Here is a 70,082-nt window from a genome sequence, read left to right as displayed (position 1 = left end):
CCACCCCTTGGGTAACGAGAGAAGCGCACCCCTCCCTCCATCTCCAAAGCAGGTGCCCCGGATGTTCCACAAAACGCAATCTTCAGCATCTTCCGAGGAAATTGCTGAGGGCAGCCATTAGGTAACTCTCAACACGTTTTAAAGGATGAGAATCACTCACAGTCTGTTCTCTGGTCAAAGTAAAAATAAACTAGAAATCAGCCGCAGATCGTTCACAAGTCCCCAAGGGTTTGGAAATTAAGCCACATACTTCTAAATACACCAGAGATCAAAGAAAAAAATCACCCATGGAAATTTGAAATCACTTGATTGAATCATTTTAAAATATGGTGTATTTAAATTCTGTGATTTATAGTTTAAAATGCCTAAGGGGAATCTATGAAGCCTAATAAAAAGTTTAGGAAACAAAGAACAAATTGAAAAACAGGGGTCTTAAAACCCTTCTCAAATAGTTAGAAAAGGGGCAACAATTGAATGTGATGAGAGGGAAAGGAAGGCCAAAATAAAATAAGAGCAGAAATTAATGAGATGTAAATCTAATATATAATAGAGATCATCAATAATGCTAAAAGTTTTTTTTTTTAATTAAATGTATGAATGCTTAGCAGACTGATCAGGAAAATTAAAGAGGAGTCACAAATAAACAATAGCAGGAATGAAAAAAGGAACATCTTTAAAGGTCCCGTAAGATGATACTATAGACTGTTGACGGACAAGGGAGTACACCTGACTTTGCATAGTGTAACGATGGATTGGCACTTGGACAACATGCTACCTGGATGGCCGTGACTGTCCAGCCAAGTACTGACATCATTTGGTGGGAGACTGGAACTTTGCAAAGCAGCCAGTGGGCTGAGCTGCAGGCTGTATGGATGGTAATTGTCCATGAACCAGGAGACATCTTGACTGCCCAGATAATTGGGCTGTATATTGAGGTCACTTGGAGGCAGGAGCAATGGATGGTGGTCAACCACCCCCTATGGGGGAAGGAACTGTGGGAAGACATCTGGGAAGCCTGCCAGATATGTAAGATAACTGCTTTCCATATTTCTGCCCATAATGTTAGCTCATTGCCAGATAATGCAGAAACGGATGCCCTAGCGAAATTCCGCAACCTAACAGCAATGATGCATGAGGTGACTGAATGGCTGCATCGGAAAACTGAGCACCGAGGGTACCAGACCCTGTGGAAGCTGGTGCAGCAGTTTCAGCTTCCTATCACTTAACAAGAGTTAAAAGGAGTAGAGGACACTAGCCCCTCCTGCTCACTGCGATGGCCCCAAATGCTTCCTCACTGACTTGGACCCATCAGCCGAGACCAGATTCCTCTCACCTGGTGGCGAGTAAACTATATTGGCCCCTTCCTCTGTCCAAACGGGAAAAATATACCTTCGCCACTGTAGATACAGCTGCAGGACTGCTGCTGGCCTTCCCAGGGGTCAAGAACAACTAGCCAGTTTAAAAAACAAATTAAGTGCCTTTTCTGGGGTCCCCACACACATGGACAGCAATTAACCCAGGCCTGGGCCACAGAACATAATGTCCTTTGGACTTTTCACTTGCCCTATGATCCCACAGCAGCTGGGTCAACTGAAAGAATGAGAGGCCTTTTAAAGGAACATTTAAAGGATGATAGAAACTCCTTACAACAATGGACTCGACAATTCTACCAGCTTTAACTGCCCACCCAAAGCAGCGGCTCCCGCTCCTGTGGAAATGGTAACCACGGGGCCCATGCAGGCCTTACAAATTAAAATAAGAGAGGCCAGCTGCCCTCAAGCTGTAGTGAGGCAGGGATAATAATCTGCTCTTGCCTGTGCCACAAACACTAGAAATTGGGGAAAATAAGGTCAATTGGCTCTGGTTCTGGCCCTTGCAGGCAAGCTGGTTCAGAATCCTAAGCCCATGGGGTATTTATTGTGCCAAAGATTATTTGTATTCCCCATCTGGGATCCCCATGCCCCAGGGAACTGTATAACTTTGCAACCCCACTAACTAGACCTGACCCCAAAGGGCTCCCCACAGGGGAAGAAAATATGATATTGAAAAACCCGATCACCTGGAACTCTTCTATCCACTAATGAAAACTCAGCTTCTATATTGTTCCTACATGTGCTATTAATTAAAAAAATGTATATTACTGTTTCAATAATGCATTAACTAAAGTGTTGTATTTAGCATTATTCTAACAAGTTTTAATTTTAGTGGTAATTGTATGCTGTAGAATGTCTGCTTGAAAACGGTTTCCAAAATTATTTTGGTAACTTAAGTATAAGAGGTATAAAGGATGTTTTGTATGAAAAGGAAAAGGAAAGTAGTTTTGTCCTAAATGACTGGTTGTTTTAGAATGGAAAAGAGAAAATGTAGGACAAAAACCTGGATGGTTATAGAAAGTTGCAGAAAGTCTGTGGAAAGGGAAATTTATTTCTGTGGACAAAGTTAGGAAATGGTAAGGAAAACAAACAAACAAACAAACAAAAATCAACCAACCAACCAACAAAACCAAAAATATTAGATATAGAATGAAGCAGACTGCCTGGTGGTTTTATCATTTAGCTATTTTAGCCCCAGGTGCACCTGTACTTTAATTAATATTCAATGTGTATATGTACCTGATAACTCACAAAATGTAACACAAGCTCTTGATCACATGCCAGATCATATACAAAATATTGAACAGTCATCTGATAATCCTTTGTCCAAATAGTTTAATTCTTTAACTTGGCCATGATGCCACCTGTTAATAGGGTTACTGTCCATATATACTGGTTTACTTTACTCTGCTGTTCACTGTATTGTTGTGGATTATGGATATAATGTCTGTCCTGTGGTCAACACAAATTGCTGCGTGGGGGTGGATTGCGGGAGCCCCGGGCACGAGGCATTCACCAAAGGCCTTGAAGACTGCACACAGCAGTTTGCTTGACCTAGGACAGTTATGGTTTGACCTATTCCTCTTGTGATATCAGATGCTCACTGTAACCTATACCCAAAGTACCTCCTCCCTGAGACTCCCTGAAATACTGTTATCTCTATAATCCTCCCCTCCTCCCTGTTGATTACAATCAACCCCTCCCTACATTTCATGACCCCACTCCCTGCCTTATGCTCTCATACTCCTTGGAATGTTGAGCCCTTATAACCAGCTTATTCAGCCCCCTCAAAGGGCAGACGATTTCCACATTGTGCTCTGAACTGGCTGCCATTCAGAGCAGCTCCTGAATCCATCCAGAGAAGCTCCTGATTTCAGGGCAACATGGCTTGACTCCCCCCCCTCCATAGGTAAGCCCTATAATAAAAGCTCAATGTCTCAGAAAAAAAGATACTATAAGCAATTTTATGCCAATAAGTTTGAATATCAGAGATGCTATTGTCCATTTCCAAAATCAACTTATTAAAAAGCTCATGAAGAAAGACAAAATCTGAATCTTCTTAAATGCATTAAAGAAATTTAAGTGGAAACAAAACCTTCACATAAAGAAAATTCCATACTCAGATGGCTTCCTGGTTTAATTCTACCAAACATGTAAGGTAGAAAACTCACAAAAGTCACATACAAAAAAATCTTCTGGAGCAAAAGGGATCACTTCCCAATTCACTCTATAAGTTCAGAATAAGAACTTCAAACAGGAAAATCATAGCCGAGCTCACTATTGGCTGAATAAATATTAGCAAACCTAATATAATAATATATAAATAGGATTGTAGATTGTGTCCAGATTGGACTGATTTCAGGAATGCAAAGTTTGCTTAATATTTTTAAATATCTAGTGTCTTAATTCATCTCATTAACAGAATAAGAGAGGAAATGTATAAAACCCTTCCCAATGGTTGCAGAAAAATTGTTCAATAGAATTCTACACTCATTAGTGATTAAAAACTCTGATCAAACAATCAATAAACAACAAATTTCTTAACCTGAATCAGAATGTATTTTTCAAAAGTTCCTACCAATAAATAAGAAAAGAGAAAGGAAAAATCTAATAGAAAGTTGAGCACAAGCCTGGAACAGACATTTTCTCTCAGAAGAAGTTATTAAAAAGAGCATTTCCATCACTCCAAAATTAACCCTGGGACCCATTAAGCAATCATTCTCAATTCCTCCCTTCCCCCATTCCCCAGTAACCACTAATGTTCACTCTTTCCCTATGGATTTGTTTATTCTGGAGATTTCATATAAATGAATTTATGCAATATGTGGCCTTTTGTGTCTACTAATTTTTAAATATGCATTGACTATGAACTATCAAATCTGCTTCTTGGTATAGAACCTAATTAGGTGCTCTTTTTACATTTACAGTGTGTTCACATTGTCTTTTCTGTAATAGCCCAAACTAAAAAGTTATCCAAATGCCCATGAAAGTAGAGAATGGATAAATTGCAGCAAATCCATAAAATGGAACACTATAGAATAAACAGATTTAGTGACCTGGTGGGACATGGGTGACTTTTATAGATGTAATGCAAGATATGGGTGAATCTTATAGATGTAATGTTGAGTGAAGGAACCAAAAATAAAAGAAAACATCCCAACTAATTCCAAGACCTTGATTTCTGGCCCCCCAAGTTGACATCTCTGGGAACGTTTAGTACCCTTTCCTTCCCGACCTTCTCCAGGTGGCCCACATTTATGGTCAGTGCTCACACTGGTCCAGGTTTCTGCACCTGCAGGAAGAGGGAGGGAGATGTGGATGCTTGGCTGTGTCCTGCTTGGACACTCTCTCTCTCTGCTGCTCACCAGTCCTGGAGGACCTGGGCAATGCCACATCACTGCCCGTCCCAGTTAGACATGGCAGATAAAACACAGGAAGCCCAATAAAACTTGAATTTCAGATCAACAGTGAATCATTTTCAGTATAAGTATGTCCCATGTGGTATTTGGGATATACTTACACTAAAACCCATTTGTTGTTGAAATCTGTATAAGTAATTTTCTATACCAGTAATGCAATATTTGGGAAAATTCATTCATTGTTGGTCTGAAATTCAAATTGTACTGGTTTCCAGTATTTGTATTTTTTCACCTCAAGAAGTTATATTAGGATAAATTTTTTTAACTTTCAAAGTATGATTCAACAAGTAGATAGAGAGCAAATTTTAAGGAATGTTATGGGTTACAGTTTCACAATTTCAGTTATTTCCATTATTGTAAAATATAAAATATAAACAGAAAGGTGTTAACTTTCAAAGTACAGCTCAATAAGCAGTTATATAGGTAATTTCAAAAAATGTTATGGGTTACAGTTCCACAGTTTCAATTTTTTTCCTTATTGTGAAATATAGGATATATATACAGAAAAGTGATAATGTTCAATGTACAAATCAATGAATAGCTATAGAGCAAATGCAAATGTCAAAGAATGTTATAGGTTACAGTTCCCCCATTTCAGTTATTTCCTTCTAGCTATTCTAATACCCTAGCATCCCGTGTGTGTGTGTGTGTGTGTGTGTGTGTGTGTGTATCTATATATATATCTAAGTTTCAGTATTTGTAATCCTTCACAGTCCATTCAATCATATCTTTTCTGTTGCTACACCTACTTCTCATTTAATCACTTTCTCAATCTTCAGGGGTGTCTAGGCAGTGACCACCCTAACTGTTCATATTGAAAGGGGGTGTTGACATTATGGGGAAGGGGGCTGCATCTGATTGTTGTTCTCAAAGAGACTGTTGCCTCTGGGTTTTGGAACTCATCTGGCATAGGAACACTGTCTGGCAGGTTTAAGTTTCTGACAGCTAAAAGTGAGTTTTTGTTTGAAATGTTGTTTTTTTTTTTTAATTTTTCAAAAAAGTTTTAAAAAAGAAAGGCAAAAGCAAAAAAAACCTTAATGAGTGAATCTTTTACAGAATCTCAGGTAGGGACCTAGGTATTTTGGGACTACTGTTGATAAGGGCATGGCATACTGTGGCCATTTGGGATGTCTAGCTGGAGCTTGCATAAGAGAAACCTCCAGGAGAGCCTCTCAACTCTATTTGAGATCTCTCAGCCACTGTAACCTTATTTTGTTATGTTTCTTTTCCTCCTTTTGGTCAAGTAGGCATTTTCTATCCCAGAATGTCATGGCCAGGCTCATTCCTGGGAGTTGTGTCCCACATTGCCAGGGAGATTCATTCCCCTGAGAGTCATGTCCCACATTGGGGGGAGGTTAATGAATTTATTTGCCAAGTTGGGCTTACAATGAGAAAGACCACACCTGAGCAACAAAAGAGGTTCTCTGGAGGTGCCTCTTAGGCATAATTATAGGAAGGCTTAGCCTCTCATTTACAGCCCTAAGTTTTGGAATAGCAAGCCTCAAGATCAAGGGCCTGATTATTAAGTAGTGGGTTCCTAATTTCACATAATGTGTATATTCTGTCCCTAGATACAGTCAGTTTCTCACATTATCTTCACTTTGTTGTACAGTCATCACACTCTCAATTTTAAACAATTATAACATAAAACATCCCAGACCTCTTAACAGCCACTAATTATTCATCCCTACTATTAGTGTAGTGCTGGTAAGATATTCCTATTAAACAGAGTCTTATTTTGTAATGGGTAGTTTTTCCATATACCACTCTGTTGTGAATTCTTTTTACCAGTGTCATACCTTATAAGTATTTCATGCTAACATTTATTTATATTTGGAGTGCTACTCTGTGCCAGTTTGGATATATTACATCTGCCAGAAAAAGCCATTTTCTTTACTGCAATTTTGTGGGAGCAGATGTATTAGTGTTGATTAGGTGGAACCTTTTGATTGTTTCCATGGAGATGTGACTAGTAACACCTTTGATTAGCGTGTGACCTGTTGATGGGATTGTTTCCAAGGAGCTGTGGCCCTGCCCATTCATCTTGGGACTTGATTTAATTACTGGAGCCCAATAAAAGCTCAGAAACAGAAAGACTTGTAAGAGCTGCAGTGGAGAGACATTTTGAAGACGGCCATTGGAAGCTGACACTGACATTTTGGAGAATGCCATTTTGAAACTCAACCTGGGAGCAACCAGACAAGAGCCACTTGCCTTCCCAGCTAACAGAGGTTTCCCGGATGCCAGTGGCCTTTCTCCAGTGAAGGTACCCTGTTGTTGATGTCTAACCTTGGACACTTTATGGCCTTCAGATTGTAACTTTGTAACAAATAAGCCCCTTTAATAAAAGCCAATCCATTTCTGGTGATTTGAATTCTGGCAGCACTAGCAAACCAGAACATATTCTGTGGGTTACAGGCCTTTAAACAAGTCACTTTTGAATAAGTTCACCTTCAATGCGGCACTTAATTTTATAATCTTATTAACGAGCCATGATCACACTTGTCCATTCCCATGCCATTAAGTTCGCCCTCATATCATGTCTGTACATATTGGTTTATTATTCCCCCTTCACTAACTTCTGTCTGTCTCTAGGTCCCCTATATTTTATATTATAAGACACTTATTTTACGTTGTTCATGGAATTAGTGGTAATATACAATATCTCTCATTTTGTGTCTGGCTTATTTCACTCAGCTTTATGTCTTCAGGGTTCATCCATGTTGTCATATGTTTCAAAACCTCATTCCTTCTTACTGCTCCATAGTATTCCATCATTTGGATACACCACATTTTGTTTATCCATTCATCTGTTGAAGGACAATTGGATTGTTTCCATCTCTTGGGAATTGTGAACAATGCTGCTATGAACATCGGTGTGCAAACATCTGTTCGTGTCACTGCTTTCAGGTCTTCTGAGTATATATCAAGAAGTGGAATTGCCGGATCATAGGGTAACTTGATACCTAATTTTCTGAGGAACTGCCAAACTGTCTTCCACAGCAGCAGTACCAATATACAGTCCGACCAGCAATGAATAAGAGCCCCAATTTCTCCACATCCTCTCTGGTATTTATTGTTTCCTGTTTGTTTAATGGCAGCCAGTTCTTATTGGTGTGAGATGATATCTCATTGTGGTCTTGATTTGCATCTCCCTAATAGCTAGTGAAGATGAACATTTTTTCATGTGTTTTTTAGCCATTTGTATTTCCTCTTTGGAGAAATGTCTTTTCATATCTTTTGCCCATTTTATAATTGGGCTATTTGTATTATTGTCATTGAGTTGTAGGATTTCTTTATATATGCAAGATATCAGTCTGTTATCAGATAAATGGTTTCCAAATATTTCTCCCATTGCATTGGCTGTCTCTTCACCTTTTTGACAAATTCCTTTGCAGTACAGAAGCTTTTGATTTTGAGGTGTTCCCATTTATCTATTTTTTTTTCTCTCATTGCTTGTGCTTTGAGTGTAAGGTCTAAGAAACTAAATCCTAATACTAGGTCTTGAAGATGTTTCCCTACATTATTCTTTAGGAGTTTTATAGAACTATATCTTACATTAAGGTCTTTGATCCACTTTGAGTTAATTTTTGTATAGGGTGTGAAGTAGGGGTCTTCTTTCATTCTTTTGGATATGGATGTGCCACTTTGGATGTATTATGTCCCCCCAAATGCCATGTTCTTTAATGCAATCTTGTTGGGCAGATGTATTAGAATTACATTATATTAGATTGGAATCTTTGGATTAGGTTGTTTCCATGGAGATGTGGGCCACCCACCTGTGGGTAATACCTTTGATTAGATTATTTCCATGGAAATGTGGCCCCACCCATTCAGCATAGATCTTGTTTTAATCACTGGAGTCCTATATAAGAGCTCAGAAAGAAGGAGCTCAGTCTGCACCTTACAGAGACATTTGAAGACAGCTGTTGAAAGCTGACACTGACATTTTGGAGAACACCATTTTGAAACACAACCCAAGAACAAGCAGATACCAGCCACATGACTTCCCAGCTAACAGAGGTTTCCTGGATGCCACTAGCCTTCATTCAGTGAAGGTATACTTGTGTTGATGTCTTAATTTGGACATTTTCATGGCCTTCAGACTGTAAATTTGCAACTAAATAAACTCCCGTTATAAAAGCCAATCCATATATGGTGTTTTGCATAATGGCAGCATTAGCAAACTAGTACAGATTTTGGTACTAGGAGTGGGGTGCTGCTGCTGCTAAGTTTGCAAATACCAAACATGTTGGAACAGCTTTTTAAATGGATAAGGGGAAAATTCTGGAAGAATTGTGAAGAGCTTGATAGAAAAGGCCTAGATTGCTTTGAAGAGACTGTTGTAGAAATATGAACTCTAAAGATCGCTCTGATGAGGGCTTGATCAGAAATGATGTATGTGTCATTGCAAACTGGAAGAAAAGCAATCCTTGTTTTAAAGTGGCAGAGAATTTGGCAAAATTGTGTCCTGGTGTCAGATGGAAGGCAGAATTTGAAAGTGACAGGCTGGGATACTTAGCTAAGGAGATCTCCAGACTACATGTGGAGGATGTAGCCTGGCTTCTCCTTGCTGTTTATAGTAAAATGTGACAGGACAGAGATATGCTGAGAAATGAACTCTTGGGTACAGAGAAACCAGAAACTGATGGTTTGGAAGATTCTGGGCTTCCAGAAAGTGAAACCCCAGTGGCTACAGCCCCATGTGAGGATTTAACCAAACATGGAAACTGACCATCATTTGAGTACAAGCCAGGATTGCAGATGGAGTTATCCAGAAAGGATTTGTGGAAATTCCTGTTGTCTGATGGTTTTGATCCCTGTATGCTTCATGCCAAGCCAACAAGATTTTTGCAAGATCTGTAAAGATGGAGCCACTACCAGTCTGGACTGGAGGGGATGGAGAAGGAACAAATTGAAGGAAAAATTTCTTCAATGACAGAATCATGGAAATTGAGATCTGGAGTCAATAAATCTCTGGCAAGGAGAAAGAACAAGCCATGCACATGGAAAGGGTGAGTTTGCCTTTGAGGTAGAGGGTGGGCCTTCCATCTCGAAGCTCAGGAAGAGTGCTGCCACCCATGACCCTAGAGAGGGTGGAACACATTCCCCGGGAGAACCTGGCCACCACTCCATTGTTTGGAGAGGGGAGAGCCTTTGCCCTGGAGAGGCAGAGTCCAGGTGGCAACCTGAGTTTTGAGGAGCATGGGGCCAAGAAGTTGGTCTCCCCAGTGCAAGAATATGTTGGAGCACTTAACCCAGCAATTGTAGAGAAAAGGGCTGCCACAAAGGCCCTTAGAAAGGGTTGGACTCCTGCTCTCTCAAGCTCCAAGGATAAAACATCATTCAATAAATGACTCTCAGACTTTGAAATCTAATGTAGTTTGCCCTGCATGTTTTAGGAATTGTTTTGGTCCCATAAACCCTGTTTTCCTTTCAGTTTCTCCCTATGACAATAGGAACGTTTATCCTATGATTTTTTCTCCTTTGTATATTGGAAGCAGATAATGTGTTCTGAGTTTTACAGGTCCACAGCCAGAGGGGAATTTTGCCTTAGGACAGACCAAGCTTGTAACTGATTTTGATACGTACTTACCTATTGTTACTGAAATGATTTAAGTTTTTGTGATATTGTGATGGGATGAATGTATTATGTATACGGGATGATCATGTCCTTTTGGGGTCCAGGGGGTGGAAGGTGTTGGTTTTGATGCATTATGTCCCCTAAAATGCCATATTCTTTAATGCAGTCTTGTGGGGCAGATGTATTAGTGTCAGCTAGGTTGGAATCTTTGGATTAGGTTGTTTCCATGGAGATGTGACCTACCCAACTATGGGTAATACCTTTGATTATATTATTTCCATGGAAATGTGGCCCCACCCATTCAGCATGGGTCTTGATTTAATCACTGGAGTCCTACATAAGAGCTCAGACAGAAAGAGCTCAATGCTGCAGCTTAGAGACACTTTGAGAATGGCCATTGAAAGCTGACACTGACATTTTGGAGAATGCCATTTTGAACTGTGGCCTGGGATCAGCAGATGCCAGCCACATGCCTTCCCAGCTAACAGATTTTCTGGATGCCATCAGCCCTCCTGGGTGAAGGTATACTTGTGTTGATGCCTTAATTTGGACATTTTCATGGCCTTCAGTCTGTAAATTTGTAACCAAATAACCCCCCATTATAAAAGCCAATCCATTTCTGGTGTTTTGCATAATGGCAGCTCTAGCAAACTGGAGCAATGGACATCCAGTTTCCCCAGTCCCATTTGTGGAAGAGACTGTTCTGTCCCAGTTCAGTGGATTTGGGGGCCTTATCAAATGTCACTCAACCATGGATCTGGGGTCTATTTCTAAACTCTCAATTAGATTCCATTGATCAATATGTCTATCTTTGTGCCATTACCATTCTGTTTTGACTACTGTGGCTTTATAGTAGGCTTCAAAGTCAGGAAGTATAAGGCCTCCCAGTTCGTTTTTCCTTTTAAGGATGTTTTTGGTAATTTGAGGCATCTTTCCCTTGCAAATAAATTTGATAACTAGCTTTTGCAAGCCTGCAAAGTAGGTTGTTGGAATTTTGATTGGAATTTCATTGAATCTGTAGATAAGCTTGGGTAGGATTGACATCTTAATGACATTCTGTCTTCCTATCCATGAATACAGAATATCTTTCCATCTCTTTAGGTACCCTTTTGTTTCTCTTGGTAAAGTTATGTAATTTTCTGGGTAGAGGTCTTTACAGCCTTGGTTAAGGTTATTCTTAGGTACTTGTTTTTTTAGTTGCTATTGTGAATGAAATTTTTTTTCTTGAGTGTCCCTTCAATTAGGTCACTTCTAGTGTATAGGAACATTACTGACTTTTGTGCATTAATTTTGTATCGCACCACTTTGCTGAATTTGTTTATTAGCTCAAGTAGCTGTGTCATCGATATCTCAGGATTTTCCAAATATATGACCATATCATCTGCAAATAATGACACTTCTATTTCTTCCTTTCCAATTTGGATGGCTTTCCACTTCTTTGTCTTACCAGATTGCTCTGGCTAGAACTTCTAGTACAATGTTGAATAATAGTGGTGACATTGGGCATCCTTGTCTCATCTCCAATCTTAAGTGGAAGGTTTTCAGTTTCTCTCTGTTGAATACTATGCAGGCTGTGGGTTTTCCATATATGCTCTTTATCATATTGAGGAAGTTTTCTCCAGTTCCTACATTTTGAAGTGATTTTATTTATAAAAGGATGCTAAATTTTGTCAAATGTTTTTCAGCATCTGTTGAGATGATCATTTGATTTTTCCCTTTTGATTTGTTAATGTGTAGTAGTACATTGATTGATTTCCTTATGTTGAACCACTCTTGCATGCCTTGGGTGAACCCCACTTGGTCATGGTGTATGATTTTTTAAATGTATCTTTGGATTTGATTTGCAATTATTTGTTGAGAAATTTTTGCATCTGTATTCTTTAGGGAGATTGGCCTCTAGTTTTCCTTTCTTATAACATCTTTATCTGGTTTTGGTATTAGAGTGATGTTAGCTTCATAAAATGAGTTAGATAGTGTTCCATTTTCTTCAATTTTTTGAAAGAGTTTGAGCACGACTGGTTTCAGTTCTTTTTGGAAAATTTGGTAAAATTCCCTATGAAGCCATCTGGCCCTGGGCTTTTATTTGTAGGAAGCTTTCTGATGACTGATTGGATCCCTTTAGTTGTGACTGGTTTGCTGAAGTCTTCTATTTCTTTTCAGGTCAGTCTAGGCTGTTCATTTGTTTCTAGGAAATTATCCATTTCCCCTGGGTTTTCTGAGCGGGGGGGGGCCCCCCTTCTCAGCTGTGATCTTCTAGGACCTCTGCTGAGGGAAGGCTGTGCTACGTCACTAGTGCACGTCATCCCTCAAGGGAAGCCCCAGGCCTCTGGGCCGTGCAAGGGTGCTCTCTGTGTGATACAAAGATTAGCCTATAATTCTTGACCGGTGTAAGTTCTGAATGAAAGGCAGGTAGTAGAGCTGGGCCCCACCCCTTTCCTCTTAGAGAAGATAGACGCCCTAGGGGGAGGTCATTAGCATTTCAGTGGTCTCTCTCTGCCTGTGCCACACCCCTGTCTGGGTCACAGAACTGGGAACTGAAAATGTCCTAGGCTTTCTCCACTGAGTCAAAAAAGGAACAGAGCTAGTCTGAAGTGACCCTCCAGCTCTCCAAGGTCAGTCGTCATCCAAAGCCTCTGTCTGCTTTTTGGGGATCCGTACCTCGTAGTGAGCAGTTCACACTCACTAATTAAAACCCCAGTTGGAGCTCAGCTGAGCTATATTCGCTTGCTGAGAGAAAGCTTCTGTCTGGCACCATGAGGCTTTGTAGCTCGGGCTGTGGGGGGAGGGGGTCCCCCGATTTGGATTTGCAGTTCTTACAGATTTTATGCTGTTATCTCAGGCATTCCTCCCAATTCAGGTTAGTGTATGATGAGTGGACGGTCACGTTTGTCTCCCTGCAGTTATTCTGGATTATTTACTAGTTGTTTCTGGTTTTTTTTTTTTTCACTGTTCCAGGGGGACTACTTAGCTTCCACTGCCCTCTATGCTGCCGTCTTAGATCCTCCTCACGTGTATTTTTAATTTAATCAACAGTATCTTTTATTTTCATAAGATCTGATTTTTTTTTAATATACTCTTTCAATTTCTTCTTTATGCTCTTCTAGGTCTTCTTGATATCCTTTATATCCTTAGCCATCTAACTGAAGTTGTTTTGGAGATTTTTGTGTACTTCTTTGATTAATTGCTCCAAGTTCTATGTCTCCTCTGGCTTTTAAATTTGGTCATTTGGTGTCTGCATCTTCTGGTTTCTTCATATGCTTTGTAATTTTCTGTTGTTGTTGGCATTTTCTTATCTTGATAAGGTTATTTTAGGATATTCAGTATTATTTGAACATTTATATATAATTTAGCAGAGTTACAGCTTGGTTGAGTGCACTTTCTCTGTCCTACCAGCAGATGGTGCTCTTGAGCCACATCTTACCCTCAAGGCAGCTCTCCCCCAACTTTGCCTATGTGCTGGGAAGGGTCCAAACCAGGTGGAAAGTGAACCAATGCACCAATTTTCTGTGTGCACTGGGTACTGCCAGCCCTGAGGGAGGGGAGCAGGTCCTGCACAGTTCAGCAGGGAGTCTCCTCCAGGGCACAGTGGTCCCGTGAATTCTCAGGGCAGTGAGTGAACCATTCTGGGTCTGCAGAGCTGTGTGTCTCACCTTCTATCTCAAATGCACCGAACTGTCCATCTACAGTGTGCTTGTGCATCCCTGGGGTTGGGGAGGGCTCCTGGCACTTCTGTGTGGTGCCCTTGCCTCTCAGCTGTGCACACCATGGGCTTCCATGGAGGAAGAGTGGTTGCAGTCACAAATCCTCTGAGTCCTGAGTTCCCTCACGGGAGCGCTCGGCTGCGGGTCTGTGAAGCGTTACCAGCCCAGCCAAGTGCTGAGAAAGGTGCACAGGGTGTGGAAGGCTGCTCCCCTCTGTGCTCGTCAGCCGGCTCCAACCACATGTCCCCAGCAGTGTTCTCGGCCAAATACTCTCCCGTTATAAATGCAGTCTCTCTGCCTCTCCAACTATGTCCTAGCTATGTGGTGTAGTTGCCCCTGCCCAGCAGGTGGCACCCTGGAACTTGTTCTGGAGTGCTTTCTGTCCTTCATCTAGTGTTTTTCATGGAGGAGAATTTTGCTCTGTCTATCCTAATCTGCCATCTTCCTGGAAGTTGTTCTGTATTTTAATTTGCTAAATATGGCAACCCCAATCCCAGGACACCATCCCTTCCCTCGGTCTGTGTGACAGAGAGCAAAACCCAGGCAGAGCTAGATGTAGAAAGGAAGACCCCTGAGTCTCCCCCAGGTCTTGGGCATTGTAGTCTGGATTTCTTTGTTGGATTTGATGTGGATGTGGAGCAGTTACCTTAATCTCTCCATGTCCTATGAGTGTGGGGGCTTCTGGGGAAAGGACATCTGTGCCCTGTGGATGAGGCTGTGTGTTGAACTGAGGTGGGGGACAGACACCTCAACTCCTTCCCACCCTTCTCCAGCTATCTCCTGTTCCTACCCATGTATTGTAGTTTCCTGGCTGCCAAATAAATACCATTTAGTGGGTTGGCTTGAACAATGGGAATTTATTGGCTCACATTTTTGAGGTTAGGAGAAGTATAAGACCAAAGTGTCATCAAGGCGATGCTTTCTCCCAGAAGACTGGCATTCTGGGGCTGGCTGCTGACGATCCTTGGTCCTTGGCTTTTCTGAGATATTGCAATGCACATGGCGGCCTCTCCTGGCTTCTCTGTTCTCTTCTGGTTTCTGTTGACTTCCAGCTTCTGACTGCACCCTCTAGTTTTCCCTTTCTCTGTGGCCTTCCCTATAAGGCCTTCAGTAATAGGATTAAGACCCATCCTGAGTCAGATGGCCCTAAATCTAACTGAAGTAACTTCCACACACCCATTGGGATGGATTGTTTAGGAACATGTTTTTCTGGAGTTCACAGCTGCAAGCCACCACACAAGGCCTTCGGTGGGAACAGTCATAGGGTCAGACTTAATATCTCCAGGTGATGCATTTTTAGGAGTGAGTAGTTTTTTGGCCCCATGATGGAGCTCACCGTGTGTCTCTCTGAGATGAACAGACCCACACACAAAGAGCTCTACCCCTCTCACTGCACTATGTGTGGCTGTCACTGACCAAACAGTGAGTTGTCTGCCTGATGCACTCAAATGACCAATTCTCGAGACCCTGGGGTTTCTAAGAGAGAAAGAGCTTATTACTGTGCGTGCACAGGAAATCAGATAGCCTATTGGCCCAAAACCCTGTTGGCTTTGATGTAACTGGGAGTTCAAGGTTTGAATGGATTCAAAGGAGTTCAAGGTTTTTATGGATTCAAACGAGATGGGATGGAGCTCTTACCATTACAATAGTAACTACACACAGAGCTGAGAATAGTGGAGTTTCTGTCATTTCAGGTATTAACTTCTGTCTGTTCTACAATACAGAAAGAAAAAAAGCCATCTCTATAGTGAGTCAATAATCATAATCATTTCTTAATTCTTAATTTCTCCGTTACATGGTTAACAGTCCCTCGGGGATTCCTTTGTGGCATCAGGAACCACTCACTTGGCTTCTCCAACTCATCATCAGATACCAGCAGATGATTTGACTCTGACGTCCCAGAGAAACAGAAGCTGCTGCCGAGAACTTCTGCAACTCCCTGCTCTCCGTTCTCTGTCTCTGGGCAATCACAGCTCGTCTGCCTCATAGGATTCAGTTTGAATAACTGGCCTCCAGAATTGTAAGAGAACACATTTCTGATGTTTACTGCACTAGGTTTGTGATAATTTGTTATAGCAGCCAGAGAAAGCTAATATCCAGCCCCAGATTCTCCACGGATGACTTCCTGTTAGAGCAAGGTGCCCCCTCCGTCTCCCGGGCTGAGCGGGGGCAGGGTGTGGAAACACGGGGAAGCACTGAGTCATGGCCGCCGGACACATCAGAGTCCAAAAGGCACAAATGCTGAGGTAGGGCTGGGCTTGGGCCCCGGTTTCCTGCCCCCTTTGCATTCCCATCAAATATCCTGTGTGCCTCCTCTTTGCCTCCATCCCCACCCTGGGGAGACACTGACTATGTGTTTGTTAAATGAGTGAATGAATGAGTGAAGGAGTTAGTGACTCCTACCCTTTAAGACTCTTACTCGTCTTTCATGCCCCATTTTCCTTTTTGAGCCCTAGGAGGTGAAGATCGGGAAGCTCCCTGTGTTAGTCTTCTGGGGCTGCCCCCACATAGTCCCTCCAGCTGGGTGGCTGACAATTACAGAAATTTATTGTCTCACGGTTCTGGAGGGTAGAAATCTGAAATCCAGGCGACCACACTCCATAGCTGATGCCTGTAAGGGAGAACCCTTCTGGGCCTTTTCTAGCTCCCGGTGTTTCCCGTCCACCCTGGGCATTCCCAGGCTGGCAGCCGCATCACGCCAATCTCTGCCTCCTCCAACTTGTGGCCTCCTCTGTGGTCTCTGTCTGTCTGTCCAAATTTCCTCTTCTTATGAGGACACAAGACATATAGGATTAAGGATCCACCCTACTCCAGGATGTCCTCACCTTAATTTTGCCTCTATCTGCAATGACCTTATTCACAAATGAGGTCACGTTCTGAGGGACTGGGCATTAGGGTTTCAGCATATCTTTTTGGGGGACATAATTCAATCCATTTCAAACCCCAACTCCCTAACTCTAAGGGTACCCTTGTTGCTGGATTTGGGTTCCTAGGTTCTTGGCCATGCCATGAGAAAGAATTCAAGGGCACAGCACAGGTTGAGAAAGCAGGTAGAAAATTTATTAAGAAAGTGTGTAAGAGGACATGTGGGCACTCTCGCAAGGAAAGAGGTGGGAGGTGAGAGGCCCCGACACTGTGGGAAAATCTGCTTTTATTGCTTAGCTTTACCTATGTCCCCCCCCGCCTTCCCCTTCCTGGTTCGGGGCCCTTCCCTCTCTTCTCCTTTCTCTGCAGGGTGGTGCCTGGTGGTATATCGTGCATTTGGGTGGGTTGACTGCCCAGGGTGTCCTGCGTAGATGGGGAGCCCCCAGGCAGGGAGTCTATGCAGGTCGGATGCTCCTGACCTTGATTAACCTTGCTTGCTCATGGGCTCCTGCACTGTATCTTCTCTCCCCTCCCAGACCCGTTCCATCCTGCCTCGCCCTGATAGAAGGGAGGCCACATTCATCAGCGTGCTCCCGTCAGGCTGTGGGTCCCTGTGAATGAGAGATAAGCAGAAGGGGGAGAATGGGACAAGGTCAGGCCAGAGGCAGCAGCTGAACCTCACCTTCTCCAGGCAGCCTTTAGTGAGCCCTCTTCTCCAGGAAGATCTGAACGTTCCTTGCACTGGGCCTCATTATTGCCCAGCAAAGCGGCAATCACTGTGCCAAAGACATTTCAGAGCACTGCTGGGCTTTTCCGCTTCCACACCCCCCTTCTCCCTAAGAGCAGGATCTGTTTCCTCTCCCTGCCCCAGGCCCACAGGAGGTGCCCAGGGAACGCTGGTGGAATGCACCAGCCTGGCCTCCCAGCACGGAAGAGCAGAGAGCTGACTGCAAGGAGGGCAGGGGCAGCATCCAGAAGGGTCGGAGCTAACACGGCCAACGGGTGCAGGTGTGGCCATACAGGAAGAAATTTGACCTCCAAAGAGAAGTCTGGCCTTTGTTCTGGCTGCTGTGTTAACCTCCAAACCTCTGGAATTTCCCTAGAGATAGGAGCATAAACTGTCAGGAGCTTACCAGGCTCAGGACATCTTAAGGTGGACACTGGCTGGGCCAGAAAGGCCAACCATGTGATTAGAAGTTGAGGTTTCCAGCTATGCGAGGTCAGCCTGAACTCCGAGGATGGGAGGGGAGCCGGAGAGTGAGCTCAGCCGTGTGGTGCTGACTTAGTAGGTGCCTGCCTGTGTAATGCCAAGTGAACCAGTGAACCTGAGGGGTGGTGGGAACCCTCAAATTTGTAGCCAGTTGGTCACATGTGGGTGGTCCTAGGAATCCCGAGCTGGCAGCTGGTGTCTGAAGTGAGGGGAGATCGCGGCACTGTGCACTTAACCTGTGCAGTTGGACCCACCTCCAGGTGGCTTGTGCCACTGGGCTTAGCAGGTGTGGCCAAATGACACTGCAGGACAACAAGAAAAGGAAGCGAGGAATGTGGCAGGATCTGGAAGCCAGCCAAGAATATCCTGAAGTGCAGAATGTCACAGGGGCAGGGAAAATGCATGGGTGGAGCAGAGAAGAGCCTGCCTGCCCTGCTCGTCCCGCCCCAGGTCTTTTGCCTTCTCATTGATCCTGGGTCTAGGGGACAGCCCTCTGCCTACAGCAGGGCTCTATAGCTGCAATCTTCCTTCTTAACCCTTGATGGCCTGGGCAAGTTCTATTTGTTTATTTGTACCCAAGAGCAATGAGCCAGCTTGAGGGAACCACCACTGCACCCCCACCCCCAGGCTCTTTCTATCATTTTAGCCTTTACCAGGCTGTGGCTTGTGTGTCTCTCCCCTGGAGGCAGAGCTCCTTGGGGCATGCGCCGAGTCTGCTATGTCTCTTTGTCTCCAGACCTAATGCACAGCAGAGGCTCACTGTGTTCCTTGAGTAAGTAAATGAATGGGTGTATGAATGAATGAATGAATGAATGAATGGCTGCCTTCTACACTTCACACAGGACTCTTAATTATCCATCATGGTAGGTTGGATGACACATCCCAACAAATACATGTTCTTAATCTCAATCCACAATCCTGTAGGTGAGAACCTATTGAAAATATGAGCTCTTGAAGAGGTAAAGGAGTGGCCCAGCTGGATGAGGGTGGCTCTTACTTTGGATTCCTGGAGGCCTCGTTAGGAGAAGGCCACAGGGAGAAGCCAGAAGTCAGCGGGAACCCAGAAGAGAAAAGAGAGGACATCATCATATGATGGGAAGGCCAAGGAACCCCAAGGCTTGCTGACCAGCCAGTGCGAGAACGCTACCAACCCAGGAAGCAAGTCTTCTGGTCTCCAAAACTGCGAGACAAGAAATTCCCATCGTTTAAGCCAATCAGTGGCATGGTATTCTTCATGGCAGTCTTGGCACACCAACATATCCTTTATGCCCCAGATGCCCACGCAGGACCTGAGCTCCCCACTCTTGGCAGAGCTGACTGCCTTAAGGGTCAAACAAGCCCAGGGTTTCTCATACTTGGAACTGTTGACATTTGGGGCTGAATCATCCTTCGTGGTAGGGCCATCCTGTTACTGTGGGATGTTGAGCTGCATCCCTGCCTCTACCCACCAGATGTCTGGAGCAATCTGCCCCCAAATAGTGTCAATCAAATATGTGTCCAGTCACTGCCAAATGTCCACTGACAGACAGAACCACTCCCGATGGAGAATCATCGGTGCTGAACAATACTGAGACTCCTTGGCAAGTGAGCAAGGGAGCACTTCCCTCCTGCAAACTAAGGAGCACAGAAAAGCATCTCAGCCTGGGCAGCAGGGCACTTGCAACATACACCTGTCTGACTCTGGTGACTTGAGGATACTTAGAGACCCCTGTGGAGCACTCACAGGGCAGGACTGACCTCCACGAAGGTTCAGAGGATGAAGGACAGTGACCACATCCATGACCAAGAAGCATCCAAGATTCAGAGTCAGGACATTGGGATCTGTCCTTCCCTGCCATCGTCTTTGGGCAAGTCCCTGCAATTTCTGCTCCTTGGGGTTTCCATCCCCTCTGAGTGGAGGGGACGAGCTCCGACTGCCTGTGGGTTGAAGTTCCTCTTCTGTGAATGCCCTGGTCTCGTGCTCTTCACCAGCTTCCGGTGGGTCCCTGCCTCCCTCCCTCTCACTTGCTTTCTTCTTCTCTTCTCAGACAGAAGCAGCCCCGGGACCCTCCTGAGATGCTGCTGCTGCTGCCTCTGCTGTGGGCAGGTAAGTGTCTGCGGGGAGAGGGGCGGGTGGGGCTGGGGCTGGAGCTGCGGCTGACCTTGTCTCCCCACAGGGTCCCTGGCTCAGCATCCGGGATACTGACTGCAAGTGCGGAAATCAGTGGAAGTGCAGGAGGGCCTGTGCGTCTTGGTGCCCTGCCAAGTCTTCTAACCTTGCGAAGGCAGGGCCGACTCTGATCAACCTCTCAGGTGGACTGACTCTGACCCAGCTCTCGGCTACTGGTTCCAGAAAGGGGCTGATATATTCCAGGAAGCTCCAGTGGCTACAAACGACCCACATCAAAGTCTGCAGGGGGAGACCCGGGGCTGATTCCAACTCCTTGGAGACCCCCAGAACAACTGCTCCGTGGACATCAGAGATGCACGGAGAGGGAATGAAGGGACATACTTCTTTAGGATGGAGACAGGACATATGAAATGGGTTTACAAATTTCCCAAGCTCTCTGTGCACGTGACAGGTGAGAAATGGGCTCCAGGAGAGGCCCCAGGGGAAGGTCATGGGCCCCTGACAGCCTGGGACCCCTGCTCCTCGCCCTGGGGAGGGGGCTGGGGGTAAAGCGAGGCTGGGCTGGGGGAGGAGCTGGATCAAAGCCTGCGGCTTCTCTAGGCTCACCCAGGCACCCCTCCCTCCTGCTCCTGCGTCCCCCCCCCCCACCAGCTTGACCTGCGCTGTGCCCTGGGCCTGTGAGCGCTGGGCCAGGATGCCCGGGTCCCTGCGGGCAGCGGGGAGGGAGTGTCAGGGCCCCGGACACTGCGCTGGTCCCGGGATCTGGGTGGGAGGCTCAGGGGTCTCCCGCCTCCATCCTGCTCCCCCTTGGAGGGTCCGGGGATGGGGGGTGCCGTCCACCCAGCCCTCACCCTGACGCGGGTCTCCAGTCTCTGCCCCAGACCCTCCACAGAGCTTGACCGTCGCTGTGGTCCCGGGAAATGGCACAGGTAGGAAAGCGCCTCTGCTCCCTGGGGCGGTCGCGGGGGTCGGGGCTCTGCTCCCCCCTCAGCCTGCCCTCACCCTGAGACCCCTCCTCGGTGAGCCCAGGGGTCCCGCTCCATCCCCAGACCCCATGGCCGCTGGAGAATCTGTCCCCATGGGGCCTCCCCTCGGACTTCGCCTCTCCGCTCCCCGAGAACAGGGACCCTCACAGCAGAGCCGGCGCCACCCCCTCGTCATCCGCCTCGGACGCCCCTTCCGGTCTCCTTTCATCCCCCTCCCCTACATGGCGTTTATTTAAAGGCTTTTGGGGACATAACAGAGTCACACCGCGGAGAATCAAACGCAGGCGGAGCCCCCCGCCCCCCGTGCTCCCTGCCCCCTGCTCCCGCCGTGGCTCCTTCCCGGGTCCGAGGGGTCCCTCGGGGGCGCGGGGTCCGCGCTGAGCCCGTCCTCGTCCTCGTCGCCGCTGTGCCGGGTCCCGCTGCGCCCACGGCCCCTCCTCCGCCGCGGGACGGGAGGGCGCCCCGCTCGCCGCCCGGGAAGCCGCTCTGCGCGCCCGGAACCCGCCTTCGCGCGCGGCCGGGGAGGGGTCACCGCGTTCCCCACGGAGGCTGGACGGGTTCAAGCCCCCGGCGGAGGGGCGAGCGCGCGTGTGTCCCCCCAGCCCCGTGGGTGCAGGGCGCGGGAAACGCTTTCCATCTTTGCCCATGTCGGGGAGAAACTATGTCCATGTCCTGTCAGTCGGGAGTTCCCTTGTTATGAGTGATGATGCGTCTTTTCACTGGATCAAGGGCCGTGACTTTTACATTGTGAACTCGCTGTTCATTCTTTTCCCGTTTTTCTAAACGGTTATTTGCAAGTTAGAGAAATTAGTCTGGGGTGTGAGTTCCAATATGTTTCCAATATGTTTCCAATATGCCAACTGCCTTCCCTCCTGGATAACAGTGGTTCTTACAACGTATAGGGTTGCATTTACATTTAGTCACAGTCATTAACCTCTTCTTTTATGGCTTCTGATTTCTTATGATCTGAATTGATAAAAATCAACTCTCACAGTTTTTCCTTCCATGGCCTCGTCCCACTCAGTCTTGGCTCCAGGCCTGCAGGGCTGTTGTCTCTTCCCTAGTTGTGCCCGGGTGTCCTTCTACACCCTCACTCTCACCCAGCGGCCCCTGCTTGCCCTTCACCCTCTGCTTCACTTGCTGCTTCCTCCAGGAAGCCCTCCCAGACCTGCCAGTACCTCTGACATTTCTGCCTCCAGGGCTCACCCAGCCTGAGTCCCCCCCATGACGACGTGTGTCGTGTAGTGTCGTGAGCACCTGCTTCCAGACTGAGGGGTTCTCCAACCAGAGCCCCTCTCAGAGGCACCTCATTAAATTGGGGACTGAGGCCCGTTGAAGACGTGAATGGAGGTCAAGGCCCTTCTAGGTCCATCTCGGTTCTGAGTTGTCAGCTTGAGCAGCTGGGAGGTCGTGGGACCCAGGATGGGCACAACTTGGTCGGGGTGTCCTGGAAGCCCGAGGCTGCCCTCCCCCTGTGCTTTCAAGGCTGAATCCAGTGAGACGCCGTCAGTGCAGGGACGAATCCACACATGTGTGCAGAGAAAGACACGGGCCAGCCAGGCTCGCTTCCCTCCTATTTCTGTCCCTCTGTCAGTCTGTGTGGTTGCGTTGTCCCTCTTGCCCTTTGTCTTTCTGAATCCTTCCTCTTCGTCTCTCTGACTCTGTCTCTCTCGCTCTCCAGCACCCACAGTCCTGGGCAACGGCTTGTCGCTGCCTGTCCAGGAGAGCCAGTCCCTGCATCTCGTCTGTGTCGCCGACAGCAACCCCCCTGCCAGGCTGAGCTGGGCCCGGGGGAGCCTAACCCTGAGCCCCTCGCAGCCGTCAGACCTGGGGGTCCTGGAGCTACTTCGGGTGCACACTGGGTATGAAGGAGAATTCACATGCTGGGCTGAGAACCTGCAGGGCACCCAGCACACTTCCGTGAGCCTCTCCCTGCAGAGTGAGTGTCACGGGGGCACCTGCTTGACCCTAACCTCCAAATGACCTTGAGGTCACCCATCCACGAGCACAGAGCCCTCGGCTGCAACGCCAGCACCCCACAGCCCTCTGTCCAATTGCTGCACAGTTAGGGCACGGGCTGGGGTGAGGCCTGGGTGGATGTGTCTCCTTGTTGAGTTATAAAAGCTTTTATGCATGTTGGAAAGTAGAAAGTTATTGGATATATGATTTGCAAATATTTTCTTCCTTTCTGTGGGCTGTGTTTTCACTTTCTTGATGGTGTCCTGTGAGGAAGAAAAGCTTTTAATTTTGGTGAGACCCAAGTTGTCCACGTTTTCTCTGTCCACCTGCAGGATGAGCAGGGCAAGGTTGGGGAGAGTCTGGGTGAATGTGACCCACATCCGGTGACACAGGGGTGGAGGGCAGGGGCTGAAAAACAAAGGTCTCTGTCCTGCAGGGAGAGGAAGGACACAGGAGTGTGGTTCATGGGGTTACCCCGTCTACACCCCACTTTCCTGCTGGAAACCAGGGCCTGTGCCGGAAGTGGTTGCGGTGGCCGTCGGGGCAGCAGCTGTGAAGACCCTGCTCCTTGGCCTCTGCCTCGCATCTGCCTGTGAGCCCAGCCTCCAGGAGAGGAGGGGCCGGGTGGGCAGGGGGTGACTTGGCTTGGAGGGTGCACACGTGCTGACCAGAGTCTGGTCCGGATGGGGAAGCTCCTGCTCTCGTCACGCAGGTCTGGGGGAGATCTCGGGTGCCCTCCAGCCCCGTAAGAGGGAACAGGGGCCCAACCTTCCCGCGGCACTGTAACTGGCCAGACCGGAAGGTGGTGGTCTCTTCTGCAGAGTGAGGTCCTGCGGTCGGGAGAGCAGCGGTGAGCAGGGCTCAGGTGTGAGGTGCAGATGCTGCCATGGGCTGGGGTCTCAGGTGAGTGGTGCGGGCATCTCGCCGTCCATCATCCCACCTGGCCACGTCCTCCACGGCGGGCCCAGGGCTGTTCTGCCCAGCACGGCCGGAGTTGAGCTGCCTGTCTTCCTCCCCAGCCCACTTCTCTGCTGGGCTCCCACCTCCCCAATGACACGGACACCCCTAGCTTCACCTCGACCCAGAATTTTCTCTCTGCTTGGTCTCCCTCCCTTCTGCCAGATCCAGTACAGCCCTGACTCTTGTACATCCATCCTTGTTTCCATAGCTCATTCGTGTGCCCTTCTCCTCTCCATCCTGACCTCATCCTCCCTGCGGCCTCCTCCCTTCCCTGGATCACTGAACCCCTCCTCTCCCTGCCTCCCATCTCTCTCCCTAACACAGCCTCCTGGACTGTGCTTCCAGAATCCACTTCTCCAGGTCTCAAGGTTTGGACACTGACGTTTCCTCTCCATCACTGGAAAACTCGGAGCCATCGCCACAGCCTGGTCTTCACTTTTGTCAGATCCTTCTCCCTGGAGACACACGAGGTCTCCCACACCCGATCAGACCAGCCCACTGAGACTGTGACGTTGGATGTGTAGCTTCCTCAATGGAAACACGTTGCCCCTGCATTTCCACCTGTCAGCACATTGCTCGTCCATCATGCTTGAATGACAGCCAGTTATAATCGTGTGCAATTGAGGGTATCATTATGAGCAGAGGAGTGACGTGTGGTCATTGGTTCATAAACACTTTCAGCACATGTTAATAAACACCTACTCTATGTTGGTGGAGTGACTTCAAGTTTGAGGATTCAGGAGCTGATTGAGAAAAGGTGGTGGTGACGCATAAGCTGTTTCTTGGGTTGATGCTTTGACAGATGTTCAGCTGGACGGAAAGTTACTCTCAAAGGAGACCTTCCAGAGGCTGCAGTACAAGGGGAGGAGGGCAAGGGAGAACCCCCACAAGAGAGGGAAAACGGGATGGAAGGGGCCCTCCATGTGCAGGTGACATTCAGAGGCTCCGAAGGGCAGAAGCAGCTCGGGGCCTCATACCTGTGGTGTTTTATCTCACCTGTGGCTGGCAGATGTTGGGTGCAATTTTATAGGTTATGCAAAGCAAGTCAGCTCCAACTGGTCAAAAATTGCTTATCTGTGCTATTTTAAAGAATTGGATGTGTGTGATTTTGATTTTGATTTAATTAGCTAAAAGTGGGCTTTTCTAATCACCCAAACTGCTGTGGAGCACATAAAGCCACTACAAAGAAGACATCCTTGGATTATGTATTTCACTGCTGTGCATTGTTGTAGGCTTCAAAAATCTCTGCCATACAAGAACTAGAGGCAAAAATGATAGAAATATAAATCAATCAATCAGTCAATAAATATATAAACCTTAGATTATTTTGTCTGTTGATATCTGTTTTGAGGAAAATACTCTGGATAAAGGCATATATGACACATTGGGAAGGTTTTCTCTATTCTGTCGTGTGAGGAGGTGATTTCTGTGTCAGGACCTGAGGGCACTGAGGAGCAGGCTCTGTGTTGACAGGAGAGAAAGTTTCCAGGAAGAGGGAGAAGAGGGAACGGTGAGAGCAGGTGCTCTGAGTAGAAGCAGGTCTGGGTGCTGAGGAAACACCAAGAGGCCAGTGTTGAAAGGCCAGTGGTGGGAGCAGCGGGGAGGGTGGTGCCGACCGCGAGGGGCCTTGCAGGACAATGAAGAACCTGGAAACTTGGGGGAGGGGAGACGGGATGGACTTTCACTTTAGCAGCATCCTCAGGGCTTCTCTGCTAAGACTAGGCTGGACAGAAAGACAGTGAGAAGAACCTGCTGGACACGCCAGGCAGGAGGCAATGGGGTGGAACCAGGAGGTGGAGCTGGCAGTGAGGACACGGTGTTACAAACACCTTGAAGATCAAGTTTAGAGTTTTCTAATGGAAGGGGTGAGGGAAAGCGACGAGCAAGGATGGCGCCAAAACTTTTCCCCTGAGCAACCAGATGGGTGAAGTTGCAACACATAGAGGATGTCAAAGAGCAGGGATTTGAGGCAGATGTAAACTCCGAGGGGCTACTAGACATCCCAGCAGCAGGCAGGTGGACAGGTGAGTATAGACGCCTGGAGGTCAGGAGAGGGTCCAGGCTGCAGATGTTGATTGTAGAGCAGGTGTGAAGTGATGACAGTGACGAGGTGAAACTGTAGGTGGAGACGGACGTGAGGACACAGCCCGGGACGGTGCAGAGAGGAGGAGCAGGCAAAGCAGGTGAGAAGGGGCGGCAGGTGCCTCAGGTGAAGCAGGAGAGCACGGCGTCCTGGATGCGAGTGAGGGGGAGTGGGCTGTGTGCCCCGTGCACCCACATGCTATGTCCATTCATGGGGGCTGAGACGCGACAGTTAAATCTGGAAACACGTTTGTCACTGGTGGTCTTGACGACGGGGGTTTTAATGGAGTGGTGGGAAAGGTGCGAGGATGTGAGGGGAGGAAGTTCAGAAAGGCATTGGGGAGAGGATGTGGGAGGAGTGAGAACAAACTATTTGAGGAGCTTTGCTGTGAATGGGGAACCGAGACATGGAGCAGCTGAAGAAAGACCCTTCTCAGTTCCTTCTCTGCTTTCTCCCAGTGTTGCTTAATGGATTCCTGTCTGAGTTAATTCCCTTTGGCCCTTGTAGCAAACTACATCGAGATGGGATCTAAAAGACGCAGGGGACCATCCTTTCTTGGCCTCTTCTAATTCGTGGCAGCTGCCAACTCTCCTTGACTCGTGGCTGCCTCCCCCCTTCTCTGCCTCTGGGGCCACACTGCACCCCCTCCCCTTCTGTGTGGATCACATCTCCCCCTCCCCCTGTCTTATAGGGACACTAGTGAGCAGCTTGGGCCCACCTGGGTGATCCAGGATAACCTCCCCCTACCAAGATCCTGATCTTCGTCACATCTGCAAAGTCCCCTTTACCTATTAGGTCATATTGCAGCTTGCAGGGATTGGGATGTGGGTATTTTGGGGTGGCCGTGGGACTTTTGCACCTCAGAATACCCCCTTCTGCCCCCGGCGTTGCTCCCTTCTTTATCCTCCTTTTTCTGTTTTCCAGGACCTGTCACACTAGTGGGTTGTCTCACGTGCACATGCTTTTGTTAACAGGGGTCAACCAATCTGCAAAAGCACCAGTAAGAGAGTGAAAGGAAAAGTTACGGACTGGGAGAATGTACCTGCAAAGCATAGATCTGATGGATGACTTGTATCCAGAATATATAAAGGACTCCCAAAACAAAAGAATAAAAAAATACAGAATGATGTTAAAAGTAAAGTGGGCAAAATGTTTGATCAACCGCTTCACCAAAGAAGAAACATGGATGATAAACAAGCAAACGAAAACACAATCAACACCATTTGTCATTAGGGAATTACAAATTAATACAGGAATGAGATACCACAACACAAGTATTCAAATGATTAAAAAACAAAACCAAAAATTCCACCCTGATAATACCAAGTGCTGGTGAGGCTGTGGTGCAGTTAGAACTCTCAGAAACTGACGTTGGCAATGAGAAATTGCTCGACATGGGAAAACAGTTTGGCAATTTTGCATAAATTTACATATTCACTTACCATGTGACCCAACATTATGACTCCTTGGTGGTATATAAGATTTTCTATTATAAGTCACTAAATGAATTCTTCCTTTTTTCGTAACCTGGAGCCAGTTCCAACTATTTTACTGATTGGAGACTCAATTCCTCATATATTGAACAGGATGCAAAACTCTGTCTACTTAATAAGATTGAATGACTATCTATATAATGTGTTTAAATGTTTTCCAAATATATAGTGGCATAAGTCTTAAGAACTTGCCAGAGACACACTACATAGAGTAAGATGAAAACCAAGTACTCTGAGCTGAAATTTTAATTCTATTCAAATATCCATGCATATTTTCTGGGAATACTATGACTTTGGAACCACATTCATCTCTGAGAATCAGACTTTTTTTCTACAGAAAAGGAAAATGCTAATGTATGTGATGAGGAAGTAAGAAAATTGTTTCAATCCACGTTGTACTGAATTTCAGCAGTTGAGCAAGAGAACTTTCTTTTGCCCTGGTCTGTAGAATATCAGTGTTCTCATTTTGAATTGCATGAAAAGTTGCTACATGGTATTATTTTGGAGATGTCATTGAAAGTTTGCAAATCAGCGTGACAGAAACCAAAAGAAAACCCCACTTGTATTTTTTAAATGTTCAATGTGTTTTGATAAGACATGGGACGGTCACCAGTGACTACAGCTTAAATCCAGTCAGGTCTGTGTGTTGGGTGAGGATGTGAGGTAGCTGGAGGGGAAGCATCACGAGGCCATGGCCAGGTCATATCTCTTCTTATCTCTGGCCCCACAAATTAATGGATTCTCACTACTTGTTCAGTGAATGGATGGATGGATGGTTGGATGGATGGACTGACAGAACGGATGGATGGTTGAATAGATGGATAAATGGATGGATGGATTAATGTATGTATGTATGTATGGATGGATGGATGGACACATGGATGGATGGATGGATGGAGGACAGATCCCTCCCTACCTAACTCAGGAGCCTTTTCATTTGCTATGCCCCAGACACTTACAGACCCTAAAGAATCCCACCCCTGGCAGGACTGTCCACCACACAGCTCTGGATGAGGCTGTGACTCTTGGGACCAGACCAGGAGTAGATGGGATTCTTGGTGTGGAAATGGTGGAGAGAAGAGCTCCTCAAACTGGGAGGACTCACGGAATACTTACCCCTCCCACATCTCAGATGTCCTGGAGCTGCTGTGCACCAGGACTGGTGACCGGGAAGCACCGGAGACTGGGAGGCAGGACGCGGGGATCTGTCCTCCCTGCCGTCCTCTTTGGGCAGGTCTCTGATTCTGGGGTTTCCATCCCCTCTGAGTGGAGGGGACGAGCTCCGACTGCCTGTGGGTTGAAGTTCCTCTTCTGTGAACGCCCTGGTCTCGTGCTCTGCACCAGCTTCCGGTGGGTCCCTGCCTCCCTCCCTCTCACTTGCTTTCCTCTTCTCTTCTCAGGCAGAAGCAGCCCCGGGACCCTCCTGAGATGCTGCTGCTGCTGCCTCTGCTGTGGGCAGGTGAGGGTCCGCGGGGAGAGGGGCGGGTGGGGCTGGGGCTGGGGCTGCGGCTGACCTTGTTTCCCCACAGGGTCCCTGGCTCAGGATTCGAGATACCGGCTGCGAGTGCAGGAGTCAGTGACCGTGCAGGAGGGCCTGTGTGTCTTCGTCCCCTGCCAGGTCATCTACGTCTGGAAAGGCTGGACTGACTCCTTCCCATGTCCCTGGTGGAATGATTCCAGAACAGCTCTTGGCTTCTGGTTCCGGGAAAAGGCTGCTATATCCCGGGATGCTCCAGTGGCCACAAATAACCCACACCGAAGTGTGCAGGGGGTGACCCAGGGCCAATTTCACCTCCTTGGAGACCCCAGAAGATGTAACTGCTCCCTGGACATCAGAGATGCACAGAGTGGGGTCGAAGGAACATACTTTTTTCAGGTGGAAAAAGGACATATGAAACATAGTTACCTACTAAATAAGGTCTCTGTGCATGTGACAGGTGAGGAACTGGCTCCAGGAGAGGCCCCAGGAGAAGGTCATGGGCCCCTGACAGCCTGGGACCCCTGCTCCTTGCCCTGGGGAGGGTGCTGGGGGTAAAGCGAGGCTGGGCTGGGGGAGGAGCTGGATCAAAGCCTGCGGCTTCTCTCGGGCTCACCCAGGCACCCCTCCCTCCTGCTCCTGCGTCTCCCCGCCCCCCACCAGCCCTGACCCAGACACCCGACATCCAGATCCCGGGGACCCTGGAGTCCGGCAGCCCCAGCAGCCTGACCTGCGCTGTGCCCTGGGCCTGTGAGCGGGGGACGCCCCCCACCTTCTCCTGGAGGTCAGCCGCCCTCCCCTCCCTGGGCCCCAGCACCCGCCTCTCCCCAGTGCTCACCCTCACTCAACGGCCCCAGGACCACGGCACCAACCTCACCTGCCAGGTGACCTTCCCTGGAGCGGGGGTGACCGTGGAGAGGACCGTCCAGCTCAGTATCTCCTGTGAGTGCTGGGCCAGGACGCCCGGGTCCCTGAGGGCAGTGGGGAGGGAGAGTCAGGGCCCTGGACACTGCGCTGCCCCTGGAATTTGGGCGGGAGTGTCAGGGGTCGCCTGGGTCCCTGTGGGTGGGGACAGAGGGCAGATGCTGGGGACACTGGTGCCTCAGTCCCAGCTGAGTAGGGCGTCTGGATGGACACGAACCCAACCTGTCACCCTCTGTGGCTTCTGGTGGGAAAATGCCTGCCTTTGCCTGGACCCTCTGAAGGGAAAATTCTGTCTGTGTCCCAAATGCTCCACAGAACCTGACAATCGTCGTCCACCCAGGAGACGGCTCAGGTAGGAAAGAGCAGTGGACTCTTGGCCAGTTTGGGTCAGAGGGGTCTGTCAGTGCTCTCATAATGGGGGTGGGGGCATCTGGGTTCTACGTGAGAAGCCCCCGATGGGCCTCCTCCCAAACATCCTCTGCCGCTGCAAGGCCAGGGCGACCAGCAGCCCCACCCTGCCTTCCCGAGGACCCTCTTCCCCTCCTCCCATCCCTGGATCTCCCTGGGGAGCTGTGCACTGTCGCCCGCTCAGCCTCACCCTGACGTCTGCCCAGAGCCCATCCCTCGCCCCACTGCCCCTCCCAGTGACGACGGCACCTGGTCCCCTCCCTGGACAGTGAGCTCCAAGAGGACATCTGTGCTCACAGACCTGTAGTAGGAGATGCTGAGACCTGTCCTTGATCCTGGGTGTTGGCTTCCCAGAGGCACGGCCAGGGGACTATACAGGCCAGGAGATCGTTGGGATCTCACCTGAGAGCCCGACACCTGCCACTTCCAGCCCTTTCTCTAGGCAGAAAGGAGAACCTGTGAACCCTGAATGACGGGGTCAGTGAGGTCAAGGTGGAGATTCACATCCCCTTGGGTCCTGAGAAGGAGGGAAGGATAAGGCCTTCCAGCATCGCACAGCTCACTCCCCCTCCCCACAATCTCTCTCTCTCTCTCTCTCTCTCTCTCTCTCTCTCTCTCTCTCTCTCTCTCTCTCTCTCTGTCTCTCTCTGCATCTTTGCATATTTCTCTCTGCATTTTGGTATTATCCTCTGGCTTTCTCTCCATCATTACATCTCTTTCTGTGCCTTACATCTCCATCTTTCTCTGCCTCTATGCACCTGTCTCTCTGTCTCTCTCTGCCCCTTCTCATCTCTTGTTTCTCCCCCAGTCTCTTCCTTCTCTCCCTTTCCCCCTCCCCTCACTTTTCCTGCATCTCCCTTCCACAGCTCTGAGGAGTCAGGGAAACATCTCGTCCCTTCCCGTCCTGGGGGGCCAGGCTCTGCGCCTGCTCTGTGAGGCTGACAGCAACCCCCCTGCACAGCTGAGCTGGTTCTGGGGGTCCCCAGCCCTGAACACCTTCCCCATCTCCGACTCTGGGGTCCTGGAGCTGCCTCGAGTAGGGACAGATGAGGAAGGAGAGTTCACCTGCCGAGCTCGGCATCCTCTGGGCTCCTTGCACGTCTCGCTCAGCCTCTCTGTGCTCTGTGAGTGTGGGGCTCTGGGACGCCTTTCTAGTAGGACGAGGATGGGGAGCAGAAGGTGTAGAGAAGAAGCAGGAGCACATCTTCACGGTGACCTCCAGCTTGGTCAGACAGGACTGAAGACTTCCTGAAGCTCAGTGTGGGGTGAGCTCGGTTTGGCTATGGGACCCAGATCCTCCATGGCCCTGTTGTGGGGAGACCTTGGATGGAGAGGAACTGATGTTTGCTGCTCAGGAGTGCGTGGGCTGGACAGGAGGTGCTGGTGGACTGAGCCCCATTGCATGATCTGGAGAAGACCGAGGCCCCACAGTGGGTGGGAGAACCCTGGATGCAGGGGAGGCCACACAGTGGACCTGATGGAGAGGAGGGGGCACACCTGCCTGTGCATGGGGCTTGGACAACAACCAAGTCTCACTTAACTTCAGGGAAGCCAGGAGCCGGGGCAGGCGTGATCCCGGGGGCTGTAGGGGGTGCTGGCGTCGCGGTCTTGCTCGCTCTCTGCCTCTGCCTCATCTTCTTCACGTGAGCATCAGCCCTGGGTTGGGTGAGGGCCACAGGGGTGACAGGGGTCCTGGAAGTGCTGTGAGGGTCTAGAAGGGCAGAGGGTGCAGGGATGGTGGGGATCCCACATGGATCCACTGCAGCAGGCCTGGGGTCTCTCCCAGGTCCTGGTCCAGACGTCCAGGGGGGAGGGGCCTTGTTACAAAGTCAGGCTAAGGCTGCCAGCCTTGGTCACCCATTCCAGCCGCATGGCAGTGACCCCGCGTCCCGAGTGAACCAGGCTGAAGACCCCCGTGTCCCCCGTCAGGGTGAAGTCCTGCAGGAAGAAAGCTGTGAGAGCAACGGGAGCGGATGGCGTCCCCCCAGCCTCCCTGGTGAGAGCTGTGGGCATCCTGGCTCCTGCTCTGTCCTCCCACACCTCCCAGGGCGGCTGAGGGTCAGGCCACGTTCTGCAGGGACAGAAGGGAGCTCTTCTCCTTCCCTAAACGTGGCTCCTATCGGATTCTCCATCTCCCTGATCACTCTCTGGTCTGCGTCACCAGGTGGAAGACCTGGCCCTGTTCTGCCCCCATCCTCCGTCTCCTCTTCCTGGGCCTTACACCACAACGTGCGTCTGGGCTTCTTAAGGCAGCTCCACACCTTTTCCCCTCTCGCCCCTCTCTGAACTGAGCTCCCCTCAGAGCTTCATGTCACACCTCCTGCCTCCACCTGTCCTCTCAGCACAGTTCCTCAGCGTTACCTCCATAAGAGATCTGCGTCCCGTCATTGCCAAGCTTCAAGCACAGCGCATCCCCCAGTGTGGGAAGATGGGGGTCCACACTGGATGGGCATTTGGGGCAGGACCCCCAGGTCTACCTCCTCCCACACTGGCCTTCGCAGTCTCCTCAACCAGAGCCAGATATTTGCATGTCAGAACCATTGCTTTGTTGTCCCCTCCAAATCAGCATCAAACTGTCCAAATGCTGCTCATTCCACAAGCTCTGACTGTCATTTATTTCTGTGACTCTGACTAATGTGGATCTCACTGTCAGGATATACACATCCAGTCCTTCAGCAAACAGCTATCAGGTTCCCAGGCTTTGCTCTAGGTGCTTGGGTCGTACCTGTGGACAAGTGTGCACTGTCCCTGCTCTATGGACTTACGTTTATTGGGAAGGACATGAAAACAATGAGTAGTGATAAGATATGGGAAGTCAGCAAGAATTAAGGGCGATGAAGGGAGATGAAACATAAAAGTGAGGAGGGACAGTCGAGGGGGCTGAAGAATGACCCTTGAGCAAAACCTGCAAGAAGTGAAGGACACAGCATCAGCCAGAGTGAGAACGATAAAACTCAAAGAGAGGGAGGAGCAGGTGCTAGGTCTCTGCGGCTGGGACGTGAGTGTTTGAGAGAGAAAGTGCAAGTGAGACAGTGTGGCCAAGGTAGAGCCAGGCAGGGCTGGGTGGGTAATGGGTGTAGGAAATGAAATTGAAGAGGCACACACACACACAAACAGGAAGCACAAAGGTTGCAAATATTTCAGGGTCCTTCAGGTCACCATAATTACGTATGTGCTTTGAGTAAGGGAGTGACAAGGTCTGACACTCATTTTAATGTGTTTGCTGTGACTACTGTATTGAGAAAGCCTGTTGTGGGGCAAGGGTAGAAGGCAGGAGACCAGTTGGAGGGTATTTGATAATCTAGTCTGATGTGATGTAGACTTAGTCCAGGGTACCAATGCTGGATCTCATGTAGAGAAGTTCGGTTCTTTTAACATTTAGAAGGTGGAGATGATGGAATTCACTAGTGGAGTGATGGAGCTGACGTGGGGTGGGAGCAAAGAGGGCTTGCTGCCATGACTCACAGATGTCATAGATATGAAAGATGACCCCATAGAAATCCATACCTGTTCTATGTGTTCATGGATATCCTAGATCTCTAAGATGAATCCAGTGAGGTTTCCCCAAGCAACACAACAAATGGTTTTGCCAATTACTGAAATTGCCAACACTGCAGGGGAACGTGTGTAGGGGAGGGGACCAGGATATCATTTTATGGATTTTAAGATGAGGTTCCATTCAGACATGGAAGTGGAGATGATAAGTAGATGGTTAGAGCCTGGGGCTCAGGAGAGTGGTCCCAGCATGAGAGAGGGGCACGAGGACCCTTCATGTCTGGGTCTGACAGTGAATGAGACCACACAGACTAGGAGGGATCCAGGAGAAAATCCTGAGACCCTCAGCATTTAGAGTCAGGGGGAAGAGGGGGAAACAGCAGGTGGATGAGAAGAGGCAGACACTGGAGTGAGACGTGGGACCAAGGGAGTGAAGGGCTGGGTCTTCGTGGCCACAGAAGATGGAGTTTCAAGGAGAGACTGGTCATCTGTTTCAGATGCTGTGAGTTCAGTAAGAAGGGGCCTGAGAAATGTCCATTTGAATTTAGCTTAGGAATATACACTGCTGATTTTGAAAAGGGCACATCTGGTACCATGGTGGGGAAGATACCTAGAGAGCAGCAAGTTCAAGACAGAAGAGAGGTGAGGAAGTGGAAATAGTGGGTGTAAATGACTCTTGAGAAATGTCACAGTAAATCTAGAACCAAGAAACGGGTGGGCCTTCAGCAGAAAGTGGATGTAGTCCGTAAACTTTGGTCATTTCCAGGCAGGATTAGACACCCCCTCCCCCATGTGCCAGCTGCATCTCCGTGGGGAGGCTCCTCACACCTTGTCCCAAATGCACCCCATGTGTCTCCCCTACACAGTGAGCTCCTCAAGGGCAAGGCCAACTTTGATTCGGACCTTGTTCTTCTCTCTACCTCTCTGCATTTCGTCCCATGGTATCACAATTTACAACTATGGGTTTATGTGTTTAACAGTCCATTTCTCTCTCCGTCTCCTGCCAGGAGGTAATTCGCAGGGCCCCAGACTTCTTCACTCCCCTCTTGAGTACCCAGGGTCTGGCACATGGGAACCCATGCTCTGGGTTCAGAGAGACCTGAGCTGGATTTATGACCTTGGGCCAGTACATAATCTCTCCAAGACGTAGTTTTCTTGTCTGTAAAATGGGTAAAATACTAGTATTTTCCCATAGGTATGTGTGTGTGTCTGGTGGAATTGGAACACAACCAATAAGTGTTTATGTGTTGGGTTTCTGAGTGAATGGGGACTTAAGGAATTTTTGATGAGAGAACAGATGGATGAATTCACGTTCTGGGAGATCCACATTCACCTCATGGACACTCTCTGCCTTTTCCCAGCCCCCATTATCCTGCTCTGACCTCCTTCTCTCGCCTCCCAGCAGGATCACCAGAAAGAGGCTCCATCAGAAAGCCCCTCTGATCCCAGGATGGAGCCGGAGATCCATTACGCCACCCTCAGCTTTCAGGGGCCACGTCTTCCACACTGAGTACTCAGAGATCAGGCGCAAGTGATGCATCGGTGGGAGCACTAGTCACAGCCCGAGGGGCACACCCTCTAGGGGAAGGGAGACCCAGGGGCTGCCTCACGGGAATTTCACACCCACAGAGACGGTGGGGTCCAAACCACTGTATGCGTTTTGAGCACTGGTGGCATTGCCCGAAGCTTTGCAATCGCATGACCTGGGATCAAGTCCCTTCCCGTTCTTTCACTGACGTGTGACATCACACAAGCCACTTTATTCCTCCATGTCTCCGTGTGCTGCTCTACATAATGTGTGTCATAAGTCCTACCGCACACGTGCACCATGAGACTTAAATAAAAGTTCATGTGTAAGACACCCAGAGATCCTGGTTCGTTCTTTCTTTTTTTTAAATTCAGTTTTATTGAGAGATATTCAAATACCCTTCAGTCATCCACAGTATATAACCAATTGTTGACAGTACCATCAGAAAGTTGTGCATTCATCACCCAAATCACCCTTTAACAGTTTCATTACTCAAGAAAAATAAAATTAAATTAAATTAAAAAAAGAATAGAAATACAAGTAAAAAAGAACACCCAAAACATTCCATCCCCTTATTAGTCATTTAATTTTTGTTCCCATTTTTATACTCATCTGTCCATACATTGGATAAAGGGAGTGTGACTCACAAGGTTTCCACAGTCACACCATAATAAGGTACATAGTTATACAATTGTCTTCAAAAATCAAGGCTACTGGGTTGCAGTTCAACAGTTTCATGTATTTCCCTCCAGCTATTACAACACACTAAAAACTAAAAAGGGGTATCTATATAAAGCAAAAGAACAACCTCCAGAATGACCTGTCAACTCTATTTGAAATCTCTCAGACACTAAAAATTTATTGTTTCATTTCTATTGCCTCATTTGGTCAAGAAGATGTTCTCAAACCAATAATGCTGGGTCCAGGTTCATCCCCAGGAGTCATGTCCTACACTGCCAGGGAGATTCACACTCTTGCGAGTCATGTCCCACATGGGGGGAGGGCAATGAGTTTTCCTGCCAAGGTGGCTTGCAGAGAAAGGCCATATATAAGCAACAAAAGAAGTTCTCTGGGGTGACTCTTAGGCACAATTGTAAGTAGGCTTAGCCTCTCCTTTACAGTAACAACCTTCAGAAGGGCAAGCCCCGTGATCAAGAGCTCAGCCTTCTAAATTGGTCATCCCCAATGCTTGTAAGAATATCAGTAATTCCCCAGGTGGGGAAGTTTAATGTTTCTGCATTTCCCCCCAGTCCCTCAGAGGGGCTTTGCAAATGCACTTTTTTTCTCTGCCCAGATTACTTTGGGATTTATAGGGGTTTCACAAGGACCTGTACAAACCAACTAGCTCTCACTCTCTATTCAATGTTCCATGTAATTATGGTGTTTGGGTAATCTTGAGGCTGAGGTTCTCCAGGAGAGTTTGGTGCCTGCTGGTTTCTTGCAGCTTGACCAGGAAGGTGTTAGTGACACTGGCCAGAAGCTGTGCACGTCCAATCCCAGAGACAGCTTCAGCCGCGCACTCCCATCCCCTGCTCAAAACCCCAGCACAGGTCCCTTCCCTGATCGCCCTCTGGCATCCTTTCTCTGCATGCCTGCCTCTTCCTTTTCCATCCTGCCTGCCTTCTCCTGGCTTCTGTGCCTCCTTTATGTCTTGCTACAGCAAAGATCACATATTAACATTCAGAAAATTTTATAAAGCTCTGAGCTGACCAGAGTCAGAATACTGTCATATCTTCCCAGACATGAAGAATAAATAACAAGCTTCTCAAATTGACATTCTTAGTCAGGGGATGGCAAAGCTTTTATGTGAAGTTCCAGGTAATAAATATTTTGTGTTTTGAGGGCCATTTGTTCTATGTTGCAACTATTCAACTCTGTCCCTGTAGCACAAAACAGCCTTAGATAAATGTAAATGAATTAATGTGGCTGTGTTCCAACAAAACTTTATTTACTCTCAAAAATGTAAACATGGAGTTGCCTTATAATCTGGCTGTCCACCTCTTGTTATATACCAAAAGAATAGAAAAAAGAACTTGAACCCACACTTGCGCACTAATGTTTATAGTAGCATTATCCACAACAGCCAGAAGGTAGAACCAACCCAAGTGTCCATCAACAGATGAATAGATAAACAAAATGTAGTGTATGCCTACGATGAAATAATATTCAGCAAGAAAAGGGAATCAAATGCTGACAAATGGTACAGCACAAATGAACATTGAAATCACCATGTTGCATGAAATAAGCCAGACTCAAAAAGACAACTATTGTGTCGCTCCATTTACATAAAGTATCAAGAATAACCAAATTGGTAGTGGTGGAAAATAGATCAGAGGTTACCAGAAGCTGGGGGGAAGCAAGGGAATGCAAAGTTATTGCTCAGGTACAGAGTTTCTGTTTGGTGTTATGAAAAAGTCATGGCAATAGATGGTGGTGATGGTAGCACAATATTATGCATGTAAATAATACTATTGATGTGTGGAACTTAAAAATGGTTAAAATGGAAAATTTTGTGTTACATATATTACTACAAAAAAAAAACAAAAAACAAAACAATTTACAAAAGCAGGCCCTCCAGAGGCTGTAGTTTCCGACTGCTGTTGAAAGGAGGCTGTTGTCTCACCCAGGCTGCTCCTCCACGGTCCTTGAGGCCCCATCAGTCCCTCCAGCCATTCTCCAAGATCCCCCTTCCGAGCATCCTTCATTTCTTGTGTGCTCACGCCCCTCCTCCAGGAAGGCCACCACCATGTCATCATCTGGCTGACACCTTCTTACCCTTCAAGTCAGCTTAGAAATAGAGACGGGTTGAGATGGTGAAGGAAAGCAAGAACTCATATCTACCCTTATAAAGCTTCACTCCAATAATAAAAAGTAGTTTAAAGAAAAACAGACAGCCACACCCAGACTGTGATAGGGGAACCGCGTTATGCCATAACTTCATAAAGTAGCACTTACAGTCCTCTGAAGACCAAATACCACTCTCCAAACTTCAGAAGAAGCAGAATAGATAATATTTGAATCAATTTCTGTTTGTGACAATGGCAAGCTCTGGGATATGACTCAATCCTCAGATGAAAACACAAAAAATTGATAGGCAAGATGGTGTGCAGCCATTTCTCCCTGCCTCTCCCTTCTAAGCACAGCTATAAATGCTGGAAATGTTGTAAGAGACAACCAAAGGAGAGCTCTGAAAGGTAGAAATGATAGGTTAAGTAGTTTTTGAGTCCTCAGGATTGGAGGACTGGTGGCACTGAGTCAGGGCGTCTTGCACCCTGTCACCTAACTGAGGAAGGATTCCCAGACTCACATTATTCCTCCCCATTGTCCTGACACTCTCCTCCTGGCCCAACACAGCACGGAAGGTAGGCAAAACCTGAGAATGGGATCCAGTCACAATCAGCAACCCAGCCTGGGAAACCCCATTGTTCCTGCGGGGTGGACTTTCCTTCCTTGCCCAGAGACACTGGGGCACCCAGGGTTCAGTGATGGGGGGATCCCAACAAACTCTCCCCCACCAGGAGACACCAAGTCAGGGGAAATACCCTCCACTCCCTTGGGCACCATCAGCGGAAACAAACAGGAGCCCCAGTGGGACCAGATAAACAAAAGGATCTCTGAAAATTAAACTGTCCTTGGAACCAAAGCCCTTAAAATTTGGCCAACCTTTTACTTTAAAATCTTAAAAGTTATGCTGCAGGCTGAGGGATAACTGGCAATGAGCAGGTGAAGAACCAAGGGAGTAATGTTCAAAAACTCCTGTGTTAGTTCACAGGCTTCTAAATGTATCACTGTGGTCCACAGAGAAGGCTGGAGAAGGTACAAAGAGATGCTTATCAACTACTGCAGCCTTAAAACAAAGTTGGCATCTCTTTGGACTTTAAAATTGTTCCTATGTAGTTTATTTTATTTTTGTTTAATCACATAAACTAGAGGGTTATTTTTTCCAAAAAACAAAAATTGGCAAACACCCACATGCTAAACGTAAATAAGGTGATTGCCTGCCAAAATAAAACTTGTAAATGGGATCCAAGGTGTACTAACATAATAAACAAAATATCCAAGATACTACAAAATATAACCCCTCAGACCAAGAACCAGGAAAATTACAACTTGAATTCACAAAAAAAACAACTGACAGGAACACCATGATGAATCAGATGTTGGAATTCTCTGATGAGGATGTTCAAATCACCATCACAAAAATGCCTTGTTCAATATTTGAAAATTAATCAATTTGGGCTATCATATCAGCAAGCAAAAGAAGAAGGATGATAATATCATATTAATTGAAACAGAAAAAAGCACTGGACAAAAATCCAGCACTCATTTATGATGAAAACTCTCAGCAAATTAGTAATTGAGAGGAACTATATCAACTTGATAAAGAGCATTTACAAAAGTCACTACAGCTAACATCTACTTGATGAAAGAATGAATGCTTTCTTCCTAAAAGCAGGAAGAAGGCAAAGATGTCAGTATTCACCATTCTTGCTCATCTTAATACTGATAATACTGGAAGTTTTGGCGACTACAATACTGGAAGTTTTGGCAACTACAATAAAATGAGAAAAGAAAAGAAATTCAAAGGCAATCAGATTGGAATGGAAGAAGAAAAACTGTCTTTGTGGAAGACATTATTGTTTATGAAGAAAATCTCAAGGAATTTATCAAAAATAAATAACAAAGCTCCAACAAACAAGTGAGTTCAGCAAGGTTGCAGAATACAGGATCAAGCACAAAAATTGATCACATTTCAATATACTAACAATACTATTTACAATTGCTCCAAAGAAAATGAAACAAAATGTACAGGATTTATATGCTGAAAACTACAAAATATTGATGAAAGAAAACAAAGAAGATCTAAATAAATGGAGAGATGTACTATGTTCATAGATTGGAAGACAATGTAGTAGAGATATTTATCACCCAAAATTTATCTATAGTTTTAGTACAATTACTGTTGAAATCTCAGCAAGACACCTGCATAAAACCATATTCAAAAATTAGCTCAAAATAGATCAATGACCTAAATATAAGATGCCAAACTACAAAACTCTTAGAAGAAAATGGGGGTAAATCATCATGAGCTTGGATTTGATAGTGGATTCTCAGATATGTTACCAAAAGCATGAGCAGCAAGAGAAAAACAGAAAAATTAGATTTCATTAAAATTAAAAACTCTAAACCTATAAAGCTTCTAGAAGAAAACAGGAGTCTGTCTTCTTAAATTGGGCATAGGTAAAAGATTCACAAGACAGGAATAAATAAGAGAATCTATCACAATTAAAACATTTTGCTATTCTAAAAACACAATTAAAATTAATAGGAAGACCACAAACTTAGTCAAAATATTTGCACATAAAATATTGCTCAACATTATTGACCCAAAAGCACATAAATTATTGCTCAACATTATTGTCATCAAGCAAATGCAAGCTAAATCCATTTATGTCTGCAGTCACCAGAATGAATAAAATTTTTTTAAAAAAGTACTGATAATATCAATGTGGCAATGATATTGAGCAAATGGAATTATCAGGTATTGTTGGTGGGAGTGCAAAATGGTGCAATTACTTTGGATACAGGTTGGATAGTTACTTATAAAACTCAACATACACCTGCTTTATGACCCAGGAATTGTACTCTGAGGTAATTCTCCAAGATAAATTAAACCATTTGTCTGCAAAAAGACTTGTACAACTATGTTCATTATAACCCCAAACTAGGAAAGCCCAAGTGTCCATTAACTGGAAAATCAATAAACAAAGTGTTGTAAATTCTTACAATAGCATAACTAGTTGGCAATAAAAAAGGAACAAACAACTCATATATATAAGAATATATATGAATATCAAAACCATTAAGCTTAGTGAAATAAGTCTTACCCAAAATGTATATACCTTATGATTCCATTTATACGAAATTCTAGAAGAGGCTAAGTTAATTCTAGGTGAAAAAAACAGAAGATTGGATGCCTCTGTGGGTCATGACAGCGAATGAAGGAAAAGGGGCATTAGGAACTTTCTGGGTTGGTGATAATGTTTCATGTCTTGATAAGAGTCTGTGTTTCAAAGTTTATGCATTTATCAAAAGTAAGGATTGAAATGATATAAAATACAAAAATATATGCATATGTACATAATCATTACTGTATATAACATATATTTGAGATACTCTAAGATAGTATGACAACTGTACATATTTTCAAAGCTGTTTGCTGTTCTTTGATCTTTTAAATGTAAAATTTATTATAATCTGATAACATCTACCTCATTAGCCATGGTTCATCATTGTGTCAAATATTTCCTTCAAAATTATTTTCATTTGATTAAAGCAAAAAAAAAATCACAAAACATCCAATGGTGAAAAGAATCATTGTATTGCTTGATTTTATATTTCTAACTATAAAATTAAAATCTAAATTATAATTTCCTATTAGAACCCAAAATAAATACACTATTCATCTTGTTTTCTTGTCTCTTGATACTCTCATAATCATAGGAATTATTTTACTTTTCATCTGAAGTGGAAAATTATATATCCCATTCCTTTGTTTAACTGCTCAGTTACAGTAGAATAAAAACCAGACAACACTGGGTGACACTACCCAAACAGTGTTTGGAACATTCCCTTTGATCAAAATCATCTTTCAGCCAATTTATGTTTTATGATATTTCCTGATTCCATGAATGGGTATGTCTAATTTGGTTTTCAGGAATCAGAGGAAATGCTTGAATAATTTCCCTGGGGGAAATTTGCCTAAACTTGCTGTTTTGCATATTCAAAGAATTTTACACAACTAGGAAGGAAAGTCCTACTTCCTTTATATATTGTGCCCTATCTGAGTTTCAGCACCTTTTTTTTCCCTTCCTCAAGTCTTCTATGAGCACACCTACTTTCATTTCCACGGAAAGGTTTGGTAGCAAAACATTTTGGAGTCAGCTTGCCCAATATAAAACTCAACACAATGAGCAGTGGTTGGCACATAGTAGGTTATTAATTAATATTTGTTTCTAAATGATTATAATTCTTGTTCTTAGGATGCAATTGGTCAGAGCTACTAGTAGAAACCACAGCATTAATAAAGCGCATCAAGGTTCTGCAACTCAGATTCTCCAATGTTTCACTCAACATAAGTTTGGTACACACTCATTACATTCCTAGCAGTTATGGGCACTTGAAAGAACAAAGGAAAGTCCTGTGCAGTACATCATGCAACATATTTTCCAGTGAGAAGGGAGACACACCACACACAAGCAACATAATCAATAAGTTCAGCGCATAATGTGTTTGAAGGTGGTTACAAGAAAAGACAAGTTAAGGGACATGAGGAATAGTGGGTGTGGACGGGAGCTCAATATTAACAAGGGTGGCCAGGGCATCTCACAAACAGGGGGTGAGGGGGACAGGGAGCAAAGCAGGGATCTTTGCAAGCAGTCCAGATGGAAGGAACAGCTGGGGCAAAAGTGAGATCATGGTGGCAAGAGTGAAGTGAGTAGAGAACAGAAGTAGGAGACGAGGCAAGGAGGAAATCAGGGGCTAAGGGTATAGACCCTCATACTCTCTATAAGGAAGGTGGCTTTACTCTGTGTGAAACAAGACCCAGAGCAGAGATAGAGTGAAATTTCCAAGATAGATACTTTCTCCTTCTATTTATTCTAGGGCACAAGAGAAATGGATACCAAATTAGAATACTAGCTCTAGTAGACCAAATAAATTAACCCATTTTAATTAAAAATGACAAAAAGTAGAGTAAAAAAGTAAATGCTGTGTACAATTACAACTCTTCAAACAAACATATTACATTGAAACAATCAATTCACAGAAAAAAAGACTATAAGGAATTGCACTCATGGGTTCATCACCAGAAAGTTGCCTATGGATATTGGGGTTTTGTGGAGAATCAGTCAAGCCTGGATTTCAGTTCCACCATCACTATTTCACAAAGGTGTCTAACATACCTGACCCTTTTTTCTCTTTTGTCAAATATGAAGACTAGTCCTCACTTTCAGTATTTTGGTGAGGGGAGCATGAAGCATCATTTTTAAAGGAGCAGTAGAGAAGGCAGGGTACAGAGGGTCTTAGCAGGCACACCTTCCTGTCCTATTGTCCAGCCCAGCGGGGCAGCCGGACGGTATCCACAGGAGGGACAGTGCTTGAGGGTGAACAGGAGGGTGGGAGGAGAGCAGAGATGAACGCATCACCGCCCACTCCTGATTGCTCCTGATTCCGTCCATCCCTTTCAAGCACGCCTGACCGCCCTCTGCCCCTTGGCCCTTCTGACCCAGGCTGGGACAGTCAGCCTCTGGGGTCGGGCCCTTCTGCAGAGCTGGGCGTTACCTGAGCGGACAGCAGGATCCTGGTTCAGCACCACGGACAGCACCCGCTCCCTGCCTGGGTCTCCCCCAGAGGCGGCAGCGAGTCCTGGTGGGTGGAGCGCCCCCTGGGGGACAGAGCCCCGACCGGCCTCCAGTGCAGAGCTGGAAGGAGCTGGGGAAGTCTGGTGACATCCTAGGTCAATAATAGAGAGATGCTGGTAACGGGCGTCTCGGACTCTCCAGGGTTTGTTTCCATCCTCAAGCCTGGGATCCCCTCCCACCGCTAGAGGTCGGGTGCTGTCCATAGGTGAGGACAGCTGAGCACCTGGGCATTCCAGTAATTAGATAGGAGCAATGAAGCAGGCATTATTGGGGGAATCATTGGAAGAAAGCAGTCGTCACCCAAAGTTGGAGTCCATACAGCATTTTGCAGCTTCTGCAAGACCTTGGAAGAAGTAAGGTGGATTCTCACTCTTCAGCCCCAAACAGGTTTTTTTGGTGTTTTGGTTTTGGTTTGTTTTGCTTTAAACTCTTTCTGTGCTTTCTCACACGGATCATTTTTGCCTGGAGCTTTCTGGTGTCTCTCTCAGTTAACTTTTCTACCCCAAAGCTCACACCCCAATCCCTGCCCAGACACTTTCCACAGCCTCTCTCTAGCACAGGCTGTGCTGAGGCCCAAGGTTATGAAGGGGAGGATGCTGGGGTCCTAATGATGGAGCTCTGGGAGGGGCTGAGGCACAGAAACAGGAACTTCTTACCTCCTACTCCCCCCATGTGGCACCTCCTTAGGCATCTAGGATTCTGGTCTTCATTCTGCCCAGGGGAATACATTGGTGCTGATTTCCTCCTTACCTACAGACTCATCTGGCTTCCTCCTTACCTATAGAGTCACCAGGCTTCTTCCTTACCTACAGACTCACCCAGCTTCCTCCTTACCTATGGACTCACCTGGCTTCCTCCTTACCTATGGACCCACCTGTATCTACTACACCAGGTGAGAAGGCCCCCCCCACAAAGTAAGCCCTTGTCTGAACCCCCCAAATACCAGGACAGTGTTCACCAACTGATCCTCCCCCAAATCAGTGCTCCCAGCCAGGGGCAAGGCTGGAGTCCTCCAAAGAAGGAGGGCTGGGGGAAAAACAGGGATGTCTTTACCCTTCAGGGCAGGGCAAGGTCATGGACATGAGAGCCCAAAGGAAACAACCAGACATGGGATACCACAATCATCTCCCAAACCTCTCCCCATCCCTAACCCACCCATGTGCATTTGGGAGGCACTTCACTGACTTGGTCCTGTACCACCCCCCACCCCAAGTAAAGCAAACAAACAGACTTCTGTTCACCTCTCATGCCTTGTCTCCAAAATCTATTCCCTATGGCTCTGAGTGAGATGTGGAGAGAAGGCTATACACACACACACACACACACACACACACACACACTTGTGTTTTCCAAAATTAAAATACTTTATGCAAGATTCTGCTGCTTGTGTGTTTATCTTTCTGTAGATTTGGTAAGCCTGCCATTCAACACACATTTATCACCTACTGCATACAAGGCAAGGCCACAGGGCCTCTAAGATACATATTTGAAATAGGAAGCCCTTTGTCTCCAGGGACTCATTTTCCATAGTGGGGTCCTAAATCCATAGTTAAGGCAATTCATCTTCTCACTTGTTCTCTGTCCCTCTCCAATCTATTCTCCACAGAGACATCAGAATGACTTCTAAAAATGCAAGTTCAGTGGTGTCACTTTTCTGCTTCTAACCCTTCAATGGCTCCATGCTGCCCAAATGGAATGGCCCATCTTATTTGGCCCAGGGGTCCTTTCTCTAATGCCTGAAAGATAACACAAACCAAAAGCAAACGCATGCACAGAAGCACATACAAATTTGTTCATTTATGCAATCAAATGATAATTTTTTTAAGAAAAAAGGGAAAATGACTGTCATAAACAAATAACACATGTCAAAGATTCTGTTTAATCCATTATTAATGAGGCAAACAGGCAGAAATCAAGGAAGCACACATTTATATAGAGTACAGGAAAGCTGAAATGAGTACGTGGATGCATGTGAAACTGTTTTTCTCAGGGAGATGGATTCAAATAAATCTCCTCCTAGACAGAATGTATGTGCATGTGTACAAGCACAAATTATTTGTATTGCTATCAGCTATATACAACTTAGAGCAAAGTAAAATAGCTCAAAGACAATAAAATGCTTGAATTAAATAATCTGACACAACATGTTTTGAGCAATGCAAGATTTTCCATTTGAGACACCTAGTAATATTTTTTGCATATACTAAATTTTTAAAACTCTTAAAGCAAATATTTACCAGCATCTAATATATGCCAAGCACTGTTCTAGGCAGGATAGATTCAGCATTAAAGGGAAGAGGTACAAAATCCCTCATGAAGCATACATTCTAAAATCGTATATTCTAATGTTGGGGACAGGAAAGAATAATTAAGTAGACTGTATGTTATACTGATCGGTGATAAGGTATTTGGAGGAAAACAACATAGGAATGATGGAAAGTGGATATGCGATGGATAATACACTTGTATATGCCGTCCATGGAAGCCCTTGCTGAGAAATGACATTTAAGTACACACACACACACACACACACACACACACACACAGAGAGAGAGAGAGAGAGAGAGAGAGAGAGAGAGAGAGAGGGGGAGAGAGAGAGAGAGACATGCTGATCAAAAACAGTGGATTCTCTGCCCTATCTGCTCAAATAACTAATTCCTGAGACACTGGGGTTTCAAAGAGAGAAAGAGATCATTGCTTGGTATGAAGTAGAAGATCAGGTGTCCTAACAGCCTTAAACTCTGTATCCCTGAACTGCAGTAACTCTGATAATTTTATAGTATCGAAAGATGGGCAGGTTTTAGCGCAACGAGCACAATGGCCCCAGGTGATGTAATTAGAGGTGATGTAATTATTGAGCATGTGCAGATTGATTACATGCTTAGTGACAGAACATATGTAAGAAAATGATGGCTTTAATATGATGATGGGTGTGATTTTTCATATTATAATGAAGTGTAGGTGACTTGTAGGGTAAAGTCTAAGCTCCTGTGCAAGTCTGGCAGGCCTATTTTGGTTAGATCCAGCTTCGCTTATCAAGATAACTTTGGAAGTGGGGTGGGTTAGCTCTGGCCTGACCCAAGGCCCAACATTAGGGGCTTTCCTTGGTGATCATAAGACTCTAAAATCCAAAAACTGAATCAAATGAGTAAAAGTGTCAGTCAGAATATTTTACAAGATAAAGGTGGATTACACTTCAGAGATTTCTGGTATTTCCCTCTGTCTACTCCAATATACCAGAAAGTAAAAAAGGAATGTCTATTTAATGACTGAAAATCATAGTCATGCCATAAATCCTAACTTCTTGGTTATGGTACCTCAGACAGACACACAAAGAGATCACAGACACACATGCCCCCAGGCACATGAAACAGGGATCACCATCCTGGATACTGCAAAGTTTCCTCACCTGCGAAGACTGGAGACCCTGTTCTCAGACCAGCTATATCCTGGGGCAATGTTCTGGCAGGAGGGAAGGAAGGGGGATATTCTGTAATTCTGGGCCTCTTTCTGGCATTTGGGAAACATTTTCGCTCGTGTTTCCCAGCTCCTCTGTCCACTGACGTCACCGTCCATGTGTCCCTATTGCCTGCAGTCCAGCCAAGCTCGGCTGATTCACCACCCTTCGTGCTGACTGGAGACTGGAGCAACGATTGAATCCTGTTGGGGGAAAATTTCCCCCCAACCCAGAGAACCTTCCACAAAGGCAGAAGAGCAGGAAAACAGCTTCAGTATTGAACAAGCATTAAACCAGAAGGTGATATGCATTATCAGCAATTCGCCAAAGAGATTGTAAAGACAGAATGAATCTCTCCATCTACATTGTCAGGCAGATTCAACCCATTGCACACACGTTATCAAGATAAATCATAACTAGATAACTAGCCCTCAACGAAGGGGACTTGACAGCACCATTTGTCACACACAGTTCGTCCTAAATTCACCTGGTAATTGAGGTGTCCCCTGAGTTTGCTAATTTTGTCTTTATCCAGAGGAGAAATAAACTTCTCTTGTGTTCCTCGATGGTTACATCTCAAAAAGAATCCTCTCAGGTCCTTGAAAAAAACATTCCCAGTGAGAGGCTTACTTAGTTTTTAAGAGATTTACATACATCTCAAAGTGGCAGAGAAAGAATTTACAGTGAAAAGTTTCTAAAGTAAAGGCTCTAAGGGAAATTAGGGTGGGGGTGGGGAGAGGTGTCTTTCCTTTTTGCACTACCAGGGAAAATTCTTTTTTCTCTTTTTTGATCTGTATTTAATTTTACAGCCCATACTTACACTGTCCACTAAGGAATGGACAGGGGCCCCTGAACTTTCTAGAAAAGGGGGAAATCTCTCTGAGCCTTGGGGAAGACAGAGCTGTGAGGCCACAGAGACAGGTGAGAAGGGAGGTGGATCAGCTGAGGAGAGGGAGGCAGAGGAGCTAAGGATGAAGCAGGATGGACCCTGGGCTCACACAGCTCTGGGTGGAGGTCCAGGTGCAGCACCAAGTGGCTGTCTGTCCTTGGAGGTCCTGTCCTTGGTCCTTCTTTGAGGATTCCCCCAGGGCTGGGAGTGGAGCTCACTTTGTAACTGCAGTCGTCTTTCCCTCAAGTCCCTCCCTTGCTGGCAGGAGCCAGAGCAGCCTGTTGACTTTGCCTCCTCCTTGGTTTGGGAGCTCCTCAAAGACAGGGACAAGATCTGCCAGCATCTCCCTCTAACTCTAATCCCTGCCGTGGGCTGAGCTGTGTCCCCCAAGAAGACGCGTTCAAGTCCTAACTCCCATGCTCATGAGTGGGACTTTATCTGAAAACAGGCCTTTGAGGGTGTGATTAGTGAACACGAGGCCACACTGAGCTGGGGGCACTTGTCCAATACGACGGGTGTGCTCATCGGGAGAGGGAAATCAGGGCACAGAGGTGGCCAGGCCCAGGGACGATGGGGCAGAGATGGGGGATGCCAAGGATGGCCGGCTGCCCCAGGAGCGAGAGGAAGCAGGAAGGAGGCTCTGCCCAGGCGTCCGAGGGCGTGGCCCTGCCCACAGCTTCACTGAAGACGTCTGGCCGCCATAACCTGGAGAGAATAAATTTCTGTAGTTTTTAGCCCCGAAGTTTGTGGTACTTTGTTACAATAGCCTCAAGAAGCTCAAGATGTGGTTGTTAGATTAAATGATGTGTTAATTAGTTAATTAGTTGATTAATTAAACATCCCCTTCCTCACCGTGGGGACCCATCCTTTATGCCCCGTGGCTCTCCTCAGACGCCCCTGAGTCCCTCACCTGGTGGAATGGACGTTCAGAGCCTCTAGGAGCTGTAACCCTCGGCGTCCGGCCAGGGGGTCCCTGCTTTCCTGGTGTCGGCAGGTGTATGTGAGAGCACGGCAGGGGCAGGGGGCCAGGAGCTGGGGTTGCAGGCTCCCGTGCAGCCTGGAAAGTAGAAGCGGCTGTTCCCTGAGGCCGTGCCCGCTCTCGCAGTGAGTGTGTGAAGTTCCCCTTCTGTGGTCAGGCACCTTTGGGGCCTCCCCCAGCTTCCTGTCCGGGCTTCCTGTCAGTCCTGAGATAAACCACGGCCCCCTGCCTCACACCCCAAAGATGCTGCCGCTGCTGCTGCCTCTGCTGTGGGCAGGTGAGGGTCCGCGGGGAGAGGGGCGGGTGGGGCTGGGGCTGGGGCTGCGGCTGACCTTGTTTCCCCACAGGGTCCCTGGCTCAGGATTCGAGATACCGGTTGGAAGTGCCGGGGCCGGTGGCGGTGCAGGAGGGCCTGTGCGTCTTCATCCCCTGCCAGTTCTCCTACCCCAGGGAAGGCTGGACTGACTCCGACCCAGCTCTCATTTACTGGTTCCGGGACGGGGCTGATGTATTCTATGATGCTCCAGTGGCCACTAACCACCCAGATCGAAGCGTGCAGGGGGAGACCCAGGGCCGATTCCACCTCCTCGGAGACCCCCAGAACAACTGCTCCCTGGACATCAGAGATGCACGGAGGGGGGATGACGGGAGGTACTTCTTTAGGGTGGAGAGAGGAAGTATAAAGTGGACTTACAGATATCCCAAGCTCTCTGTGCACATCACAGGTGAGGAACTGGCTCCAGGAGAGGCACCAGGGGAAGGCCGTGGGCCCTTGACAGCCTGGGACCCCTGCTCCTCTCCCTGGGGAGGGGGCTGGCGGTAAAGCGAGGCTGGGCTTGGGGAGGAGCTGGATCAAAGCCTGCGGCTTCTCTCGGGCTCACCCAGGCACCCCTCCCTCCTGCTCCTGCATCTCCCCGCCCCCCCACCAGCCCTGAACCAGACACCCGACATCCAGATCCTGGGGACCCTGGAGTCCGGCCACTCCAGCAACCTGACCTGCTCTGTGCCCTGGGCCTGTGAGCGGGGGACGCCCCCCACCTTCTCCTGGACGTCAGCCGCCCTCCCCTCCCTGGGCCCCAGCACCCACCTCTCCCCAGTGCTCACCCTCACCCCACGGCTCCAGGACCACGGCACCAACCTCACCTGCAAGGTGACCTTCCCTGGAGCAGGGGTGACCGTGGAGAGGACCATCCAGCTCAATGTCTCCTGTGAGTGCTGGGCCAGGATGGCCGGGTCCCTGTGGGCAGTGGGGAGGGAGGGTCAGGCCCCAGACAGTGGGCACCAGTCCTGCAAGCCAGGACTGGCAGAAGGGAAGAGGACACCAGACTCCACCCCTTTCCTATTTCTAAATTTTATTGGAGAAATTGGTCAACACCCACATTTCTACCACTGAAAAGAGAACAATTGTGTCTGTCTCTCCAGATCCTCCGAGGAACCTGACCATCAGTGTGTTCCGAGAAAATGGTACAGGTGGGAACAACCTCTCCTCTCTGGGGATGTGGTGGAAGTGGGGCCTCTCCCCTCCAAGCAGAGCTGGGGTCCAGACTCAGCCTGGAGGAGGGCTCAGGCCAGATGAGGGCACAGCAGAGTCGGAAAGCCCCTGCTCACGGGTCAGCCTGCAAACGGGCTTCCCCCACTCCTGACCCCATTCTCGCCAAGGTCGTCCGTTACATCCTCCTTGAAAATCCAGTGAACTTGCAGTCACCAGTGCCAGAGCTGTCCCCGTCCCAAAATCTCCCCTTGATCCTCTCTAGTTTTCTCTGATCATTTAAATTCTATTTTTAAAAATAATAAGGATAGCATTTAACAAGGATAAAGTAGTATCCTGCACACTGTTCCTTCCCTTGGGGTTATCCTTCCAAAGACAATCCATGCATCTACCTCTAAACACACATCCACGCATGGCAGCATGCTCTAGCTTGCACTGCACCTTTCTTTTTTAAAAATAAACTCTTCCTTTTTTTAGATGTGCAGAGAAGTTGCAAGGATAGTACAGAGAGTTTCCATAAACCTCTCACCCAGTTTCCCACTCTGTTAAAATCTTACATCACCGTGGTACATTTGCCACAACCAAGAAGCTGGCAGTGGTAGGTTACTGTTAACTAAACTTACTCTTTTCTTAAACTTAATATATCTTGGGGATCTTTCTGTATCAGTGCATAGGAAAGCTTCTCTTTCTTATTAATGACTCACTGGCTTTCCAACTATAAATACATCACACTATAACATTCTTAACTGGTCCCCCATTAAAGGAATACTACGGTGTTTCCAATCTTTTGCTGATACAAACAATGCTGAAATGAACGACTCGTATGAATAGTTCCCATAGGATAGTTTTCTAGAGAAGAAAGTCCTGGATCAAAGAGTGTATTTGTAACTTCTCTTCTACAGATCTTTGCCAAATTGGACTCCATGAGGTTCTCCTTTTACACTCCCACCAGCAATGAGCCTATTTCCCTGCTAACGATTTTCATCTTTGCTGACATCATATGTGAATTCATTGTTATTTTAATTTGCATTATCATTTTGTGAATAGGTTGAGTGTATTTTGTTACATTTAAAAACCATTCTTCATTTATGGACTTTTTCTCAACGATTTGTGGAAGCTCTTTTCAAATTAGGGAAATCTGTGGTTGGTTCATTGAAAATGTCAATTTCCAGGCTATTGGTGGACTTTTATCTCAGCCTCAGGTGATTTTGTTGGGCAAAACCAAAGGTATTCTTTTATTTAGTTGCATTCAGGGGTGTGCTGTAATTAGTTCTTTCCTATTGACAAGCACCAGTTATGTGCATCTTTTCTCAATTCTGTGTTTAATGATTCAAACTGGCTCCCACGATGGGGCATATTTACAGCATAGAAATTGGCAAACGCTACAAATTAGGGCTTTTTTTAAACAGAGAGTTGTTGTTAAACATTTACCAGTAAACCACCAGCTGCATTTACCAATCTTTCCTTTTATGCCTGTACTTTCCCCACCTCTAATTTTATTTGTAAAATCTTCCAGTATTTCTCCTAGTGGCCTCAGCTCCCAACATTCCTATTCACTCAAGCCTTACAGGACTATTTGTTTTTCCCTGAGCTTGCAAGGCCAGTTCAGAGCTCAGCTGTGGTTGCACCTCCCGTACTCTCCCCCCGGAATGTCCTTCCATGCCAGCATTATTCCCTAGCCAGCTCCTGCTTGTTCTCTGTGGTCTAGGTAAGCCTCCCCTCCTCCAGGAAGTCCTCCAGTCCTGGCATTCTCATTGAGCTGCCCATCAGGGCTCCTTGGCCTGAGTTGCCCCCATCATAAAAGGTGTCATATTGCCTTGTATCTGCTTTTGACTGTCTTCTCCATGAGACTGAACTCCTCAGAGCTAAATTAATCAGGTGTTTGCGAACTGTTTTTGGAAGACTAAATGGCAAGACTCTTGGAGGCAAATGTGGGGTCTGAGTTGGCACAGATGTCCACAGGCGGCATGAGACTGGGGCAGGTTGGACAAACACATCTGAGCCTCTTGGAAAACTGTGGTACCTGCTGTCAGCCCTGCCCCCTTGGGACCAAACTCTGGTTGTATGAGCCCCTTAGGCAATGGAAGGAGAGAAAGGCAGAGCCCCTAGGCCAGGCCTGGCCTTAGCTTCCTCTCTGCCTCTCCAGAACTGAACTACCTGGGCAACAGCTCAGCTCTTCCAGTCCTGGAAGGGGAATCCCTGCGTCTCGTCTGTGTCGCCGACAGCAACCCCCCTGCCAGGCTGAGCTGGGCCCAGGGGAGCCGAGCCCTGGGCCCCTCACAGCCCTCGGACCCGGGGGTCCTGGAGCTGACTCCAGTACAAACGGAGCATGAAGGAGAACTTACCTGCAAAGCCGAGAACCCACTGGGCTCGGACCACGTCTCCCTGCTCCTTTCCGTGCTCTGTGAGTGTGGGGGCCCCTGGGGGCAGAAGCCCTGGGTCTTGGGGAGGGGGGCACCTCCCGACCATCCTACTACCCCCCCACAGACCCCCTGCAGCTGCTTGGCCCCTCCTGCTTCTGGGAGGCCGAGGGTCTGCGCTGCAGCTGCTCCGTCCGAGCCCGGCCGGCCCCCTCCCTGCGCTGGTGGCTCGGGGAGGAGCTGGTGGAGGGGACCCGCGGCAACGCCTCCTTCACGGTCACCTCCAGCGCAGTCGGGCCCTGGGTCCACAGCAACCTGAGCCTCCACGGGGGGCTCGGCCCCGGCCTCCGGCTGAGCTGCGAGGCCCAGAATGCCCACGGGCACCAGAAGGTCACTGTCCTCCTGCTGCCAGGTCAGGGGGCATGAAAGGCACTGCCTGGGAAAGGGGATGACACGAGGCTGGGTCCTGGAAGACACTGAGAGTGGGAGAAACGGGTCTGACCCCAGGGCAGAAGGGGGCTGGAGTTCAGGGTCCTCCGTCCTTTGGTTGGGGTAGGGGCTGGAGCAGTGGGGGCTGTAGTCACCTAGAGTGTGTGTGTGGCGGAGGCGGGGGGGGGAGTGCAAAGGACCGAGTCTGGAGGTGGCCACACACATGGATTGTGGATTCAAGAAGGCTGGATGCTCAGATGCCTGCTGATTTGATTGGGGCTCACCTCAGGCTTCATTTGTCCGCAGGGAAACCAGTGGCTGGGGCAGGTGTGGTCCAGGGGGCCGTCGCTGGTGCTGGCATCACCATCTTGTGTATTCTCTGCCTCTGCCTCATCTTCTTCGTGTAACTGGTGGCTCTAGTTTGGGGAAGGCTGGTGGGGGGAGGCGGTTGGTGATGATGGTTGTAGAAGCTCAAAGAATCTCCAACACCCAAAGCCCAGAACTGAAGGGTCATGGAAAGATAATGAAGCCTGGGACAAGGGAAGTCAGTTGAAGTGGTGTCCAAAAGTCTATCCTCCTGCCATCTTGGCCAGGTTTGGGAGGGTCTGTTCCTACCACGTGGTCCCGGCCGTCCAGGAGGAGGGAGTACCTGTTCTCGTTGTGGTCTCCAAAGCTAGACAGCAGGCCCTCACCTCTGCCTCAGTCACCCCTTTATGCTATCTCACCGAGCCAGGCTGAAAGGACCTGGTCTCTTTCCCCAGAGTGAAGATCTACAGGAAAAAATTGGCGCAGGCAGCAATGAGCAAGGATGACGTCCATCCTGTGCTGGGTATCACTTCCCAGAAGCAACATGTGAGCATCCTTCTGTCCAGTGTCCCAGCTGGTCCACAGCTGGTCCTCGGAGGCTCACTCAGCACGCCAAAAACTGAGCTCATTTTCTCCCCAGACTTGCTCCTCCTGTTGGCTTTCCCACAGCAGCCCAGGAGCTGCCCTCTCCTCCTTCTTTCCCTTCATCTCCCAGAGCCAAGAATTTACCAAGTGCTGTCCATTTTTCCTTCTTGCAAACCTTTTCTTGATTTATCCCCCTTCCTGCTGAGCCCTGGCTGTTGCTCCTCATTGGCCTCACCCCCACGACTCCATCTCTCCTCCCCCACACAAGCTTTCAGAAAGAAATACCCAAAACAACCGTCTCGGGTCACCCCTCATGCTATAAAGCCTCTGCTTGTTCCCCAACGCCTAGATAGTGTTGCACGGTAGAAACGGATAAAGGAATAATAGCTCCGTCAGCCCACAATCCACCTGAAAGACAATTTTGCTGCCTTCTCCAGTGCCCTGCTGGAGGTCTGGAGGTCAAAGGTGCGCTCTGACCCCTTCTCTTGCTCCATGCAGAGTCACTTGAATGAATCCTGTGCAGACAACGCCTCAGACCCTCTGCCCTCCGTCACGGCCTCAACAGAGGGACAGGAGCTCCACTACGCCTCGCTCAGCTTCCACGGGCTGAGGCCTCGGGACTCCCCGGACCAGGAGGCCAGCAGCAGCATTGAGTACTCGGAGATCAAGGTCCGCAAGTGAGGACACGGCCAGAGCCCCAGGGGACGTGGGCGTTGGGGATGGATTCTTCAAGGGTGGACAGCCCTCTGTGCCCAGGGTTAGAAATGGCCATCTGGAGTTCCTTGAAGTGGCTGAATTCCTCAGCCAGAGATCCTGGGCTTGAATCTGGGCTCAGCTACATACTAAGGGTGTTACATCAGATGAGCCACTTACTTCTCGGTGCCTCCGTGTTCTCCTCTGAAAAATGCGGGTAATATGATGTTTACTAAGTACACCGTTAAGTGGGGAAAATGCATGATTTGCATTGTTCAATATATCATTATGTTAGCCATGTTTTTACCTCAGCAGGGTGGAGAGAGGTTTCAGCTCGTTACTACACACTTCAATCTTGCTTGACTATTTTTAAGAACTTGTATTATTTTTTAAAAAGTAAATCTATTTTTAAATGTAACTCTCTGGTGGGAGAATATAACTGCAGTACATATATTTCACAAAGGACTTGTCTCTAGAATATGTAAAGATCTTCTACAAATCAATAAGAAAAAGGTAGATAGCTCAATAGAAAAACAGGTATTCAAACGGCCAATAAACCTATAGAAAGATGCTCGATTTCAGTAGCTGTCAAGGAAACAAAAATTCAAAATTGCAGTGCTATACCACTATACAGCCACCAGACTGGCTAAAATAATAAAAATAATATCAAGAACATAAAGTGTTGGTGAGGATTTAGAACAACTGGAACTCTCATACACTGCTGGTGGGAGTGAGAATTGATACGACCACCTGGAAAAATGTTTTGTACTCTCTACTAATGCTGAACATACGAGCCAGAAATTCCGCTCCTCGGTGTGTACTCAACAGAAGTGCATAAAAATGCTCACCAGATGTATATGGGAATCTTCACAGCTGCACAAATTGTGGTGGCTGGAGGATGGAACCCACTCAAATGGTCACCAACCATAAGATGGGTACATACACTGGATTGTTCGAGAGGTAAAACAAGTGAAAAGCAACTCCACACAACATGTATAAATTTTGCAAACATAATGTTGAGCAAAAGAACCCAGACACAACAGACAGAATACATACTATATGGTGCCATTGATGTAAAGTTTAAAACAGGCAAAACAGATCTTTGGTGGTAGAAATCCAGATCCCGGTGACAGTTTGGGGGTCGTGGCTGGAGGGGGTAGAAGGAAACTTCTGGGTGTCAAGTAATTATCTGTTTCTTGATCTGGGCGCTAGTTGCTCAGATATGTTCACTCTACGAAGAATTCTTGAGTTTTACTTGGCAATGTAGGCCCTTTGCTGTCTGAATGTTACTCAGTAAAAAATTTAAATTGAAATTTTGAAAAGATTATCTCTCTAAGTGACTAACTCTATCCCTACCTAGCTGTAAGCTCTCCCAGGGAAAGGATTCTACTGTGTTCATCCTGTATTTTCAGTGCCCAGCCTTGAACACGGCAACGTAAAGCATCCTCAGAAAATCTCTGAAATGACTTGAACTCAAGCCAGATGGAAACATCACGACTCAGGTGGTGTTCCCAGCCCAGGCTTCTCTCCTGAGCTCTTAATCCCTGCGTCCTCCTGGAAATCAATCCTTGGACATCCCACAGGCTCCTCACTTTCAGTACACCCCAGCTGGGCTCTCATCTTCCCTCAAGCCTGGTTCTCTTCCAGGTTCTCCATCCAGAGATGTGTCTGACACCTGGTGCCTGGGCAAGGCGAGCCTCAGCCTCCTGCTCCTGGATTAGCTCTGACTTCCCGTCAGGACGCAAATTCTGCCTGTCACTGGAGCTTATGAAACAGGCCTCCACCCCTCCTCCAATGTCCTAGGGCTCCGTTTATGCACCGGGACAGCCTCTTCTCTGCCTGTTCCTCTAAGAGGCCACTGTCCAAACCACTTCCTGAATCTACTGAGTCTGAAATTTCCCTTCCCCAAACCCTGGGGGCTGTCAGTTCCCTCAGCCACAGTATAAACTGTCTCAGGTCACAGCTACAACACAACACCATCTCCCTCCCACCACCCCTCCTCTGGCATCCCACAGACCCCTGGAGCTGCACCAGGCACAGGCTCCAGAGAATATCTTGGTGAAGGCAGTAGAGGAAATTAGTTAAAAATTTAAGCTCTTAAATTCAGACCATGAGACTTCAAATACTTGCTTCACCACCTAACCTCTGCTTCTTCCATTTGCTTATCTGTTAAATGGGAATAATAACAAATCGGGTTGATTTGAGGATTAAATGAACTACCACAGGCAGACTGGTTTGCACAGTGCCAGGGCGCATGGTAAGCCCTCAGGAACGGCCAGCGTGAGTGGCTGGGTCAAAGGCCATTCAGCCAAGTGCCCAAAGCTGCTATGCTAATTATCTGACTCCCTAAAAGACCTTTAGGGTTCAAACTGTAGCCTTGTGGTACTGGGCTTTCTACTTGCACCCTGATTGGACGGGCATCCCAGTGGTTATGGGGAAATTGCTGATGTACAAGTTAGTGAAAGAGAAGTACTAAGCCCATTTCATGTATCTGTGGGTAGAGTTTTGTTTTATTTCTTCCTGCCCCTTTTCCTCATCCCCATTCTCATGAGCTGCCAAGTCCCAGATCTGTCCTCTTCTCTCCAGGCCCCAGCTTGGCTTTACTCCCCTGTACTGTCGCCGTAGCCTCCTCCCTGGCCTCATCCCCTCCAGCCCACCCATCCACACCAGCAGCAGAGGGATCTTTTTAATACTCATCTCCAACCCTGCCCCTCCCTTGTTAAACATCCTCTCATGTCTACCCATAGCCTCCAAGATGAGGCACCAGGTCCAGTGAAAGTTACTCAAGACCTTTCACAATCTCACCCCAACCTGCCTTACCCCCTTCTCGCAGCTACCACCCCGCACCTCACCTCAGGCACACACCTGCCATTTCCTGAAGATAGCATGCCTCTGTGCATTTCTGTTTTGTTCACATGGCTCCTTTCACTGTAATTTTGTCCCTTTTCTCTGTCTGTGCAGCAAACACTCATCCCTTGAGAACCAGCTGCAATAGCACCGCTGCAGAGAAGCTGCATTCCTTGTCTTGCCCCCAACCCTGCCCTTTCCCACTGTTAGAATCAGAGCAAGGTTGATCAACCTCAGCACACTGATATTTGGGCATTTGTGGCTAGATGATTCTTTGCTGTGGCAACTGTCCTGTGAATTGTAAGATGTATCTAGCAGCATCTGTGGCCTCTACTCATTAGATGACAATAACTCCTTTCCACCAGTTGTGACAATCAAAAATGCCTCCAGACATTGCCCAGTATCCTCAAGGAGACAAAAAAAAAATGCCCTGGTTGAGAACCACTGACTACAGCCTCCCTCCTCTGGGTTCCCACAGATGCCAAAAGAGAATGACAGACTTCTCCAGGTCTTCTTTTCAAGGCCACCACGAACACCATTACTTCACTCCTAGCCAGTTTCAAAATAATCAGGTGGATTTCAATTACTTTGCCTTGAATTGCTGAGGGGAGCCTTGAGAAACCTCTAGGTTTCCACCATGTTTCCTCATTCTCTGAACTTTTACTCATGCCTATTACATGCTACCCCCAGGGACATCAAGGGGAAGAAGATACAGTTCCTGCCTTGGAGGCACCCAAGTTCATGCATGGGGTGAGGATTGGGGAAGGGTGGGAAATATGTACCTTATTAAAGCAGTGTGGATGGGTATCATGTATGAAACAGACAACTTTAGCAGAGAAACCAGCAGAACAGGGGCAAGAGCCCTGATCTCTGCTACGATTAATATGACAAGGGCTCTAGTGGAAAAAGCTGACAACATGCAAGAGCAATTGGGTAATGTAAGAGACGGAAATGCTAAGAAAGAATCAAAGGGAAATGTTATTAACTCTTTCACAGAACAAAACATAACCCTACCACCAAAACCTGTGAAGGATCTTAAGAGAAAAGAAAATTACAGGCCAATGTCTCAAATGAACATAGACTTAAAAATCCTAAAGAATATATTAGCAAACTGAATTCAAAAAAATATATTAAAATGTTAATACATTTTGACCAAGAGAGATTTATTTTGGGAATGGAAGGTTGGTTTATCATTTGAAAGTGAACCAATTTAAATCACAACATTAAGTGAATAAAGGAGAAAAACCACATGGTCATTTCAAATCATGCAAAAAAAAATCATTGGGTAAAATTCAATAAACATGCATGACAAGAACTCTAAGCAAATTAAGATTAGAAGTGTGCTAGATTAATGTGATACAGAGTATATACCCAAAAATACAAGGAATGAATGATTTTCCACTCTTGAAGGTGGAGGAAAAAAAGTCCATTATCACCATTCTACTCTACTTTTTACTAGTCATCCCAGCCAGTTCAATAAGGCAAGCAACAGAAATGGAAGGTAAAAGGAAATGAAGAGAAGAAATAAAACTCTTTATTTGTAAATGACAGGATTGCATATGTAGAAAATCCAAAGGAATCTTCAAACTATCAGAATTAATTAGTGACTTTTAACAGAGTCACTGGATACAAGGACAATATGCAAAAAATCAATTCTATTTCTATATACTAGCAACAATAAAAATTGGAATTAACAATACCATTTACAATAGCACGAAAAATTATCAAACAACTAAGAGCAAATCTAACAAAAAATGTGCAAGACGACACCGGTATATTAAAAAAATGCTGAAATGAAAGAACATTGTATCATGTTTTTAGTATATTCTGCTCAAACTTTTTTGTTAATTCAATGAAATCACAATCAAAATTCTAGTAGGGAAGTGTGTGTGTGTGTGTGTGTGTGAGAATTAACAAAGTAATTCAAAATTCACACACTGCTGGTGGGAGTGCAATTTGGTTTATCCAATTTAGAAATTCTCTGGCTGTATCCAACAAAGCTAAACACACGCCTAACATAGGAGTCATTCCATTCTGAGATATAACAAACACAAGAGAAATGTGTTCATATGAGCATGTACAATAATGCAGGGCCACTCGACAAATGGAATGAGGTGGAAAAGGTTTGAAACCACTTCCAGACTTGACCAAAACCCCCCAGTTATCCTTCAGACTCACTTTCTTCGTCTTCTTCCCAGAAGCAGGGGATCCGATGAACAACTCTGAGGCTCAAGGGGATACCAGGGCCAGGAAACCGAAGCAGCTGGGTGGAAAATAACCTCATGGAACACTCTCCTCCCATACCCACAACAGACTATCAGGCAAGCAGCAAACAAATCTTTGTTGCGTGATGCCACTCAGATGATAGATCATTAAATATGCACATGCAATGTCTACTCTGAAAAAGTAAATATATATATACTAGAAGTAAATATATAAATAAAAATATATCCTGTGCTTAAGAAATACTCCCACCCCATCCTTTATTCTCTTCCCAAGGAACGATTTTACTTGCCCTTGAACTAACCCTCTATTTTCTGCTCGCAGGCCTGTGTATGCCCGAGGGCTGGACCTCCCCAACCCGAGGAGACCCACTGAGACCACAGCTTTCCTGACCCTTCCTCCATCTTTTTTTTTAAATCTCCCCAGGCCCTGCACCCCACCCAATATTTCATATTGATTTCATGTTGAATTGACAAGATTTTGAATATATTGGATTAAATAAAATATATTCAAATTCTTTTCCCCTGTATCTTTTTACTTTTTAAACGTGGCTACTAGAAAGCTTAAAACGACATATGTGGCTGACGTTATATTTTTGGTTTAGAGAACCCCGTCCCCAGGCCTCTCGGCTCTCCAGGTGTTTCCATGGAGACATCAGGGCCCACTTCTGATTGGCCCGGAGCCTTCATGGGGGAGAAGACAGTTCCTCTTCTGCCCAGCCTCTGCTCGCCCGACTCCCTCACCCTGAGCTACAGTCACCGACTTCTGATTGGCAGAGAGCAGGAGGAAAGACTCCAGCTTCCACCAATCCCTAGCTCGAGAGTACAGCCTTGGCTCCGCCCATCTCCACCCACCTCCCCTGATTGGCCCTGAACTGTAACGACGATGACTACAACCTCTGGGGTTTCTTTCCCAGGCCAAACCTTTTATGATTGGTGCCCAGGGGTAGCCTCCCCTCCAATCAGAAGTCCTCCTGATTGTTTCTCCAAGACCATGCAGGTGCACCAAACCCATGGGACTGGGGGGCTGGAGACTCTGAAGACACCCCTCAGACTGACTTTTGTGACCTTTCCCACAATGAATTTATATTCTAGTGGGACACTCAGACCATAAATAAAAATATAATTTGTAGCCATAAGTGTTTTGAGTAGAAACAAAGGGGAATTGATCAAGAACGGATTGATCATGGTCTAGGCTAGGACAATTTTAATTAGGGTTGTCAGGGAAGAGCCCTCTGAGAAGAAAATCAGCGACCAAATTTCTATGGCACTGCCCGCTGCTCGTGATTGGCTCTGGTAGCTGCGCATCACCGCTAACAGGGTGGGGTCTGCTGCGCAAAGTGTTTCACTTGCCACTGATTGGCTGCGGAGTAGGCGAGTGGAGCCGCTGATTGGCTGTGGGGTAGGTGCATGAAGCCACTGATTGGTTGCGAGGAAGGCGCGCACCATCGGAGGCGCGCAAGCAGAGCCTCCATGTTGCCCTCCTCAGACTGATGACTGGGTGCGTGGGGCGGCGCCTGCATGTCCGCTTCCCTGGCCAGACCTTTGCCGTTCCTGCGCTGTCAGGAAGACGGTCCGCCGGCCGGCGTGTCCTGGGGCAGGAGGTGGGCGGGAGGTCAGTTAGGTGGCCTGAGAGGCCCCCTCGGTCGGACTCAAGCTGACTGGGTCAGTCAGGCTGTGCGGCTCCTGAGGGACTGGTCCCCCCAGGTGAGTCAGACCCCCAGGGGCCGGCCTCTGTCCCCTGGTCATCCTGAGGTCGCCAGTCCACAAAGAAGCCAACCGGGTGGTCTGTCGGTTAGTGCCCTTGTCAGTCAGTCCATCAGGTAATCCAGCCCCGTCATAGCCTGCCCTGTTAATCCGTTAATTAGCCTCCCACTAAATCAGTTTCTCATCAGTTAGTACTCCCATAGGCGGTCATTAATCGCACGGTGATCCCAGGTGCAAGCCGGTCAGCCTCACTGTTAGTTGTTGGTCTCCCTTGGAAAAGGTTTTTCAGTCAGCGTAAGTAGAGCAGCCACCCATAAGTCAGTCTTCCTCTTAGCAGATCCATAGGGAACTTTGCACCATTAAAGGCCCCTATAAAAAAAACAGGGTTCTACAAGGAAATATCCAGATGGAGGTGTGCTGAGAACAATAACCTGGAGCCCTAACCTGGAGCCCTCGGAACAAGAGACAAAGGTAAAACTGAAAGGAGAAATGCTGGGGTGAAGGAAAATAGGGAGAGAAAAGAAGTGCACCAGGAGTCATCCTGTGAATGCTCTAAAGCCTGGTGGAGAGGAAGAAGAAGAAATCAGAATTTTAGAGCTGATCCTTACATCTCAAGCAATAAAACCCGTTCATGTTACAGAGAAGGAAATAAAAGGAAAACCAAAGAGGGAGGAATACTTGACCAAGGTCATTCATCTACTGACATAGCCTGAGCCAGAACCCAGAGAGGACGCATGCCAACATCCAACGTGAAATTTTAAATAGGAGAATAGGAAGGAAAAAGTGTCAGTACAAAGAAGGAGCAGATGTGGGTTGTGAAGGAGAGAAGCTCTTCATTACCTGAAAGCCTGGGAAGCATCTTCTTGATGTGAGAGAAAGGAGGAATGGTGTTTGTTTTGACATATGCAGGTTAAGAGTTGGGCAGAGCTCACTCAGAGGGATCCTGTAAAACAGGTATGGAATGAGAAAGCAGAGGCTGGTTCTAGAACCAGCAAACCACCGGGAAGAGGTTAGAGGTGGTAAAGAATGGTCCCAAATCACATGTCAGCAGGAGCCAGGAAGGTCATTTAATTAATAGTAACTACCATTTATCAAGTGCTTACTATATGCAGAATTCTGTGCTAGTAACTCATTTACTCCAATGACTACCCTATGACATGGGTGCTGTTAATATTCATTCTTAAATATGAGGAAATTAAAGCCTATGGAGAGGTGAAACAGCTTACCCACCATCATACATCTAGCCAGGTGTCCAACCCAGGAGTCCACAGTCTTAGTTCTAACCCATTAGACCTCTTCAAATTTATTCTGCTTTTCAAACTTTAATCTGCATATGAATCAGCTGTGATCTTGTTAAAATGCAGGTTCTGATTCAGTTGGTTTAGGGTGGGATTGAGATTATGCATTTTTAACAAACATTCAGGTGTTGCTGAGGCTCCTGATTCCAAGGCAGGGAGTGTGGGGACTGTGGGGCCCAGTACCCAGGCCAGATTGTTGCCATATGCCAATGTTGTCAGAATTTGCACTTTAAAAAGGGAGAGAGAGAAGCTGGAAGTTTGAATTTTTGTTGAAGTATCCTTATTGTTTAATGCTATCAAAAAAGTTAACTTTTAAAAAGGAAGCATTTAGTAGGCCAAATAATACCTATTTATGGGTCAAATCCAGCTGGTAACACCAGTTTGCAACCTTTGAAGCAGGCCTATAATGAGAGAATTGACTTACCTGGGATTGCTCTGGAAGTAGGAGACAAAGACCAGGCCTCTGACTTCTGGTCTACTTCTAGAAATAATCTAGAATCCTTTCCTAAATATACTGTGTGTCACGTCAAGTCAGAGTTGAAGATGTCTTTAATTCACATTGGGCTTTCCCTGCATATCTTACCAACCCTGCGAGGTAGCCAGGATTAGCTGATTTACTGCATATTTTATTCATGGGGAAATGGACTCAGAGCAGAGGAGAGACTTAACCATGCTTACACAGCAGTTTTTAAGGCAAAGTGGTATCATGGAAAGCACATGGGATTTGGAGTCAAGGTTTTAATCTGATTTAATCTGAAATCTCCCATCCTAATGTCTGGCCTTTGGGCCAGTTGCTGTATTTCTCTGGGCACATTCCCTCCTCTGTGAAGTGGCAATATGCGAGCTATCTCACAAGGTTGTGGGGAAGATTAACTGATATATAAAGTTTCCAAGCCCTTAGAATTGTGCATAGCAACCATAGTTTCTCATTAGATGTTAACTAAAAATTAGTTGCCAGTCACAATGGTATCATTCATAATAGCCCAACTAGAAAAAACCCAAATGATAATCAGTTGATGAAGGCATAAATGAAATGGTATAGTCATACAATGGAATATTATTCAGTCATAAAAAGGAATGAAGTAATGATAACTGCTAAAACATGGATGAACCTTGGAGACATTATGCTAAGTGAATGAAGCCAGACACAATGGACCACATATTATATAATTGAATTTACATGAAATGTCCAGATTAGGCAAATCCAGAGACAGAGAGTAGATGACTGGTTGGCTAGGGCTGAAGGGAGAAGGAGTTCAGGGAAAACGGGGACTGAATTCTAATGCATACAGGACTCTTTGGTGGGTAATGAAAGTGTTCTGGACTTGGATAGTGATGATGGTTGCACAAATTTGTGAATGTGCTGAAAACTACTGAATTCTACACTTCAAAAAGATTAACTTTATGGTATGTGAATTATATCTCAATTTAAAAAATAATTATGAAGCAGATTGTTACCAGCAGAATCAAAGCTAATGTTCAACTCCTGATTCCAAAACTGTTCTTTCATCAAAAGTGGTATTTATTGGACACTTACTATGTTCCAGCCTCTGTGCTTGGTACAGGAGAGTCAGAGTGACTCAGTCACAGTTAATTTCCTCATAAGGCTCATGGTTCCGTGAAAGAGACAGACATAATAACTGATAGTAAATAAAATGAAATCCTCCCAATGGGGATAAAAACTGAAGGACAAATGGGGTGGGATGGGGGGATGATTTGGGTGTTTTTTTTCACTTTTATTTTTTATTCTTGTTCTGGTTCTTTCTGATGTAAGGAAAATGTTCAGAGATGGGTTATGGTGATGGACGTGTGCGGGACACTGTTATCGAGTTCCGACTTGGCAGGCCTGGGCCAGGGGAACTGATTAGCCCCTAGGAAAGGTAGTGGGGCACGGGTGGTAGCGCCCTCCACGGCCCCCCGGGCCTGAGAAAGTGGAGCCGAATGCAGGCCCCATTTCCTCACCCCAAAGTACAACCGTTGGGGAGGGCTTGCCGGAGAAACCCCCCCCCCCCGTGCCTTACCCGCACCCTCCACCCTCTTCGTTACCGGAGCAACTCCCGCCCCTTTTCAAACAACCTCCGCGCCCTCTCAGAACCAATCCAAGCCTTTAACCCCTACAGCTAGCCCGCCCTCTAAACCGCCCGATATAAGCTTGTACTCTCCCCTAATAAACTCTCTTGGCTTCCTCACCCTAAAAGAAACGTGTCCCGCCTGTTCCTTCTCGCCGCCCTCCACACCTTGCACGCCACCGCCGGGGACCGGGCCCAGTCCCCCGCCTCGCCCTCGCCTCCGGGAAAGAGCCCCCGCCGCCGGTACCCTCCGAGCAATCCTGAGAGCCTAGGATTTAGCAACTGGCCGCCACCCCCCCCCCAGACGAGTCAACTGCGACCGCAACTGGCGCCCAACGTGGGGCAGGTCCTCTCCACGCAGCGGTCCAGTAAAACCACCCGCTCGCCCGGACGCCTCTCCAACTCCCCTTCTCCTCGCCTGCAAGGTAAGGGCCGCCTCTCCCTCGCCGCCCCGCGGAGCCGCCTCTCCCTCGCCGCTCCACGTCCGGAGCCGCCTCTCCCTCGCCGCTCCGCGCCCGGGCCGCTCTTCCTTTCCCGTATTAACCCGGCTTTTGCCCCCGACTACCTTTCGTCTTCTCTTCCTATGTCCCCCCATTCCTCCTGACACTCTTCCTCCAGTAGCTTTCCCTCTTCCCCTCCATTACTTTGCTGTGGTCCTTTGTGTCTTTGTTTCTTTGTTTGGCGCCGTGTGCCTCTTTGCAACCGCCCCTCCCCCCAAACTGCTCTCGCTACCAGAGGGTCCTGCTTTCTATTCTCGCCGTCTCCTTCGGCCTCGCGGCCACGGTTTACCTCATTTTCTTTACTCAATAAACAACCCCCCCTTTTTTTTCTCCCTCCGCTATGGGTAATCGTCTATCTGCACGCCAAGCACCTCAAGTTCGCGCTCTAGCGGGTCTCCTAGACACACATCGCTGTAAGGTGTCTGTCCGGCAGCTGCAAGTATACTGGGACCTCCTGCTGCCCTTTAACCCATGGCTCACCACTTGCCATCTTTGGGACCCTGTTACTTATAATCGCCTTATTGATCGGGTCACCAACGCCATGGAACATGAGAGCAAGCGCTTCCCTCCCGGCTTGCTCCCCACCTTAATAACCGTCCGCTCCTGCCTTCAAGGCTCCCTCCCCCCTGATCGAGGCCCCATTAAATCCAAGGAGGCCCTATCAACCCAGTCAACAGATTCAGACAGCGATACTAATGTGGACCACGATTCGGACACAGAATCCTTAGTCGAGCAGATTAACAATGCGCTCGAAGTCGCCCCCCAAAAACAAAGCAATACTAAGCCTCTCCAAAATGGCGAACTTCCTCCTTCTTCTTCCACTGAGGGGAGGAAGTGCTCTAATGATGACGTCAGCCCTAAGCCGGGCTGGAAACCGCATGCGCTTTACCCCGCCCTTTCACAGGGCGGAGTTAGTCCGCCATCTTATGCCTTGGGCCCCGCCCTTTCACAGGACGGGGCTAGTCCACCATCTTATGCCTTAGCCACTCCCACCGCGCCGCCATCTTGCGACGCTTGGGGCCTCCCACTTCCGCCTCCCCCTTCGGCGAGCTCCCCCTCGGAGCCGCTACCGGCAGCTGCCGCCGCCCCTCCCACCCTGCCGACTAACAACCCCTGGCTGCCTTCTACACCTCAAGGCAACCCTTGGGACAATGCTGCCCCTGCCCCCACCCCTGTGCCAGGCCCTCTGCAAGCGCGTCCTCCTTTCTCTCGTGCTTTTCGCTGCTTTCCTCTTAACCTTACCCCCACACCGCAGAAACCGTACGACTGGTATCCCATTGACTCAGATACTATCAAGCAGCTTCGCAGGGCCGTCAAGGAGGACGGGTTAGGTAGCCCATACGCTTCCCAAATACTGCAGGATCTCACCATGGACTTTTGCCTCCCCCAAGACTGGGCCTCGCTTGCCTGTACCATCCTTAACCCCGGCCAGTTCGTTGATTGGCGTGCCCACTTCCAGGCAAAAGCAGCTAGGCAAAGCGAGCAAGACGCAGCCACTGGAGTCTATCATCACCCCGAAGCTTACTTGGGCACGGGAGCGTTTATACATGCATCTGCCTATATTAATGCACCTGCCACCTTTTGGCCTATCCTTTGGGGAATCGCCTTACGAGCGTTTGCCAACTGCTCTGCCTGTCGGCCTAATAAATTCACCAAGCTCTTCCAGGAGCCGAGTGAGCCTTTCGCCACCTTTGTCTCCAGAGTCGAAGAAACCTGCGCTCGAAAGGTAAGTGATCCCCAGGCCCAATATTACATGTGCCCATCCTCAAATCCTGGAAAATCATACTGCAATTCCCCCATCGAGTACTACTGTGCATACTGGGGGTGTAAAACATTAGCCACTAATTGGAAGCCTCCTGTTCCTAATCAATACCTTACCTTAAGGCGGGCCCCTCCAGGGTGCAAACTCCCTACTGTTAACTCCGGACGTGGAGCGGCGAGGGAGAGGCGGCTCCGCGGGGCGGCGAGGGAGAGGCGGCCCTTACCTTGCAGGCGAGGAGAAGGGGAGTTGGAGAGGCGTCCGGGCGAGCGGGTGGTTTTACTGGACCACTGCGTGGAGAGGACCTGCCCCACGTTGGGCGCCAGTTGCGGTCGCAGTTGACTCGTCTGGGGGGGGGGTGGCGGCCGGTTGCTAAATCCTAGGCTCTCAGGATTGCTCGGAGGGTACCGGCGGCAGGGGCTCTTTCCCGGAGGTGAGGGCGAGGCGGGGGACTGGTCCCCGGCGGTGGCGTGCAAGGTGTGGAGGGCGGCGAGAAGAAACAGGCGGGACACGTTTCTTTGAGGGTGAAGAAGCCAAGAGAGTTTATTAGGGGAGAGTACAAGCTTATATCGGGCGATTTAGAGGGCGGGGTAGCTGTAGGGGTTAAAGGCTTGGATTGGTTCTGAGAGGGCGCGGAGGTTGATTGAAAAGGGGCGGGAGTTGCTCCGGTAACGAAGAGGGTGGAGGGTGCGGGTAAGGCACGGGGCGGGGGGTTTCTCCGGCAAGCCCTCCCCAACGGTTGTACTTTGGGGTGAGGAAATGGGGCCTGCATTCGGCTCCACTTTCTCAGGCCCGGGGGGCCGTGGAGGGTGCTACCACCCGTGCCCCACTACCTTTCCTAGGGGCTGATCAGTTCCCCTGGCCCAGGCCCGCCAAGTCGGAACTCGATAACAGTGTCCTGCAGACATGTAACTATGTTGTCATACTGTGGACAGTGGATTGTATATCATGGATGATTGTATGGTGTGTGAATGTATTTCAATAAAACTGAATTTAATAAAAAAAAAAAAAAAAAAAAAGAAATCCTCCCAGTTAATTGTAGGAAAACCTTGAGTTATCCTTGGTTCTTCTCTTTTCTTCACCTCTCCATGTCAAATTCATCAACTAAACTTGTACCTGGGAAATATATCCTTAATCCAACAACTCTCAAATCTCCACCAATGCCACTTTAGGCTGAGCCATCATCACCTTTACCTGGAAGTTCCCCAGATGTTCTCCGTGCTTCCATTTTTGCCCTAAGCGGCCCAGTTTCCACACAGTAGTCAGAGTGAACTTAAACCAAGTCAATCAATTCATGGTTATGCCCCTTAAAATAAGCCAATGGAATTCCATTATCATTATAATACAATCCGTACTCCTTTTCATTGCTCACAGGAGCTGACCCTGCCTAGTGTCTGACCTCCTCTCATGCCAGTCTCCCGCTTACTACATTTCATCCACCCATCTTTTTGTCTTAAACAAGCGAAAGTCCTCAGGCTTTGCAATTGCTGTTACCTGTGGTTGCAATTTTCTTCTCCCTATCTTAGCATGGCTTTTCTCCCTCTAGGCCTCTGCTCAAATGTCATTTCCTCAGAGAGGACTTCCTTGACCGCCCCAGCTTAACTATTTCCTCATTGCTCCCCCACCCATCCCATCATTCTATATCATATTATTCTGTATTATTTTTCTTCATAGCACTTTACAGCAATCAAATTGTATTGACTGTCAACATGCTTATTGCCTGCCTCCCATATTAGGATGAGGACAGGGATTGTGTCATTCTTGTTCATTGCCGTATCCCCAGAGCAGTGCCTGGCGTAAAGAAGATGCCCAAAAATGTTGGTTGACTGAAGGAATGAATGGGAAAGTGCCATTACAAAGGGATGCATTTTTTGATAGAGACTCAGTGGGGGAAGCAGACAACTATTTGAAATAGAAAGACGCTATAGAGCTCTGTGGAGCGGCAGGATGTGAGGTCAGAGAAGTAAAGGGAGGGGGCCACAGCACACAAAACTTTGGCTTTTAATCTGAGTGAGATAAGAGCCATTGGAGAGCAGAGAAGGGGCAAGATGTTACCTGGGTGTGATAGGATCCCTCTGATTGTGGGGAATTGAATGTAGGGGGACAAAGGTAAAGCAAACAAAGCCAGTGAGGGACTTTTTACAACGGTCTGGGTAGGAGAGAACGGTGGCTTGGGCCAGGATGGTGGCAGTGGAGGTGTGGTCAGATTGTGAATATATTTTGAAAGCTATGTCAACAGGATTTCCTGACAGATTGCCCACAGGATGAGTGAGATAGCGAATAGTCAAACAGGACTGCAAGGTTTTGATTTTTTATTTTTTTTATTTCTTCTTGAACATGATTTTATTTAATTTAGTGATAGTCTTGAGTTTTAGGTGATTGAGGTTTTTCCTTTGAGATGGGGGGGGTAAACGTTTAATTTTAATTTCTATATAATTCTATGTAATTTGTACTCTTTTGAAAGTTGAAGAAGAACCTGAGTTTTAAATCCACTT

The 70,082-nt window shown here is 47.4% G+C and overlaps 3 protein-coding genes and 1 long non-coding RNA gene across 12 annotated transcripts; 3 read left to right on the top strand and 1 right to left on the bottom strand.

Moving 5' to 3' along the window:
* Positions 1–20,135: 20,135 nt before the first annotated feature.
* LOC119521264 (sialic acid-binding Ig-like lectin 13) lies at positions 20,136–25,487 on the top strand. 6 transcript variants are annotated; one of them, XR_005214328.1, is made up of 7 exons: positions 20,136–20,238; positions 20,309–20,713; positions 21,132–21,191; positions 22,930–23,187; positions 23,644–23,799; positions 24,029–24,110; positions 24,492–25,487. XR_005214328.1 is itself a non-coding variant. In XM_037819354.1 (6 exons), coding segments are annotated over exons 2-6 (537 nt in total). In that variant the 5' UTR covers positions 20,136–20,238; positions 20,309–20,652; the 3' UTR covers positions 24,031–25,487. The 6 variants fall into 6 exon arrangements, 3 of the variants coding, with proteins under 3 accessions (XP_037675282.1, XP_037675280.1, XP_037675281.1); XR_005214327.1 differs by having other exon boundaries at positions 23,920–24,110; positions 24,513–25,487; XR_005214326.1 differs by having other exon boundaries at positions 23,920–24,110.
* A 3,503-nt stretch (positions 25,488–28,990) lies between these two features.
* Positions 28,991–33,554, top strand: LOC119521268 (sialic acid-binding Ig-like lectin 6). The gene is made up of 8 exons (XM_037819357.1): positions 28,991–29,202; positions 29,273–29,680; positions 29,884–30,162; positions 30,449–30,496; positions 31,419–31,817; positions 32,099–32,195; positions 32,482–32,548; positions 32,717–33,554. The coding sequence occupies exons 1-5, from the start codon at positions 29,172–29,174 to the stop codon at positions 31,802–31,804; spliced, it is 1,152 nt and encodes a 383-aa protein (XP_037675285.1). The 5' UTR covers positions 28,991–29,171; the 3' UTR covers positions 31,805–31,817; positions 32,099–32,195; positions 32,482–32,548; positions 32,717–33,554.
* A 15,195-nt stretch (positions 33,555–48,749) lies between these two features.
* On the bottom strand, positions 48,750–50,609 carry LOC119521271. The gene is made up of 3 exons (XR_005214329.1): positions 50,467–50,609; positions 49,255–49,401; positions 48,750–49,049 (listed from the first exon to the last, which is right to left on the bottom strand). It is a non-coding gene; the product is annotated as an uncharacterized LOC119521271 (long non-coding RNA).
* Positions 49,546–56,501, top strand: LOC119521254 (sialic acid-binding Ig-like lectin 13). Of its 4 annotated transcripts, none has more exons than XM_037819334.1 (9): positions 49,546–49,600; positions 49,671–50,048; positions 50,253–50,531; positions 50,746–50,787; positions 52,959–53,216; positions 53,300–53,584; positions 53,908–54,004; positions 54,363–54,453; positions 54,991–56,501. In XM_037819334.1, the coding sequence occupies exons 1-9, from the start codon at positions 49,567–49,569 to the stop codon at positions 55,171–55,173; spliced, it is 1,647 nt and encodes a 548-aa protein (XP_037675262.1). In that variant the 5' UTR covers positions 49,546–49,566; the 3' UTR covers positions 55,174–56,501. The 4 variants fall into 4 exon arrangements, 3 of the variants coding, with proteins under 3 accessions (XP_037675262.1, XP_037675261.1, XP_037675263.1); XM_037819333.1 differs by having other exon boundaries at positions 50,746–50,793; XR_005214324.1 differs by lacking the exon at positions 53,908–54,004 and having other exon boundaries at positions 50,746–50,793; positions 54,991–55,008.
* The last annotated feature ends 13,581 nt before the right edge of the window (positions 56,502–70,082 follow it).

The sequence above is a fragment of the Choloepus didactylus genome, chromosome 27 (genome assembly GCF_015220235.1).
Source record: "Choloepus didactylus isolate mChoDid1 chromosome 27, mChoDid1.pri, whole genome shotgun sequence".
In the NCBI taxonomy this organism is placed as follows: Eukaryota; Metazoa; Chordata; class Mammalia; order Pilosa; family Megalonychidae; genus Choloepus; species Choloepus didactylus.
Note: the sequence above shows the minus strand (reverse complement) of the source record. Positions and strands in the feature narration are given on the sequence as shown.

Bases quoted from the DNA above. Each gene is read 5' to 3' on its own strand.
- LOC119521264 (XM_037819352.1), top strand. From the start codon at position 20,653: ATGGAGACAGGACATATGAAATGGGTTTACAAATTTCCCAAGCTCTCT. The intron at 20,714-21,131 runs GTGAGAAATGGG...GCGGGTCTCCAG, and splicing joins GCTCTCTGTGCACGTGACAG to TCTCTGCCCCAGACCCTCCA. The intron at 23,188-23,643 runs GTGAGTGTCACG...TCTGTCCTGCAG, and splicing joins CGTGAGCCTCTCCCTGCAGA to GGAGAGGAAGGACACAGGAG.
- LOC119521254 (XM_037819333.1), top strand. From the start codon at position 49,567: ATGCTGCCGCTGCTGCTGCCTCTGCTGTGGGCAG. The intron at 50,049-50,252 runs GTGAGGAACTGG...CCCCCCCACCAG, and splicing joins GCTCTCTGTGCACATCACAG to CCCTGAACCAGACACCCGAC. The intron at 50,532-50,745 runs GTGAGTGCTGGG...CTGTCTCTCCAG, and splicing joins CATCCAGCTCAATGTCTCCT to ATCCTCCGAGGAACCTGACC.
- LOC119521268 (XM_037819357.1), top strand. From the start codon at position 29,172: ATGCTGCTGCTGCTGCCTCTGCTGTGGGCAG. The intron at 29,681-29,883 runs GTGAGGAACTGG...GCCCCCCACCAG, and splicing joins GGTCTCTGTGCATGTGACAG to CCCTGACCCAGACACCCGAC. The intron at 30,497-31,418 runs GTAGGAAAGAGC...TCCCTTCCACAG, and splicing joins CCACCCAGGAGACGGCTCAG to CTCTGAGGAGTCAGGGAAAC.